The sequence below is a fragment of the Coffea arabica genome, chromosome 6e, assembly GCF_036785885.1.
Source record: "Coffea arabica cultivar ET-39 chromosome 6e, Coffea Arabica ET-39 HiFi, whole genome shotgun sequence".
In the NCBI taxonomy this organism is placed as follows: Eukaryota; Viridiplantae; Streptophyta; class Magnoliopsida; order Gentianales; family Rubiaceae; genus Coffea; species Coffea arabica.
Genome location: NC_092321.1, coordinates 20,397,434 through 20,469,086, shown reverse-complemented (window position 1 = coordinate 20,469,086; position 71,653 = coordinate 20,397,434). Strand labels below are relative to the sequence as shown.

General features: G+C 38.5%; 5 protein-coding genes and 1 long non-coding RNA gene across 7 annotated transcripts; 3 read left to right on the top strand and 3 right to left on the bottom strand.

Moving 5' to 3' along the window:
* Window positions 1-4,215: 4,215 nt before the first annotated feature.
* LOC140009775 (uncharacterized) lies at window positions 4,216-9,202 on the top strand. The gene is made up of 3 exons (XM_072056088.1): window positions 4,216-4,234; window positions 4,386-8,092; window positions 8,177-9,202. Exons 1-3 carry the CDS (start codon window positions 4,216-4,218, stop codon window positions 9,200-9,202), a joined length of 4,752 nt encoding a protein of 1,583 aa, XP_071912189.1.
* A 6,852-nt stretch (window positions 9,203-16,054) lies between these two features.
* LOC113739488 (enoyl-CoA delta isomerase 3-like) lies at window positions 16,055-17,312 on the bottom strand. Its single transcript, XM_027266707.2, has 2 exons — window positions 16,898-17,312; window positions 16,055-16,668 (listed from the first exon to the last, which is right to left on the bottom strand). The coding sequence occupies exons 1-2, from the start codon at window positions 17,131-17,133 to the stop codon at window positions 16,146-16,148; spliced, it is 759 nt and encodes a 252-aa protein (XP_027122508.1). The 5' UTR covers window positions 17,134-17,312; the 3' UTR covers window positions 16,055-16,145.
* Window positions 17,313-19,345: 2,033 nt separating this feature from the next.
* On the top strand, window positions 19,346-21,010 carry LOC113739099 (putative UPF0481 protein At3g02645). Its single transcript, XM_027266345.1, has one exon. The coding sequence runs from the start codon at window positions 19,346-19,348 to the stop codon at window positions 21,008-21,010; it is 1,665 nt and encodes a 554-aa protein (XP_027122146.1).
* A 24,243-nt stretch (window positions 21,011-45,253) lies between these two features.
* On the top strand, window positions 45,254-49,795 carry LOC113738644 (uncharacterized). The gene is made up of 8 exons (XM_027265886.2): window positions 45,254-46,419; window positions 46,505-46,637; window positions 47,073-47,288; window positions 47,471-47,626; window positions 47,767-48,019; window positions 48,528-48,934; window positions 49,043-49,159; window positions 49,244-49,795. The coding sequence occupies exons 1-8, from the start codon at window positions 45,407-45,409 to the stop codon at window positions 49,574-49,576; spliced, it is 2,628 nt and encodes an 875-aa protein (XP_027121687.2). The 5' UTR covers window positions 45,254-45,406; the 3' UTR covers window positions 49,577-49,795.
* LOC140009583 (uncharacterized) lies at window positions 46,517-50,812 on the bottom strand. The gene is made up of 2 exons (XR_011817059.1): window positions 50,561-50,812; window positions 46,517-48,009 (listed from the first exon to the last, which is right to left on the bottom strand). It is a non-coding gene; the product is annotated as an uncharacterized lncRNA (long non-coding RNA).
* Window positions 50,813-52,534: 1,722 nt separating this feature from the next.
* On the bottom strand, window positions 52,535-67,529 carry LOC113740025 (DNA gyrase subunit B, chloroplastic/mitochondrial-like). 2 transcript variants are annotated; one of them, XR_003460379.2, is made up of 22 exons: window positions 67,098-67,529; window positions 66,535-66,664; window positions 66,075-66,155; window positions 65,866-65,979; window positions 65,339-65,395; window positions 64,355-64,456; window positions 62,204-62,354; window positions 62,007-62,083; window positions 60,832-60,942; window positions 58,555-58,625; window positions 58,250-58,391; window positions 57,529-57,624; window positions 57,241-57,369; window positions 56,987-57,101; window positions 55,659-55,726; window positions 54,639-54,752; window positions 54,443-54,559; window positions 54,223-54,276; window positions 54,036-54,141; window positions 53,368-53,498; window positions 52,825-53,028; window positions 52,535-52,749 (listed from the first exon to the last, which is right to left on the bottom strand). XR_003460379.2 is itself a non-coding variant. In XM_027267513.2 (21 exons), exons 1-21 carry the CDS (start codon window positions 67,277-67,279, stop codon window positions 52,960-52,962), a joined length of 2,217 nt encoding a protein of 738 aa, XP_027123314.2. In that variant the 5' UTR covers window positions 67,280-67,529; the 3' UTR covers window positions 52,535-52,959. The 2 variants fall into 2 exon arrangements, 1 of the variants encoding a protein (XP_027123314.2); XM_027267513.2 differs by having other exon boundaries at window positions 52,535-53,028.
* Window positions 67,530-71,653: the final 4,124 nt, after the last annotated feature.

The following is a 71,653-nucleotide window of genomic DNA, read 5'->3' as shown; positions in this document are numbered from 1 at the left end:
ATTAAACCCAATCCGGAGAGGAACCCGGTGAAAGAGGTGAGTCAACGGGTTACTGGTTCAACCAATGGGTGAGTGGTCCAACCGGTGGGTCACTACATATATTTAAATATTATGTTTTATAATTTTTTATATGGTTGAAACTATAATAAACTATGTTATAGTAAATACTCAATTAGTCCAATTTATTATAGAATCATTAATTCTTATAAGAATTAACAAAACCTAAATTTAATTAGTAATCCACCAAACTTCAAGTATAAAATTTTATCGAAGTGTAATTATCTAGTTTATTTACAAATTTTAAGTGCAAAAGGTTATTAAGAATAATATTTGTCTTTAAAATGAATTGTGTAATATGTTATTTTTTAAATCCATTTCATAATTTATAGAATTTAGGGAATAATAAAATTTTATTAAAAGATTCCAAACAAAATAAGAATAAAACTCTAATATATAATATAAAAGGGGCAAACAAGCACCAAATGAGCTGATGGGCTAGTGCTAAGCGCACTTGGTCCTTATATTTGACATCCGAGGTTCGAATCAATACCACAACATTTGCTAAATATTTTTTATCCAAAATCGGGTTCTTTAGAAAATCGTCCGGTTCAATCGAGTTGGCTGGTTGAACTGTCGGACCCGATCGGGTTTAATAACTATGTTCCTTATCTTAGATGTGGATACACAATATCTAATTAATATCATGAGTTAAATTCTCACCTACTATTCATTTTCTTAGGGTCCAGCCTCTTTATTCGGATTCCTTATCTATTCCACATACAAATGCAATCTTGCAAAGGTAACTATTGGCGTTTTATAAGAATAAAAATTCAAAAAGAAAAAAAAAACTACCAGCCCCTTTATTGCTCTCTTTCATCTAATTTCCCCATCCTTCTTTTTTCGTGGTAATCTGCAATACTTGGGCCACTATTTCAGAACGGTTAGCTGTTGGCATTGATGAATTATTCATGGGGATAGAATTTCACCTGTTTACTAGCATACAATTGACTAATCATCTAACTGTTGCTACTGCTCTACACAGCTTTAATAAAGTGATTAAAATTGATAAAGGATGAAACCATTGAAAAGGTGGTGGTTTATTAGTCATAGATATTAGTCACAAGAAAATGCATTTGCTTATCGAGACATTATTCATGAACCGTCCAATGATTACTTGCCTTCAATAATTTTTAAAAGTCTATAATGCATGAATGCTTCAAAAAACAAAAAACAACACAATATGCAGAAACTATTCATCAATAGTTTCCGATAGAGCTTAATTAGGTTTAAGGCTTCGATTTCGCATCTATCAATGAATGCAGCAACTAGTAGAACGAAAATTATTCTATTATGATGTATTTGCTAGTTTTATTGAAATAAAAAAAATGCATGGGACAGAAAAGGGAGAGAGACAGGTTGTTTATGTGCGCTTATAAGATGCGATGACTTTTATGGGTCTCACGTGTTGCGTGTCTATCCCAATAAATCATTTTATATTGTGTTAGTATTTTAGCGTCAAAAATCGTGGGCTGAGTATTTTTTCCAAACAATTACTCAGGTAAAGCCAATCCAAACTTGTTTGTTTAACTCAAGTGTGAGACGAAAAGGAGGTTGTTATGCCTACCTGTGTGCCCCACCAAAGGAAAAGAAAATAAATGTCCTAAACCAAACATGATTACAAAGTGTTTGTATGGAATCAATTCGTGTGTACATCACTTCAACAGAAATCAAATCTAATTAATTTGACCCATTCCAGAAAAAGACAACACAGTCCTAGGTACAGAAAGTGACATTATTAAATCAAGAAATACAATAATTAGCACATAATAAATAATTAAAGTTATTACAAGTGCAACCATTTTAGAAATTAATTCTGACTACTTTATCATGCCTTGGAGTGAATTATTGCTGGGTTAATTTCACTTTGCATCCTCAAATTATACCTAAATTTTTATTTTGGGTTCTAAACTTTAAAATGGAATAGTTTATTCTCCAAAATACAAAATATATTTCACTTTAATTAGTCTTTAAAGTATAAAATTTATTTCACTTCAATCTCTAGGATCTAAAATTAAATTTGTCCTCCTTAAGTATAAAATTGGTCCATTTTTTTTTTAAAACCATGTCACTTAAATGGGGCAAATTTTATATTTGAGGTACTAAGTATCGTATTTTAAAGTTTAAAAACCAAAATGGAACTGCGAGAATAATTGAAGCTGCAAAGCGGAATCAATCTCTTTTTGCTTCAGTGTCTCCAATTTTGATTCATTTCTCATCTGATCCGATCTCTTTGTTCGTCTGGTGGTGTTAATTGTACTAAAGTCAAGCCATAATTTGTTTAACCGTCTCTTGGTTATTGGTCATTCTCAAAACTTTAAAATCTTGGTGTCGTAAGTGGGAGGTCAAGGATTTAATTTGTCACTTAATTGTGGCTACCACTTTTACGTGACTGCCTTCGACGGGTTCTCCGTTGGTGAGGCTCTCCCTCCCCCTCCCCTTAGAGTAGGTAAGAATAAATTATACTACTGTTATTGTGGCGACAAAAAAAAAGTCACAATTTGTTTTAAATTCAAAATCATCTTTTGCACATTTCACATCTGAATTATGATTTAAAAACATAAAATATCTAAAGTTTTTTTTTATTATTATTGACAATTCGACAGAGGAAAACAAACTTTAGCAGTCTCTGATGTAATGCATTGCGTTCAAATGCATATCATATTTATAAATTGTAAAAAGAAAATGATAAAAATAATTCATTCCACTCTTCCTGTGCAAATATGGATTTTTAAGTTTGCATTTTTAACCTTTGTTAATCCAACTGCAGATCTAACATAAGCAACGATAGTCCTACTAAGATCACACCATTATTCCATTAATGAGAAAATTAATTTCATGTGAAATTCCAATAGAAAAAAGAAAATAATTCATGCTTTTTAAAATCCTACAATGCTTTGTCCTCGAAACTTTTAGACCTCAAAGTGACTATTCGTCATACGGAAAATAGCCAATTTCATCCCTAAACTTTTCACTAGTGTTGATTTAGTCCCTCACTTTTATTCCTAACCAATTTGATATGTAAACTTATTTTGCCATTCCAATTAAGGACTTCTGTGGCGGCTTTACCATTTAAAACTAATCTGGCTCTTAATTGACCAACTAAACAAGGGTATAATGGAAACATCACTTATGAGGCTATAATAAATCAAGTACATTGTGTAAAAAATCACAATATTAAAATTTTAAAAAGTTTTACCTAGTGATTTTTTACACGTTTTAAAAGTTTTATTTTGTGATATTTTATACGTTTTACTTGTTTTATTACAGTTTCGTGATAATACCCCTGTTTAATTAGTCAATTAGGAGCCATATCAGTTTTAGGTAGTGGTGCTACCACGAAGGTCCTTAATTGGAACTGCGAAATAAGTTCAAGTATCAAATTAGTCAGAAATAAAAGTTTGGGACTAAATCGACACTAATAAAAAATTTAGGGACGAAATTGACCATTTTTCCTTCGTCATAATATTGTACTTTTCATCTTTGTTTTTTTTAAAAAAATTTTCATTAATACAAGTATTAAACAATGAAGGGACCGTTTTACCTACCCTAAGTACCCACCCGAAGAAGAAATTATCAAAACATGGTCTGTTCATCATTATCAACCCCAATCAGATCTCACTACCTAAACAGATAATATAAACAAGTTTACAATGATTAGTCATAAAACATTAATTAACGTGAAATACATAAAACATTAATTAACCTTGACTACGTAAAACATTAATTATGATCCTTTTGTGAAATCCAAAATCGCGCTCTCTTGATCTTCCAACCCATTCCAATTATATTATCATTAGAGAAAGTCAGGGACAAATCACACAATCATTTGTAAATGACCATTTTTTCTTGAAACTCCCCTAGGTCTTCTCCCACCATTAACAATTTAACAGCAACATTTTTTCTTCGTAATTGAGCACAGCAGGTGCAGAGGCCCCATCCTGGGTCTGTACACGTGGCAGCCCAGGGTCGGCCCGAGTTGGGCCTGCACCCCGGGCCCACGGGGAGCCAGCCCAGGGTGCGCGGCGGCTAGGGCTCTGGGAGGCTCCCGAGGGTTACCCCGCGGAGAGCGGGAAGAATCCCCCCCCAGTGCGGGGCTGGGAGCTATCCACGGCAAGTTCCGGGACGTACGGAGGTCGGACTCCTCAACAGGTATAAATGGTAACGCATACCTATTGTACAGGGGACGCTGGCTATTGGCAATTAACCCCCGTCTGCTTTACTGTTAGCACTTCCCCTACTCCCCGGAGAACTAACTTGACCGTCGGAGTGCCCTCGGGGACCATCTCGGGGCCCCCTTTGAGAGATCACTTCTTTCTGTTTTGCAGGCTTGGAACGAGCTCTTCCATCAGCACTCCGAGCTTATCAGGTCAGCTCGGCTAGGGGGAGTTCCGTGCTTCTTCAGTTGGCGCCGTCTGTGGGAACCGAAGGTACGAGTATTTGTGTTGATGGCGAGAACGCGTTCCAAGCGAACCATGAACAACACCGACCCCGGGGCCGGCGAAGGATCCCGGCGGCTCGAGGCGCCGGGGGCTCGACCCTTTCAGGGGAACGGAAGCAGCAGATATACCAATTTGTAACCGAGAACCTCCCCATGCTGGAAGACATAATCCGGCAGGCGAAGGAGGGGGGTGAGGCTGGCGGTGCGCAGACCTCTAAGGCGAAGGGAAAGGAGAAGGAATCGCTCCTCATCCCCTTAGAGGACGAGTCACGGGACCAGCCCCCCAGGAGGAAGCGACCGCGGACTCCTCCCAAGCCGCGAGCCTCGGTGGTCGGGGACAGTGAGAGGTATTCTCGTGACCGGTCCGCTGGGGACCGCTTGAGGAACCCCTCCTCGTGGAAGCTCGCGAGGAACGGACCGGAGCGATCCCCCGTCCGGTCCATCCAGAGCCGGCCGCGGGATCCTCCTCAGTGGCAGCCCGTCCGGGACAAGCTCAAGCAGATCCTGCGGCCACAACAATATGAGGATAACTACGTAGCCTCGCCCTTTACCCGAGAGGTAGAGGACTACCCGTTACCTCGGAGGTTCAAAATTCCGAACATCGAGCTGTACGATGGTTCGACGGACCCGGAAGACCACCTCTCGGTCTTCATGACGCACATGCGTCTGCAGACCGCCGCGGATGCACTCCGTTGCAAGACCTTCCCCATGTTCCTGAAGGGTAAGGCCCGGCTCTGGTTCCAGGGCCTAACGCCGGGGTCTATCAGGAATTTCATTTATCTGGCCAGACAGTTCGCTGCCCAGTTCGTCTCCTCGAAAACTTACTCGAAAAACGCGGCTCACTTGATGGCCGTCAAGCAGAAGCCGGACGAATCCCTAAAGAATTTCATGACGCGCTTCAACACAGAAAGCCTGCAGATCAGGGACAAAGATGAGAAAGTGGTCATGACTGCCTTCATGAACGGGCTAAGGGTAGAGGAGCTCTACTACAAGCTCGTCGAGCAGCCTCCCAAGAATCTGGGAGAGCTCCTGAATCGGGCTCACGCTGCTGCCAACGCAGAGGAGGCCGGCCGCCTGAAACGAAAATCAGATCGGGAGCTCGGGGACCGGAAAGGACGGGCAAACCACCCTGAAACCAAGGACGGCCAAGCCAGGAAGAACGTCTTCGATCGCCTCTCCAAGGATAGGACCCCCGCTCCACCGCCGCTCCCTGAAAAAGGGTACACGCCCCTAACCCGGCCAAGGGCGCAAATCCTGGCTGTCATGGAGACAGAGGGCCTGGGAGACCGGCCGCCCAAAATGGGCACGCCTCGAAATAAGAGGAATCAGGACCGGTACTGTGCCTTCCACCGGGACGTCGGGCACGATACTGAGGGGTGTTGGGCCCTAAAGAGGGAGATCGAGGACCTCGTTCAGTGCGGTTTCCTGGGTCGGTTTGTGCGGCAAGGTCGCCCCGGCCAGGAGTCCGGACGCGCCTACCGAGGAGAGAGAGGCGAGGGTCAGCACCGTGACCGACTTGTTCGGCGGGGCGCGCCCCGGGGTTATTTACCCGACCAGGATGCCCAGAACTTGGCAGGGGTGATAAACACCATCGCCGGCGGTCCCACAGGGGGGGACAGCCATGCAGCTCGGAAAAGCAAGCGATCTCCCCCTGAGGGGGACGACTCCCTAAAACGCCTGCGCATGGACGAGAAGATCACCTTCGGGCCGAGGGACGCGGTTCCCCTAGCATCTGGGAACCATGAGGCCATCATCATCGATGTCGTAACCAACAATTATCGAGTGAAAAAGGTATACGTCGATCAAGGGAGTGCGGTCGACATTATGTTCTATCGGGTGTTCAAGGAGTTCGGCCCGGAGGATGGACAGCTGACTCCTGTGCGAACACCTCTGGTAGGCTTTACCGGACCGCCTGTCCACCCAGAGGGAATGATCAACCTGATGGTCACGGTGGGGCAAGCCCCCAGGTGCTGGACCATCCCTGTCAACTTCGTGGTGGTCAAGCAACCATCCTCGTACAACATATTCCTGGGCCGGCCCGCTTTGAATGCCCTCCGAGCGATCCCCTCAACTCTCCACCTTAGCGTCAAATTCCCCACCCCGGAAGGCATTGCCGAGGTACAGGGAGATCCGGAAGTGGCTCGAACTTGTTACCTCGCCCTGCTCAGAGGGCATGAGAAGGTGGTCGCCAAGACGGTCAGCTGGGAGCCCTATATCCCGGGGGAGGAGGAGCGGCAGCTGGATACTCCGGATGTGATCGAGGAATTCCCGCTGAGGGAGGGGAGGCCTGACCAGACAATCCGCATCGGTGCATCACTGCCGCCCAAAGAGAAGGACGACCTGAAGGCCCTCTTAAGGGAGTACGCCCAGGTTTTCGCTTGGACGGTAGAGGACATGCCGGGGATTCCGACCGACCTGGCGGTCCACCACCTTAACATAGATCCTCGCTTCAAACCGATGAAGCAGAAGAAGAGAAACTTCGCTCCCGAGAGGAATGAGGTGATTAGGAAGGAGGTCGGAAAGCTGCTGGAATCCAAAATCATCATGGAGGTCTACTACCCGACCTGGTTAGCCAACCCTGTTCTGGTAAAAAAGGAGGACCAATCCTGGAGGATGTGCGTTGACTTCACAGATCTCAATAAAGCATGCCCAAAGGACTGTTTCCCCTTGCTGAGGATCGACAGGTTAGTAGATGCTACTGTTGGTTTTGATGTTTTGTGTTTCCTGGATGCCTTTAAGGGATACCACCAGATAGAGATGGCCGAGGAGGATCGGGAAAACACATCCTTCATCACCGAGGAAGGGACCTACTGCTACCGGACGATGCCGTTCGGGCTGAAGAACGCTGGAGCTACCTACCAGCGTTTGGTCAATAAACTGTTCCAGAACCAGATCGGCCGGAACATGGAGGTTTACGTGGACGACATGATCGTCAAGAGTCGGGCTGGACCCCAGCTCGTCCCCGACCTGAGGGAGATCTTGAACATCCTCCGGGAGAGTCGGATGCGGTTGAACCCGAAGAAGTGCACCTTCGGAGTTAGGTCGGGCCGGTTCCTCGGTTTCTTGGTCTCCCGAGAGGGGATCCGGGCCAACCCCGAAAAACTCCAGACCATCATGGACATGGCCCCTCCGCGGAATGTGAAGGAGGTCCAGCGACTCACGGGAAGGATGGCCGCCCTGAATAGATTCCTTTCTCGGTCCGCGGTGAGGGGGCTTCCCTTCTTCCGGATCCTCAAGGCACCCAAAGACTTTCAGTGGACCGAAGAGTGCGAGAAGGCCTTCGCCGACCTCAAGGCGTATCTGGCCGAGTTACCCACCCTAACCGCCCCGGAACAAGGGGACACTTTGTTCCTGTACTTGTCCGCCTGCAACGAGGCCGTTAGCGCGGTCCTGGTACGGGAAGACAGGGGGGCTCAGAGGCCGATATATTATGTCAGCCGAACTCTACAGGGGCCGGAGACCCGATACACGCCGGTCGAAAAACTAGTCCTGGCTTTGGTGCACGCCGCCCGGAAACTCCGGCCTTATTTCCAGGCCCATAGCATCGTCGTCATGACCGACCAGCCTCTTCGGCAGATACTCACGAAACCCGAGGTCTCAGGCAGGATGACTAAGTGGGCCGTCGAGCTAGCCGAGCACGATATCGGCTACCGACCCCGCACGGCCGTCAAAACCTAGGCCCTGGCCGACTTTCTCGCGGAAGGCGCCAGTCTGTCCACGACAGAGCTGAGCACTCTGCTGGAAGAGGTCGGGCCAGTAGAGCCTTGGGTGTTGTTCGTGGACGGAGCCTCGAGCAAGGAGGGGAGCGGAGCAGGCCTGCTGCTCATCTCACCGACCGGGGAGGAGCTGACATACGCTCTCCGATTCGATTTCCCCGCGTCCAACAATGAGGCCGAGTACGAGGCCCTGCTTACAGGATTGCGGATAGCCCACCAGATGGGTGTAACCGCCATCAAAGTCAGGAGCGACTCCCAGCTCATCGTCCTCCAGGTTTGCGGGGAGTATGAAGCCAAGGAAGACGTCATGAAAAAATATTTGGCTAAAGTACAGGAGGTGATACAGCTTTTCAGCCACTTCGAGATAGAGCGGGTGCCAAGGTCACAGAACAAGCGGGCGGACGCCCTGTCGAAGCTGGCGTCTTCCTCGTTTGCCCACCTGAGCAAGGAAGTCCTGGTAGAGGTGGTAAAGCAAAAAAGTATCGACCAGGTCCAGGTCCTGGCCATAGACAGGTCGGCCACCTGGATGACTCCTCTCGTCGACCTCCTCAGCTCGGGCACCCTCCCAGAGAACAAGACCGAAACTCGCCGAATACAGCTAAGAGCTGCTAAGTACGCCTACGCTGGGGGAACCCTCTACAGGAGGTCGTACTTATCCCCCTGGCTAAAGTGTGTGACTCCTGAGGAGGGCGATTATGTCCTCCGCGAAATCCACGAAGGGATATGCGCGGCACACGTCGGGTCCCGGGTACTGGCCAAAAAGTGCCTTCTCCTGGGCTACTATTGGCCTACGGTCTTCCGAGATGCCGCAGAACTGGTCCAGAAATGTCGAGCTTGCCAGGTGCATGCCCCACTGCGCCACCAGCCCACTCAGGAGATGGTCCCCATCCACAGTCCTTGGCCCTTTGCCCAATGGGGAGTAGACCTCTTGGGTCCTTTCCCCCGCGCTCCGGGCAGGTACGAGCACCTAGTAGTGGCTATCGACTAATTCACGAAATGGATGGAAGCCGAACCCCTGGTCACTATCTCAGGTAGAGCGATTCAGAAGTTCTTCTGGAAAAACGTAATCTGCCGCTTCGGGATCCCGCATGTCTTGATATCCGACAACGGACGACAGTTTGCAGAAAACCCCTTCAAAAGCTGGTGCGCCGAGCTAGGGATTAACCAACACTTCACCTCGGTCGGACACCCCCAGGCCAATGGCCAGGTGGAGAATGTTAACCGGACAATTCTGCAAGGGTTAAAGACCAGGTTGGAGTTAGCTCAGTCTAATTGGCTGGACGAGCTACCTAGTGTCCTCTGGGCTTACCGTACTACGCCCAGGACGGCAACTCAATAGACCCCCTTCTCTCTGACTTACGGAGTAGAGGCGGTGGTACCCGCGGAGATTGGCCTCCCCTCACCCTGGACACAGAACTTCGTTGCAACGACCAACGAGGAAGAGCTGAAATGTAACTTGGACGCGCTGGAGGCTAAGCGTGAGGAAGCAGCGGTACGAATGGCTAAGTACAAAAGTCAGATCTCCCGCTATCATAACGCCAAGCTTAGGTCCGTACAGTACCAGCCGGGCGACCTGGTCCTGAGGAAGAACTCGGTTAGCCGAACTCATGGCTCCAATAAGCTTGACTCTAACTGGGAAGGGCCGTACCAGGTCTTAGAGGCCCACCGAGCTGGGTACTGTAAACTCGCAAGGATGGATGGATCCGAGGTACCCCGCACTTGGCACTTCTCCAATCTGCGACTGTTTTTAGCGTAGGTTAGACCAGCATGTTCAGTTGTCCGATTCTTTAGAATTTCAGTTTTATCATTCTCGAGTTTCAGTTTCATGTGTACTTGTTTGTCTTCTGCGTTTTAATCTTACACTAGCACACTTAGCGTTCCCTCACTAAATGTCCTAGTTGGGGGCTGGGGGGTAAGACGCGCGCTAGGTCGGCACGGCTTGAGGCCTGGGGCTTGGGGCCCCGGGAGTTCGGCGTTCGACCCGGGAGGTCGGCGGGAATATCCTGAAAGCTTGGTGCTCAGTCCCAATAGGCTGGCACGTCGTTTTGATAGGTATACTCGGTGCTTGTCCCGAGAGGTCGGCACATGGTTGTGATAGTCGGATTGCCTCTGACAATTTAGCTGTTAGAATTAAAAAGGGGGGTATGTCTTGTGTTCGACCCAGGAGGTCGGCGTTTGGCTTTGATGGCTAGAGTTTGGCGTATGCGAGGATTACAAGAAAGTCTCCTTCGGATTTTATATATGCATTTAAGGCCTATCTATTACAAAGTATCCAGCCTATCTATTGCAACGCTCACCGAGCTATACAGGGAAAGGGGGACCTAGCTACGTCTTCTTCTCGCTGGCGACCTGCTGGAGGGGGGAGTTGGAGGCACACCTTAAATATGCTGGGAGATAAGGAGGCGAAGGTACGCCCCGAGCATGTTAAAGGTCGGGTGGAGAAGGCTGTCAAAAAGGCAGATGGACCCTCAATGGCATTTTCAACTGGAGCATGGCCACATCCTTATAAGGCTTTCCGTCTCAGATGGACCCTCAAGGGCATTTTCAACTGGAGCATGGTCACATCCTTATAAGGAGACGGAAAAGGTTTCTGGAGTGGCTGACCTTAGGCCACAGGCTCCTTCCCGGAAGCCCTGCCAGGAGTCTCCTCCTCCTCCTCCTCCTCCAGGGGGAGCTCCTCCAGCTCGGCTCCCATATCACTCCTTCCCACCAGATCCTTCAGGGCATGCCCCTTGCGGTACCCATCGAAGAGCCAATCCAGCTTCTCCCCGACCGCAGGATTGTAGTCCTGGAAATCCGCCAAGTTGAAACCGGGTGGGTTGAGGCCCTTCACCTTGTCCAGGGTCCGCGTGGCGCCCATCTGGAAGATGGGCTGGTTGAGGCAGGCCACATCATCGGCGAACTGGTCGGAGCGGAGGAAGTCCCGGACAGCCTTCTTGCGTTTCCGGCTGATGGCGCCAGAGAGCTCAAAGGCGTGCTCCTCCTTCAGCTTCGCCGCGCCCCTCTTCTCCTGGTCCAGGTCAGACCGGGCGGATGCGAGCTGGACCTGGGAGTCCACCAGCCCCTTTTCAGCCTTGCCCAGTTTGGCCTTAAGGGATTCTACCTCCTTAAGGGTCTTAGCCAGCTTTTGCTCGGCCTCCTGGTTCTTCTTCCGCATCTTCTCCAGGTCGGGAGACAGTTCGGAGAAGCGGGTTACCAGGGCGGCACCGGCGACGTTGGCCTGAAGAGATGAAGGTAAAAGTTAGCATGCTGTTAACCCCGGTTAGGGAAAAACAGGGACCCCAAAGGGCCTGAAAGGGAGAGGGCTTACTTGGGCCTGGGCGGTGTAGTACATGTCCTGGAGCTCGGACGGGCTGGCCAGCTCCATCCACTTCTTGTCACGTGGGAGGACTGAACCCGTGACCAGCTCGCGAGCCACCTCGGGGAATTGGGCTCGGTCATTGATGGAGAGCTCCCAGGACGGGCAGAAGCGCCGAGGATCATGCATTGTGGGGGCTTGCCCCGGCTTCGTAGGAGCCACGTGGCGGGAGTGCCACAAGCTCGGGGGGGCGCTCTCCTGGGCGTGCTCCTCCACGGAGCCTACCCCCAGGTGGACAGGGCCCCCGGACGTCAGCAGGAGGGGGCGCTGGGCTGGGCCCTGCGCAGATTTCTTCCCGGGCTGGGGAGGCTCGTCTTCTCGCCCCCTCTTCTGCCCCGTTGCCTTCTTCTTTCCGGGGGCTGGCCTGGAGGGGGACTGAGCCTGGGAGGCCTCCTTCTGGGGGGCCGAGCTGCCCCCAGGAGTCGCCGAGGCCTCAGGGGCCTTCTTCGCCACCTCAAACTGTTCAGCGGAGGTGGCCTCCTCGGTTGGCGCGCCCAGCAGCCTGGAGAGCCTCTTCACTGCAAAAAACAGCACCGGATTAGTGCCACAGGTCAAAAAACGAAGGGGGGAAAGGCAGTAGGTAACAGGGAAACAGGAGCATTATTACAGGAATCTTGGTCGGTGGGGGAGAACTCCACCCCTCCGGGGGACCCGGACAACTTTCCCAATAGCCCGGCTGCGGAAATCTGCTCGGTAGAAAACTTGGCTGCGTACAGCTTCGTCGCAGAGCCCAGCAGCTGGCCGAAGGCCTCAGGGTCCAGGTCCTCCGAATAAGGGTCGTCCCCGACCCCCCCGACCTTCCACGCTTTGCGGGGGAATCGGGTGTTCCTAACGAAAAAGAAGTCCCCCTTCCAGCTTTTTACGGAAGAGGGGACCCCATACAGTAGATCCTGGGCGCCATTCCCGCCGCGATTGCTGGGGGAGCGGCGGCAGAAGTAGTACCACCCAGGGAGAGAAGCCTTGAGGGCGTAGTGGGAACGGAAGAGAGAGAGAGAATAGGGGATGGAGCAGATCTGGCAATAGATCAGGAATCCGACGATGATCCTGATCGAGTTGGGGTGGACCTGGGTTATCCTGAGCCCCCAGTAGCTCAGGATCTCGGCCAGGGCCGGAGGAATGGGGAGTCGAAGCCCCGCGACCAATTGCTCTTTATAGATGGCTACATAGCCTGGGGGAGGTCGGCAAGCCCGGTCGGTGGACCCGGCAGCTCGTGGCTCGAAGGCCGTAGGAATGGAGAATGAGACGGCCAGCTCGGCCACTGCCCCGGGTGAGAGGGTGGTCTCCTCCCGGTCGGGGTGGCCGTAGTTGAGCTCAGGGTCATCCCCCTGCTCGGCAGCAGGGGTCCCTTCTGAGGAGTCCCTGTCCTCCCCAACTCCCTCCTGGGCTCCGCCAGGAGAGTTATGCGGGGATTTGGGAGAGGGGATAGAAGTGGCTTGCTGCTCGATGAAGGCATCGAACTCGGCCGCCTCCAACCGGAGTTGGGCAGAAGGAGAGTGGGCGGATGGTGAGCTCATGATGTCAACGGGCTCAAGCAAATCAGGAATGGGAAAGTTGGGGTTGGAAGCGGAGGATGAAGAAGGAGAAGGGGAGGGAGATGACGAAGATGAAGATGAAGATGAAGAGGAGATGAAGATTCTGGTGGCTCTACGGCGGACTGGAGTCTGGGAGGCGGAGGAAGTGACGTCGGAGAGGCCCGACATAAAATACAGAGGATAGCAAAAGGAAGAAAGAAAATGCGAGGAAAGAAGGGGAAAGACTTACTGATGACGGGAGTGAAAAAGGGGATGGAGAAGTCGCCGGAATCTGGGTGCTGTTGGCCAGAAATGCACTACTGGGAGTTGGAAACGCGCGAGAAAAGGGGAAGATGGCAAATAGAGTTAACCGGAATTCGGCAGCCACTATTTATAGGGAACCAAAATGGGGGGAAAACGGTTACTTGAATTTGAACCGTCCCATGTGAACGCATTGAATGGGGTACGGAGACCGAAGGGACGCGACAACTGAAAGGATGCGGACGTCCCTTCCCCAATGTCAGCACTGCACCGGGGGTGACCGCGGCAGAGCGATGTAATGATGGGCTTCCACGTGGCTACGTGGTAGATCAGGTCTGCCCGGGAGCCTGACCTAATCTAGGGGGCTAGTGCAGAGGCCCCATCCTGGGCCTGTACACGTGGCAGCCCAGGGTCGGCCCGAGTTGGGCCTGCACCCCGGGCCCACGGGGAGCCAGCCCAGGGTGCGCGGCGGCTAGGGCTCTGGGAGGCTCCCGAGGGTTACCCCGCGGAGAGCGGGAAGAATCCCCCCCCAGTGCGGGGCTGGGAGCTATCCACGGCAAGTTCTGGGACGTACGGAGGTCGGACTCCTCAACAGGTATAAATGGTAACGCATACCTATTGTACAGGGGACGCTGGCTATTGGCAATTAACCCCCGTCTGCTTTACTGTTAGCACTTCCCCTACTCTCCGGAGAACTAACTTGACCGTCGGAGTGCCCTCGGGGACCACCTCGGGGCCCCCTTTGAGAGATCACTTCTTTCTGTTTTGCAGGCTTGGAACGAGCTCTTCCATCAGCACTCCGAGCTTATCAGGTCAGCTCGGCTAGGGGGAGTTCCGTGCTTCTTCAGCAGGCATATTATATTAGACACACAATTAAGATCACGAATTCATCAAAACAGCCAAGTATGCATCCGAAAAGATTAATTATTTTTCACTTAATTTACAGATTTTCTTGGGATCTTGATGGGGGTTAAGGCCACAAGTTGGGAGCCTTTTCCGACTTGCGTATAGAGGGGTCCATGGACTTTATCTCGTGAAGAAGGGCCTTAAAATCAGGTTTTCAAGATTAGAATCCCATCTAGAATCATTTTTTATTTGCAGGATCAAGTCGTAGAATCGGTAGATGTTACCAAAAATTTAAAATATAGTCATATCTATGATTTTTTAAGTTTGCAATTCATATATATTATAACAAAGAATGTAATTCATGTGCAATCAATGTAATGATATTGTTAATTAAGATTAGAATAGTCAAATATAAAGTATTTGGGGCAGTTTAGGAATTTAATAGAAATTTGGGACCATATGTTGTATATTCGAAATGTATTTTGATTAAACTAAAAACCTTGTTCTTTCTTGTTTTAAATCCAAATACAATTACTAGACAAGATACTTAGAAAAATTGACTTTATATGTGTATAAACCATCTAACTATATATTAATAAAATAGATAAACACCACACATTTAGTTAATTATGATTTATTGATCAATTATTACATCATTTTTACAGAATAGGATAATTAAATATTACATATATAATAAAATGTTTCAAATATATTTTAAATGATTGAAAAATTGGTATACAATAAACAATAATCAAAGAAAATTCTAAGAATAAATTTTTTGCCAAAAAATGTATTTTGGGTGCAAATTTATAGCCTACCACTTATCCACATAGACATAGCAAAAGTACTTAATTCATCTTTAAATACTCTAAACCATGCTAATTTATCATAATAAAGACAATAAACACTATCCTTAAGTGACAACCTATAGCAAATATCATCTCTTTACTCTAGTGAAACATATGAATCAAATTTAAAGATTCACCAATTTTTGTAGGTAAGGAATTCGAGTGAGGTAGTTACATGACTTTAAAGTCCTCTGAACCTAGTCTTTGGATGTGGTTTCTAACGCAACAAATGACACTCAATTTCATGTTTGAAAATGGTAGGATCATATCAGGAATCCTATTTATCTTGCTAAATTAAAACCAAATTTTGATCCTATTTGTGATCTGAATCGATTGGTCATGTTATGAATCCTAGTATCATACCATCCTACAATCCGGATTGCAATCCTAATAACCATGCTTAAAATCAGCTTCGCTCAAGTAGAACAACCCAAGGTTTTTCCCCATGTATTTATATCGGAAACAAACACAAATTCCTCAGAAGAATTGCTGAGAGCATAGACAGGGCCACACGTTTCCAAATTTACATGTACTTATAGCTTGATTCCTACTCAGTAAGAATTCCACCGTCAAAATGGCTAAAATATTTTAATAATTGGCAAAAAATTACTATATGGATAAGATGTATATCATTTCAACAGCATGTGTATGTCTCACAAAATGGTATTTATCGGCTGAACATAATTCATTCTTTCAAGATTCGTGTTAAATAAATTTTGAAGACCAAAAATTAGATAACTAGTTCTAGGGAAACTTTCTGTATTTTATTTTACTAAACAAATAATATTCAATGTCCTATCCTATTTTGATCAAAAACTAGAAAATAAATGGATTATATAAAATGTTAGAGAGAGAGAGAGAACCCTGGTTTAAATCACGAGCTAAGACCAAAGATGGCCAACTTACCTCAAATAAGTTACTTAAATCAAAGGTAATTCTCGAGTGCCCAAAAACAACATATTCATTATTTATTATTCCAATAGTAAGAGAAAGCTGAATGTATACCACAAAGCATATGCGATCCCAAACCGGTAAGTTTTATTATGGTACTAGCTATTACTAGTATTACTATTACAATCTTAAGACCGTAACAGAAGAATCGGGAGTTTAACAATCATGGCTAGAAGTCAATTCCAATTCCTTGCACAGCTCGGGATACAAAAGTTGTCTCATCTCAGCATAAAGCTCGCCATTCCATTCCTTTTTCGCTAGCTCGTCTGCCTGTGTCTTTGCAACTTCCAAGGCATCCTTCTCACTTGCAACCTCATGGTTCCAATCCAGAAGTCCGATCTTTGCTGCTGCTTCGGCATCAATCTGCTCGTCACTCAACAGCAATTTACGACGAGCCAAAGGGCAGCCTACTTTTGACCTGATCAGGGCAGCGAAGTAGCCGGGGTAGCTCCTTTTCCTGGACAAAAGCTCAGCTCGCAGATACGGCCCATCGACTTGCCTCATTGTGAGATGGTCGTGGCTGAGAGCAAGCATCAGCCCTGCCTCTGTTGCATCGCCATTAATTGCTGCTATGGTGGGCATCGGAAGGGAAAGCAAGTCTTTTACTACATCCTTAAAACCATCAGTCATTTCTTTGAATGCTCTATCCACTGAGCCTCCCGCATGGGACCGGGCATACCTGATCCAGTTGATACAGGACAACTTATTTGTCACGAGTAATTGCATTAATCTACACCTTTTCTTTCTTGCAAAAAATCAAAAAATAAAAAATCTGAAAAATAACCGAAGTTGAATTCTAGACATTATTGTTATTTTGTTTCAATAGGACATTATTCAGACATTTTTTTGTGATGTAATGTGTATGAAATAAAAAACTGTTATTCAGAAATTATGTTCTGCAACCGTACCTGAAGTCGAATCCTCCGCAGAATAAGCCACCCTGAGCGGTGGTAATGAGGACAGAGCCCGGGATGGCCTTGGACTTGACATTCACCTCTTCAAGATAACCTCGGAATGAGTCAATGACTGTTGGGTTCAAAAGATGCTGATCTCTTTTGCGGGTTTCGAGCAGAGTGAGTACGAAGGACTGGCGGAATTGTTCTAGCCTGAAATTGGGGCAGTGCCTTATAAAGTTTATCTCCATGTTAGATTGGTCACGGACTTGGTGGTTAAGGTGGTTTTGGTAGGTAGCAACGAGGAAGATAGGCCAATTTGGTTCTTTAGAGGATAATGCAAGCCTTCTCCTACACAATTTTCACTACGAGGATTTATATGTATCAGGTTATTCTATCGTATGCCCTAAGGTTCAAGATAAGAGGTGAATTAGGTGTTGCTTTGTTACCAAATATATAAATTTTTCGTAAAAGTGTATGCAATTCAGAGTGCAAATATTGAATAATAAATTCTTAATAATGGGCCACTCTCCCTTTTTTTTTTTTTTTTTTTTTCCTTCTTCACAAAATAGAGAGTTAGGCTCGAATGACCAAAAATGCTTGAAGTGAGAATGCAACCTACAACAGGACACTATTTTTTAGTCATTTAAAGTTCAAATTGGTGATGTGAAAAAATGTGCATGTTTGAAAGCTGATTGCAGCAGATTAAAGAATAACATTGTGAACCATCATATACCGCCGTCCAAGAAAAATTAAGCAAAGGTACGCAGGTGCATGAGTTGTTAAATGCCCTTTTGATTCCTTTTTCATACCATTGGCTAAAAATATGCTTGAAAAATGTAGTATCTTAATACATGCGTTTGATCACTGATGACTTCTTAGGTTCTTGTGTCCAGCTTTCGTTCATTTCACGTTGGGAAGAAGACAAGAACCAATCGTGTTTGGATTGAAATGTTTTGAAATAAAATAATTTACTTCATAAATTTCAATCACCTTTTTATCTTTCCAATCACTTTTTTATCTCACATACATCACATCACAAAAAATGCTATAGTAAGTATCTCAAATAAATCATCCAAATAAACTCCTATCTCAAATAATTGCACTAAGTCTAGTCGACAATTGTTTCTTTATTCAAATAAATCTTTTTTTATTATTATTTTAAGGAGACAACAACCATTATTATTACTAGACTTATTAAGTCTAGTCAACAATTGTTTTTTTATTCAAATAAATCTTTTTTTCTATTTTAAGGAGACAAGAACCATTATTACTATCTCAAATAATTGCACTAAGTCTAGTCAGCAATTGTTTTTTTTATTCAAATAAATCTTTTTTTTATTTTAAGGAGACAAGAACCATTGTTTATTACTATCTCAAATAATTGCACTAAGTCTAGTCAGCAATTGTTTTTTCTATTCAAATAAATCTTTTTTTTATTTTAAGGAGACAAGAACCATTGTTTATTACTATCTCTAATAATTGCACTAAGTCTAGTCAACAATTGTTTTTTTTAATTCAAATAAATCTTTTTTATTTTAAATTGTTGGATAATAATGCAACATATCCATATGTTCACATGCAAAAGTATCATGGCTTATGCATGAAGATTTATTTGCACTCCCCCCATGATAGAGGGATAGATAGTTTACACCTACCAAAGTACCCCACACGACGGGGGAAGAAAATAACATATCATGGTTTGATTTAGGGGTATATGGTTTAAATACTTGTGTGCATCATTATCAACCACAACCAAATGTCATTTTTATCTTGATCCACTCGTGAAAAAGAAAACATAGTCCCAAACAGTTAATATAAACAACTTATACAAGTGATTACTAATACGCATTTCCAAATCACATGTACGAAACGTGATAGTTGACGTAACCGAAAAAGTAATTAAAATTGACCGTATAAGTCAGAATTTTTCTATTTTATACATCACAGGGCACAAGAAAAAAGAACACCAAAAAAGGTGTAAATTCTCTCCACTTACTCCTGAATTGCATGCAGTTAGACTAAATTTTGCATATGCAGTATACATCTAAACCTACCGATATATCAGTATCAAAAAAGATAAATCCAAATTTTATACACTTATCCTAAGAAAATTTTCACTTTTTCCCAAAAACAAAAGAAAAAATATCGTGAACATCTTTCCACACAATATGAAGCACTAAAAATAAGAAATAGATTCACACACTTAACCTAAGAAAATTCACATATTTGCCCAAGGAAGTGATACCAGGCCTCATTTTACACAAGCACCCTATAAATAATGAGAGCTAGTAACTTGTAAGTACTTACCTGACTCATCTCTTTTGAAGTTTAAGCAGCGCCAACCCATCACACCCCCCCCCCCCCCAAAACCCCCAAAAATCAAGAATACACCAAAAAATGCCTTCCACTTCCACTCCAGTTTTCACTTCTAGCGAGAGCCAAAAACGATGGATAAACCATATGAGGGTCAACTACATCAAGAACTATACCGTCCGCCCCTGCGTCTTCCATGTTCCAGACAACTTGAGGGACACCAAGCCCGAGGCTTATACTCCTCAGCTAGTAGGGCTCGGACCATACCACCATTTCTGGCCACAAGTTCAGCACATGGAAAGCCACAAACGGGCAGCTGTTTTAGATTATCTGGAAGGCCTTAACAAGGAAGACTTCATCAAACTTGTCGAGGAAGGTCCCGAAGATTTTGAACCCAAAATTCGTTCGTGTTACGATAGATACCTCGACCTGGACAAGGAGACGTTGGCTTGGGTAGTCATTGTGGATGGCATGTTCCTGTTGAACTTCATTGATCACCTGGCCCCTAAGGAGCCGAACAAGAACAACCCTGGGTCCGAGGATGTGGAAAAGGACAGGATTTACTCGAAGCCTGAAGCATTGGCTGCCGATGTATTAATGCTCGAGAACCAAATTCCAATTGTTCTGATTCAGGAAATGCGTACGATTCTCCAAGAAAGTTTCGATATTGATTCAGATGCAGAGTTGCGTGGGAAATTCGCCCGTTTTTGTTACAAGTACTCCCCGTTAAAGCTGACTTCAAATCCGACCTCAAGAGACCAAGCTTTTGACAATAAGAAGCATCTGCTGCATTTCATGTACCAAATGATTGTCAAAAACAAGATCAGAGATTTCAATCCAGAAAATACCCCTCAGGACAATAGAAATAACAACCATGATTCAGTTTCAGTTGGGATAGGCGACGAGGTGAGTCAAATTTCTCAAACAAATCAAGATCACTACGGGGAAAGCAGAGTAGGTGCAATTGCAAAAGAGGTAGCCTCTCATGCCGGGGAGTTTCTTGAGCACGCAATAGAGGAATTCGACTCTGCACTTTCGGATGCAAAAATTGCTGGAATCAAACTTCCAGGAAATGTAGAGAAAGTCGCCAACATTCTCCGCAATTTGCAGAAGAATATTCAGCATGTGAATCAAAAGAAAGATGGATCTTTGGGAGATCAAATTGGCATTCCTTCAGCTTCACGGCTGTCTGCCTTTCTCAAGATGGAATTCAAGCCGCTTCCTAAAAAATGTGGTATAGGAAATATTCAACTGGGCAGGAAGAAGAGGACACTGTATCTTCCAGTTATCACTCTCCGTCCTAATTCTGAAGTCATACTGAGGAACTTGGTGGCCTACGAGGCAACGTCGAAGATGGGATCGACCCAAATGAGGGAATATGTGGACTTGATGTGCGGGCTGATAAGATCCGAGAAAGATGTGGAAAAGTTGGAGACATCTGGAGTCATTGAAAGAAAAATTCCTGCTGAAGAGATAGTCAAAATGTTCAATGGCTTTAAGAAATCTGATGAAAAGCCTGACAAGGTATCTGAGGTTGCTGGTACTGTGGAGGAAGTCAATAATAAGTTCAACAATGTTCGAATTGTTAAGGCTTCTAGACGCTGTATGAAGCTCTCTGCAGATTGTGTGAAATTTTGGAGGCCACTTTTTCCAATATTTGTGGTGTTGCTTCTTCTTTTTCAATCAATTTGTGATATATGGGACTGTAGGAGGAGGAGTTCTCTTGGAGGAGGAGCCTTGCGCGATCTTTATTTGGGGGACTTGGATCCCGAAGCTACACTCATGCTACCCCGGAAAATGTATCCATATTAGTCTTGAATTTGAAAGCTCCAAATCTAGCATTGGGAATAATGAACTACAATAGCTAGTTGGGGGCTGATCAGCAAAATGTTCCTGTATTTCTATAATCATCACCCTTGATGATTGTTAATCTAGATCTATATATCACTTTTGTGATGCCTAAAATAGTCTTGTTGGGGTATATGAATTTATGGGTGAGTGTGTCTCCATATCTATTATGTGAAGCCCTTTGTGTTAGTGTAGTTGTTACAGTTGAGAAAATTAGGCAAATGCTTTTGATACTCCATTTTTTTTTAAAAAAAAAAGCTATGATTTTGGTTACATTGTCAAGTTAGTCCAATTATATGTTGCTACCATGTTTTATTTGACTTGCTACAAGGTCTGCTTCCAGATGGATAGAGGTTGTAAAATTCTCATGGATTCCCTGGCCATTAAAGAGTGCATCGAGCAGGACCAAAGTGTTGATTGGGAATGATATGATCTTAGGCTTTAGAGGCCATTCCACTTTGTTAGAAAAATATCATGAACTTTTATTGCCTTTTGACAGTATGTAAAGTTGAAAAATGTAACCTAGACTCTATAGAAATTTACAGTACTTTTTTTTAAAAAAAAAAAGTGAAAGAGTTTGAATTCAGAATCTCTTATTTACATCATATTATGTCAATTTTCTAGCATTTTCTCTATGAGCATTTTGTTTATACTGAAATATTAATTGCACTCTAATTTTCACAAGACTGTTCCCTAAATCATAATCTTTGTGCTCGATTCTTTTTTTAATGCTCGATTCTTTTTTCTGTAAATTAATTAGCGTTCCACATTCGTCCATAATAATCACATCATCCGAATTAAAAAAAAAAAAAGGAGTGTCATGAATTCCATCAAAATTTGGAAATGAGAAAAATCCTGAGCGTAAGTATGAAGAACTGCAGATATTCTAACATTGGGATCAAAATAGTGGCAAGATGTTTTACACATTAGCGTTACAATAAGATGAGTTGAGAAAGAATTAAGATATATAAACCAACTTGAAAGGGAAAAAAAACAAAGGCAGAAAAGAAGCTGAAGAACTTCTCTTCCTCTACAGATTGATGATCATGTGATAGAAATGATTTTAGTCTATTGCTTTGTTGACATACAGATCTTCAATCAAGCGTCAAAATGAAATTGAAGGAAATTTTTTTTTTCTATATCCTTATAATTAGAAAATTTGAATAAATGACTCATTTTCTATAATCACGTTTCACACCGATTATTTGGACATCTTTTTGTTCTTTGTTCTCTAATGTACTTTGGCTTATTAATTATTTTCTTTACCATTTTTTAAATTTAGTCAATTATTATTATATTTTCTAATAAACCTACTTCTCCCGTTTAATATTTTACCACCATAAATTCGAATGAAAAATTAAACCACAATTGAAGACTAATTTATAAAAGAAAGAAAAAAAATACTTAGCATAATAGAAGGTTAGTTTTGTCTGTTAGGGGACTAAGTGGGAAAAAAATAAAATTAAGAAGTAAACTACAAATCTAACTATACCTTAGGGAGAACTTTTGTGATTAACCCTTATGTATACAACAATTTTTCATAAATTTGATTTTAACAAACTCCAAAGATGCTTACTTTTTAACCATCATTCTTGCCTTAAATACAGTTTATGCTTGCGAAAAGTATAAATCAAAATGCATTGGCATTTTTGGGTTCGGCTCCACCAAAGATTAAATCAAAGACAGTAAGAAAAATGCCCGAAGATTGAGGTGGCTAACGTCAGTGTATTCTGCAGGGCAGTAGGTCGGGGCATGAGAAAAGGCAGTGTAACTAGATGCTCTTTAAATTTGCAGAAAGCTAGAAGATGAATTTAAACAATGTCTTTGTGTCTCTGTTTTTGGACAAAAGGGATGTTTTATTAAGCATCAATGGCATAATACAGGTTAGCCAATTGGGCTAACATCAGCCAAGGGCAAGGCTTTCATCAGTCAACCACCAGGGAAAATCTTTTATTTTTTCAGGGGAAACTCTAAGGCGTTCGGGGGACCATGGACAATGGAAGGCAAGAACAGAAGCTGTTACGGACAACGGGGGATGGCAAGGATTCTTTCGACACTAAATAAAATTTGGTGGTTCCAATTGCTCTAATGGTAATCAGATCACCATTTCCATCCAAATCCTAATTGAGCATTGATAAGGTTTTTGGTATTCGCCTAAAAAAAGGTGCATTCAAGTCGATTTTGAACTCAACTCAAGTTAGAATAACTAATCTCGTCCTCGAGTTTGAGCTCGATGAACTTTTAGAAGTTGAACTGAAGATCGAGTTTGACTTCAGTTTATCGAGCTCAAACTTGAACTCGAATTTTCAATTCACCTAAGCCTAATCACGTCTAATCGAACTCAATCAAGTATATGCGAGCCCAATCGAGCTCATTTAATAAAAATGAATATTTTATATATGATTTTACATAAAGAATGTAATCAAAACATTTATATTAGAAGCTCAATTAGGCTCATCAAACCTACGAAGTATCGAGCAGTTCGAACTCAACTCGAACTCAATCAACGTCAAGGTCAAGTAAAGTTGTTTGGTCAACTTGCAACCCTCGACCAATCAAGTAGTTTGGTCAAGTGGTTTGATCTGGCTTTCCTAAACTGGGTATCCCCTCATTGAGTAGTTGGAATGTTCGTGTATTCTGCTCTATATAACTTATGCAGTAGAGGTAAACCTTAAAAAAATGTACTCTAATTTAGTTTTTTTTTTTCCTTTGGGAATCATCAAATTGGAACTCTTGAATCTTACAAATAAGATTTACCATCACATATACGAAATACAAACTAAAGGACTTTTACATACGGTTCAAAATTCAAATGTATCGCCATTCCACCGGACCTATAGGAAAATTCTGCTTTTTGGATACCATTACCTCAACTTGCATCTCTAACCAAAGATAATAGTTTAAATTTTAAATATTTAACAATGTTTAATTTAAAGGTCAATAACACTTCTTTACCATCTAATGATGAATTTTACTTGGGAGTATGATACCAAAAATGGATGGTAAAATCTCCCTATACTATATCTAATCACCTACTACCCAACATTGTTCTAATGTGCTACTAATTGGAATCGCCAAGTAGACTTTAATCTCAATCTTAGCAGAACAGATGAAAATTTGTCAAAAATTAACTAATAAAGAAAAGTGCACAACAGATGAATATTGTCTTCCTCTTGGTCCTTCTTATTGGGTTTAAAAGTCTTACTCATGGGCCAACCCTAAAAATACCGCGCTAGACAAGACCAAAGAGCATATTAAATAACCTGTTAAGGCTCACTCAAGCCAGCTAAGAAACATCTTTTACTTTTTTTTTTATTTTTTAAAGTCAGTTGAGAAGTGAACTATTTTTTTTAGTCCAACAAGAAAAAAGTGGAAAAAAGCAAGACTTTGAGTCAAAACAAAGATCGCAAGATCACCTGACTAATACCGTCACCAGTTAAGTTGAATTTGAAGACTTTCTACCCTTCAGAAACTTGCAAAACTTTATGTTTTATCTCTCTAAAAGTGTATCAATTACATTAGACTCAATCATAAGTTGCCCCACTCTAATATGAGTTGAGTAGCAAATCATCTCCTGTAATTAGAAAATATACAAATTACCCCCTGCAAATAAACCATTGGAAGATAATGACTTTCCTGTGTCTTCTGTGTAGAATTCCAGGGGCTAGATATGATTTGCTGAACCGCTAGCTGGGATTAGAAGCTTGTCGGAACGTAATCTGGAAAATGTTGCTTTGCCACGTTTTGCACTAAGCTAATGGACGGTAGTCTTCCTATGTACTAAAAAGATAAAAATCAAAGTAAGATGACTTCGACGTAGCCAGAGGTGCTTTTGAGTTGAGTTTGAACTTGACTTGAGTCATCATAAATGAGTTCAATCTTGAACTTGAGCTCAATGAACTTTTAGAAGTTGAACTCAAACTTGAGTTTGATTTTAGTTTACCTTACCTGAACTTGAGTGTCAATTCAACTAAAGCCTACTTAAGTCTAATTGAGTTCAATCCAGTGTATGTAAGCCTACTCGAGCTCACTTAATAAGAATGAATATTTTATGTATAATTTTAAATAAAGAATATAATCAAACATTTATATTAGAAGCTCAATTAGACTTATCGAGCTTACAAGGTATCGAACAGTTCGAACTCAACTCGAACTCAATCAACATCAACCCGAGTCAAGTAGTTTGGTCAACTTACAACCCTAGACCAATCAAGTAGTTTGATTGGGCTTTACCTAAATTGGGTATGCCCCATTGAGTAGTTGGAATGCTCGTGTATTATGTTCTATAAAACTCATGCAGTAGTGGTAAACCTTTAACAAAATGTGCTCTTAGTATCTTTTTTCGTTTAGAATTGTCAAATTGGAGCTCTTGAATCTTACATATAAGATTTACCATCACGTAAACAAAATACAAATTAAAGGACTTTTACATACAATTCAAAATCAAATGTACCGCCACACCACCATACCTATAGGAAAATTCTTTTCTTTTTGGGGACCACTATCTCAACTTGCATCTCTAACTAAAGACTATAGTTTAAATTTTAAATATTTAATAATGTTTAATCTGAAGGTCAATAACACTTCTTTTACCATCTCTTAATCTCCCCATACTATATTTAATCACCTATTTATCGGCAATGCAAGTGTCGCTGTTTTTATGTGCTACTAATTGATTATAGCCGACTTTATTCTAATCTTAGTAGAGAAGATGAAAATAGAAAAGTGCACAACAGATGAATATGGCTTCCTCTTGGTCCTTCTTCTTGGGTTTAAAAAGTCTTACTCATGGGCCAACCCTAAAAATGCCAAGCCAGACAAGCCCAAAAAGCACATTAAATAACCTATTAAGGGCCACCCAATTCAGCTGAGAGCATCTTTCTTTCTTTTTTTTAAAGTTAATTGAGAAGTAAACCTTTTTTTTTTTTGGTCCAAGGGGAGACTTCAAACTTTATAAGAAAAAAAGTGGAAAAGAGAAAGACTTTGAGTCAAAACAAGGATCTCAAGATCACCTGATTAATACCATCACCAGTTAGGTTGGATTTTGGAGACTTCCTACCTTTCAAATACAGGCAAAACTTGATGTTTTATCTCTCTAAAAGTGTATCATTTACATTAGACTCAATCACAAGTTGCCTCCATTCTAATATGAGTTGAGTAGCAAATCATCTCCTATAATTAGAAAATATACAGTTTACCCCCTGCAAATAAACCATCAAACATATGGGTTAGATTTCCTATGTATGTGTTAACTAATCTTTTTTGAACTTTCTAGTTTTGGTGATAACAAATTAACAATGATGATTTAATGGTATTCATGACATGTTTTGCAAATGTCATTGGGTGTTGAGTATGTTTGCAAATCATTAAAGTGTAGCTGTCGCAAAAATAGGAAGAATGCAAAAGAACCTGTTCGAATGCCTTAAGACAATCATCGGCTGGCTAAACATTTTCGGCCACAACTTTTGGCATCTTTAGCCTCCTTCGACCCTTAGAAGGAACTAAGTTCACATGAAATCAGCCTTAATTGGCTACCTCTTCAGCCCTACTCTCAGCCATTCGAAGTCAAAGAGTGGAATTGGCCAAGCATTTTGAAAAAATTTTCAACCACTACTTCGATCATTGCAATAAAATTCGACAGTTCAAAATGTATATTGAAAAAAAATCACCTGAAGAGTTCGGCCACTAGTTTGGGCGTTAGAAAGATACTTCGACTGTCCTAAGTGATCCAACTCATTTGAAGATTGTGATTTCAGTCACTACTTCACCCACCTCTCAAGAGCTTCAGCTATTCTAAGCAATCTGATTCTCATTGAAAATTGCGACTTCAGCCACCTCCCAGGGACTTAGGCTAGCTGAGGGCAATCATCTCGGCTCAGCCCGACTTGACCCATGGGCCGACCCTCCATGGGCTCGAGCAATCTCGGTTTATCACTTCTTCTACGCTACCGAGGTCAGCTCCCCAACTGTGGCATTACCTCGGTTCGGTCACTGCCCATGTTCTGGTGCCTGACATCCCTCTATGAAGGCCGACCCCTACATGACAGGTTGACAAGGCGTTAACATAACATGACCACTGCTGCATTCTATCCATCAAGACTAGACATGTCACAGTCGGTGTCAGGTCCTTAGAAAGTGGAACCCATCATCCTTCCCACCAACTTGTCTCCTATAAATATCCCTCTTCCCCATTATGAACAGGGAACCAAAACTAAGAGTAAGAGAACCACACTATCAGAAAGCATTCACATGTCGAGTCTATCTTTTATTTAAAAACATATACCCGAACTGATTTAATCGTCGGAAATAGACCGGAAGATAAAGCCCCGTCTAGAATGAATTTGACAGGTGAATTCCTCCAATCCGGTACCCCAGTCGAGCATGTGGCCTCATCAAATTAGCGCGGTTTGACCACATAGGAATCTCTTCTTCAATTGGCGTTGCCTGTGAGAAGCGACAAGATTTTTCAATATGAAATCCATGCACTCTAGGAGTAAGAGAGTTCCCCCTACTGGGGCCGAGCCAAGCTCTGTTGCCCAGCGGGAAGGCAGTCAAGCAAGTCAAGAACCTCATCAAACTGTCCAACCCGCAAACGAAGAAACCCTTGCACGGATGGCTGAGTTTGTGGCTGAAAATTCTGGTATCTTTGAAGAACTGGAAAGGTTCTTCAAGAGATAAGGAAAGGAGAAGGCCGAGTCTTCTAAGCATAGACCAATCAAATCTCCTGAAATTCCCTTCAAAGAAGAGTCAGATAATAGGCACCCTGTGAGAAGTCCTTCCAAGCGTGCCTCCTCCAGGTTTATCTCCAAAATAGCCTCCCTTTCGAGAGCATTCACTCAAGGTCTTCTTGGGAGACATCCCAGTGAGATGTCTAGGTGTCCGGAAGGATTGACCCTGAATTATATGAAGGCACCACCCTTTACAGATGATATAAATGGGGAAATGGTTCCCCCTAACATTAAACTTCCAGTATTGCAATCTTATGATGGGCGAGGTGATCTAGAGGATCATCTCCATGCTTTTATTTTCGCTTTCAAGTTGTACTATGTACCTGACTCCATCATCTATCGGGCTTTTCCTGTCTTTCTACAAGGAACTGTCCGAAAATGGTTTTGGGGTCTGGAACCTAGGAGCATTTTCTCATTAGGTAAGTTCGTGGATAAATTTATCTATCGATTTGTCTAATCTAGACTAATGACGAAAATCTCGACCTACTTGATGAATATACAACAAGCTCCAGGGGAATTTCTATACTCATATGTGCAGAGATTCCACGAGAAAAATGTGCAGATACCTGATGCAAATGAATAAGTCACCATCGCTGTCTTTACAAATAGACTAGTGGTGGGAGTGTTCAATATCGAAATACATCAGGAGTATCCCCGAACACTTTAGAGCTATGGCTGAAAGTGGATAAGAGCATCCAAAGTGAAGATGTAAATCGCATGAAGAGGGAAGCGCAGGCTACTTGAACAGGCCAAGATCCTAGCAGCAAGAGAGAGTCAGGTCGATATGAACAAGGACCAGGCGGTGGAGTGCAAAATTCCTCCCGTGACCATCGAAATATTTTCGACAGGATCGCCAAAGGAAAACAGCCTATCCCTGATTCCGAATTAACTCGTCTTAACACAAGCCGGTCGTATATTCTCGTCGTGATAGATTACAATGAGACCGAGGATTGCAATAACTTGGAGAAAGAAATAGAAAATCTAATCAAGTAGAGACACCTAACTCCTAGTTTGGAAGAGCAGATTTGGTGAGAAAAGAAAAGATTACAAAGGAAAGTTGAATCTTTCTCACATTTGGGACTTTGGGTAGGAAAGAATTGAAAAGAAACAGAAGGATGTCAGCTCCCTTCCACGTCAAAAAAACTTTCCGCCCAAAATCGGCGAAAAACATGAGAAAGTGGAATGAGTTAAATGAATTATACCATATGCCATTTTTACCCTTAAAAGATTAAAATATAACTATATAACCTAATAAAATTCTCATGGTATCTTAAGATTTAAGGGTTTTTATGTAAAATTGAATCTTGTCTTTTCAATTCTCTTCCTTCCAAACAAAGGAAAGTTATTTCATCTCCTTTCTTCTCCAAAACTCCCAAATAACATGAAAAGATATTATAATCTTTTCTTTTCTTTTCTAACTTAAGATTTCTGTTCTTTTCTTTTCTTTCCTAAACTCCCAAACTAGCTATAAGGCAATTCATCTGGGGAGAAAATAAGATCGGTGAGTTAGAGATTAACATCGGGAGAATCGATGAGAGCCAAGAAATAGCAGTCGAGCTCCCAGAGACTCTAGAGAGTCAAAAAGGCCTCCCCGAGATGGATTTCCTGATTATGGACCTAAATAACAGGGATTATCAATACTATTGTAAGTGATCCAACAGAGAGAGACAGTCAAAACTCTCGGAAGATGACCTACCGGCAAGCTAATCTAGATCAGATTGAGCCAAGTTCTAAACTGACAGAGATCGAGTATTTTGTCTATAGATTTTATAGGCCCACATTAAATCGGAAAGCCTGAACGACTGAAGACCGAAGATGAGGTCGAGAAAGTTATTCTGGATTCACAAAAACCTGATCAAATTGTTCGCGTCGGCACGAGCCTACCCACGCACCTCCGAGATAACATGATTAATCTCCTCATGAAACACCGAGACGTCTTCACCTGAATAGCTGAAGAGGTTGTCGGTGTGCCTTATCATCTCATGATACATAAGTTTAATGTTGACCGCGTGCATGCCCAGTTAAGCAAAAAGGAGACATTTTGGACTTAAACGTAGCTAGACCATCTCAGAAAATATGGATAAACTACTACTTACGCGAATGATAAAAGAAATTCAATACCCGACCTGCTCATCTAACCTCGTAATGTTCAAGAAAGAAGTCAGAGGATGGAGAATGTGTATGAATTTTAACAACCTGAACAAGGCTTGCCCTAAAGATTGCTATCCATTGCTGAGGATAGATACTTTGGTCGACTCGGTGATGGGTCATGAGATTCTCTACTTCCTTGATACCTTTAAAGGTATCACCAAATAGGAATGAGTGAAGAGGATCAAGAAAAGACGGTCTTCTTCACCGATCGAGATATTTACTGTTACACCACCATCCCTTTTGGTTTGAAGAATGCCAGGGCTATATATCAGCAACTCGTGAATCGGATCTTTCAAGATTAAATTGACCAGAATATGAAAGCATACGTTGACAATATTCTCCTCAATAGCAGAACTGCGGTGGTCTTCTTTTTCGATGTGAAAGAGATCCTTGGAATTTTCAAGAATACCCAAATGATGCTGAATCCCAAGAAATACGTTTCGGGATTACCTCGGAGAAATTACTCGGTTATCTCGTATCTCATCGAGGTATAAAGGCCAATCCGGATGTTGCTCCTTGCCAACCTCTGAGATGAACTAACAGGCCGACTAGCTGCCCTTAATCACTTCTTGTCTCAATCCGCTCAGAGAGCACTGCCTTTCTTTAAAGTCTTGAAAAATGTTGAAAAGTTCTCTTAGACTAAGGAGTGCCAAAAAGCTTTTGATCAAATGGAGAATATTTGCATCACCTTCCTGCACCACCTCATCTCGGGTAGGGAAAATCCTGTACCTTTACCTAATCGCGGTTAAGGAAGCAGTAAGTGTCATCTTAGTACAATACGATAATATCCAAAAACCTGTCTATTATGTTAGCAGAGTCCTTCGTGGGCCCAAAATTCGGTACCTCCGAATGGAAAAGTTGATTTTAGATTTGGTTCATGCTACTCAGCGGTTAAAACCTTACTTTCTAAGTCATCCTATCTGTGTATGGACGAATCAACCTATTCGACAAATCTTGTCTCGGACCGAGGCCTCTGGACGTCTCACCAAATAGGCTGTGGAGTTAGGAGAATATGATCTTTCTTATGAACCCCGAACTACCATCAAAGCTCAAGTTATTGTGGACTTTTTGATCGAGTTTACTTTTACAGTGGGCCAAGACGCCTCCTCAGATACTTTCATATCACATCAATGGAAATTATAAGTGGACGGGTTCTCCAACAGCAATGGCAGTGGGGCTGGGCTACTTCACGTTGATCCCTATGGGGAGGTATGCTCATATACCTTTCACTTCAACTTTTCGTTATTTAACAACGAAACTGAGTATGAGACTTAGATCGCAGGTCTGCAATTAGTCTGTAAGCTTAAGACTCAGCACATTCAGATCAATAGTGATTCCCAACTCGTGATTTGTCAAGTTCTTGGTAATATGAGGCCAAATAAGAAATAATGTAGAAGCACCTCTCCAAGATTCACCAGCTTGTCGCATATTTCGAGTCGTTCAAAATTCAAAAAATATCTCGGTCACAAAACAAGCAGACCGATGCTTTGTCCCGGCTGACTTCCACCTTATTTTCAACACTTAATAAAATAATTCTTGTGAAAGCTCTTACTGAACCGAGATATCTAGAAAAAAGAGCCTATCTCATTCACTCGAAAGACACATAGATGAGTCCTCTCGTCAGACTCTTGGGTCAATGAGTCCTTCTTGAAGATCGAGCTAAAATGAAGAGGGTTCAACGTAAAGCTACTCGCTATGCACTCCGTGACGGCTCCCTCTATAAGAAGGCTTTGTTGCTCAGATATTTCTAACCATTAGTTCGACAGGATGCACAATTTTTGGTCTTTAGTTACCCTTCTTGCCACCACCATGCTCCCAAACATCATCAGTCTACTAATTTCATAGTCCCCATCATGTCACTTTGGTCTTTTGAATAATATGGGATAGATATCATCGGTCTCTTCCCTAGAGCTCCTGGTAATTATATCTTCTTGGTCATAGCCATCAATGAGTTTGTTTGGTTTGGCTTGATTTCAAATAAAAAAATTTACTTCACAAATTTCAACTATCTTTTTTTCTTTCCAATCACCTTTTTATCTAACATACATCACATCACAAAAAGTGCTACAGTAATTATCTCAAATAAATCATCCAAATAAACTCTTATCCAAACAAACTTAATTATTTTACGAAATGGATTGAGGTCGAACCATTGAAGAGTATAATCGGCCGAGCTGTCCAAAAATTCTTCTGAAAATGCATTGTCTACCATATTGTCGTACCTCAAGTAGTCATTTCGGATAATGGAAAGCAATTCGCCGATAACCCATTCAATGGGTGGTGCGAAAATCTTGGAATCAAACAACACTTCATCTCGGTAGGGCAACTCCAAACCAACAATCAAGCAGAGAACTTAAATCGGACTCTTCTGCCCGGTCTCAAGTCCGGGTTGCACCGAACTGGATCCTTGTGAGTGGACGATCTTCCCAGTGTCCTATGGTCTTACCGAACTACTCCATGGTCGGCCACACATGAGACCCTATTCTCTCAAACTTATGGATCCGAGATAGTGGTTCCCACTTAATTTCTCACCCTAAGGTCTCGAATGGCCGCTTTCGCTGCGGAAACTAACGAAAAAGAAAAGGGGATGGACTTCGACCTAATCGAAAAGAAGAGAGATGCTGCAGTAGCCCAAGTAGCCTTGTACAAAAATATTTTGACTTGTTACTATAACATCCGCATCAAGCTTCACTTCAACTCGGGAGACTTGATTTTGCAAAAAACTCGATTAATCAATCCGAACCCCAGGACAAATTAACTCCCAAGTGGAAGGGACCATACCAAGTTGTCGAGTCTAGCCAAAATGGCTATTGTAAGTTGACATCGAAATGGCACTCTAGTGCCTAGAAATTGGTATGTCGAAAATCTTAAATTATATTATTCGTAATGATTCAAGATATTAGCTGATGTTTCCAAACGTTATATGACCAGATTAAATTGATTAATTATTTTTTAACGTCTTCATTCATGTTGTTAAAAAATAAGGGGGACAAGTAGAGGGTTATGCATCAAATATTATGGTGAATAGAATAAATGAAATTATCATTAGCAGCAAATGATTACAAAGATGTTTCGAGTACAAAGGCCCGCGGTCAGGGATACTTCTAAGTATTCCCTGCCTCGGCGCCTTCTTTATTCTCTCCCTCTTCGACAGTTCCCCCCACCTCGGCTGTCCTCAGCTCTTCATTCTTCGGCTCTAGTTCAAATTCGGAGAGCCACTGATTGAACTGCTTTCAAATCTCGACCAAATTTCTTCCAGCCTGGATGCTCTTAGTCATGCGGTCGCAGAGTTCTTTAGCATCCTTGTTGTAACTATCCTTGTTCTTGAAAGAGTCCAAGTCCTCCTGAGATAGCAACGGGCCTATTTCATTTACGATCGAGGTATAACGGAATATAAAATTTGGTAAAGTCAGCTTGTCAAGATCTTTGGTAAAGGTCTCGGATTTTAGTAATGCCTCCATAGCCGAGGTCCTAGCCTTCTCGATTGCTGCTTGATTGAACTGTTCTTCTTCACGGCGCCTCTTCTACTTCTCATCAAGAGTCGTCCTGAGTGAATTGGTAGTGACCACGGATTGATCCTGTTCGCTCACATCTTGATCTTGTCACAAAGGCGGGGTTGTTCATGATCAACTACCACCAACTTCTTCTCCAACAAAGAAATCTTGTCTTGTAGCTCAGTAGTCGGTTGATAGGCATCGAGCAGGTAGCCATAGCATCTTGACAGCTCGGCCAAGAAAACTGAAGTGAAAGCCCATGCAACGACCGAACTCTACAGCAGTTCGGAAAGAGTTAGTTTCTTGGTGTAATTCAAATCCCTTAGTAGGGTGGAATGCATCAGCAAGTCCTCAACCGAACTAGGATCTAGACATCGGTCGTTAACACTGAGCTTCCATTCTGGACACCAATGTTCGTCGGGATGTCTCTTATTATCCCTTGCGGAGTGAGAGGAAACGTGGTATTAGTTCCATAAGGAAGACCCTAGAACCAGTGTGTCGGAAGGTTAAATTGATATTTCTGGGCCATGAGGGATATAGACTATAGTAACACCTCGGGCTGCCATTTCCTCCAAAATGGTCAAGCTCTTGGAAACCTCCTCGGCTGCCGTCGTGGGCGTAGCACTGGTAACTTGACTGCCTACTGGGAAAAGCATAGTGACCAAGGTACTCTTCTTCTTGGATGTGCCAGACGTCTCGACCATAGCTTTCCTCTTAGATTGTCTTTTCGCCACGGTCCTTGATCCGAAAGTAATCAGATTGGACACTTTCACCATTACACAAGGAAAACGCATTATTACTTAAACCAGTTAAAAATATATAAAGTTATGAAACGAAAATTACAATATTTATCAAGCTTAGATGAAAAGTAAGGGGTTTTGTTGGAGTTTATGAGAGTTCAGTTGATTCTCCCGTCCACGAGTACAGCCTCGAGAAAGAACCAGCTATTAATCCGAAGACCCAACCCCATTATCTTCTGAAAACTCTCCTCTTCTAATTTGCCCGGGTAGGGATCGACTGGAGTGTCATGTGGCTTCCACCAGAAACCACTAGGAAAGTCCTTGGCCGGAAAATTGTTCTTCTATCTTTTTATTGAGAACGGGGTGTCTACCACCAATTTAGGAATACTAGTATTCCTATTGTTGAAATAGAATCAACCCTTTTCATTTCTGCTATTCTTGATAATGTAGCATCAATGGAAGAAGTTGACAGTAGGAGTCACTCCTTATTCTCTGCAAAACATCTCGAATCCGACAAGGATTCGGATGGAGTTAGGAACCAATTGAGTGACCCTTACCCCCCAATACTTGAGGTTGTCCCGAAAAAATCTCATGGTAGGCATTCTCAGCCCGGCTTCCAATTGATCTATGTAAACAGTTACTCTACCCTTAGGAGGCATTTCGATCAATTGGTCTGGCCTGGGAGAAGAAATGTTGTAGCCCTGCCGGAAAGGATACCTCCGTATCACGGCATTCATTTCGGCCAAGCCAACTGTGCTTCTAAAAAGAGGGAGTTGGCTTTCCTTCTAAAAAGAGGGAGTTGGCTGAAATCTACCCTAGTAAGATCTGGCGGGGCTGCTGGCTCCAACACTCCTTCATCACGAGGCACTTCGAATCCAAAACTGTCGTTATACAAGACCTCGGACTCCTCTCCACCGGCTTCTTGTGATGCTCCGACCTCCTGAGATACCTCGGCTGCCTCCTCTCCTGGACTGGATGAGGTACCTTCTTTCTCCTCGGACGGGTTGGGCCCCTTTGCCCTTCCGAAGTCTGACCTCACCGTTTCCTTATGTGTGTGAGCTACTCGGGCCATACTTAAAAAATAAATGAACTTACTCTTTTCTGAGGAAAGGTTGAGGTCGGCTATTGCAAATTAGTCTCGGTTGATTGCTCTGGTCTAACTGCTGTAATTCTATCACTGTGGATAAATGGTGAAAAGGACCCTCTATTTATAGGGGACGAAGAAAGACGAATGGGCGGCAGGTTTAAATTTCAAAAGACGTGGCCCCTCTTTCCTCATTAATGCGTGATTATTCGTCTGACAATCGCTTCGTGCTTCTTTCCACGTCCTAACACCATCATTCAATCTAATAACCGTCCTATCATACCACGTCCTGTTGTCCTATGTGTCCGTATTTGGTGCCTCATTACGCTAGGATGTGCCACATTCTGTGGTTATTTCATGAGGAAGCCTCAGGTCGGGAGGCAGGATGAACTCCCTATCCTCAAGGCTTGGGGGGCCTATTGAGGGCGGTCATCTCGACTAGGCCCGACTTGACCTATGGGTCGACCCTCCATGGGCTTGAGTAATCTCGACTTATCACTTATTTTACACTGCCGAGGTCAGCTCCCTAATTGTGGCATTACCTCGGTTCGGTCACTGCCCATGTTCTGGTGCCTGACATCCCTCTGAGAAGGTTGACCCCTACATGACAAGTTGACAAGGCGTTGACATGACACGACCATTGCTGCGTCCTATCCATCAAGACTAGACATATCACAGTCAGTATCAGGTCCTTGGGAAGTGGAATCCATCATCCTTCCCACCAACTTGTCTCCTATAAATATCTCTCTCCCCTATCATGAACAGGGAACCAAAACTAAGAGTAAGAGAACCACACTATCAGAAAGCATTCACACGTCGAGTTTGCCTTTTATTTAAAAACATATACCCGAACTGATTTGATCATCGGAGATAGACCGGGGGATAAATCCTCGTCTAAAGTGAATTTGACAGGTGCATTCCTCCAACTCGACACCCCAGCCGAGCAGGTGGCCTCATCATATCAGCGCGGCTTGACCACACAGGAATCACCTCTTCACTAGCCGGACTACCTAATGGTTTTTTTTTTTTTTTTTGCATTTAATGTAGAGTCGTTAGAGGGCATTTTGGGCCAGTTTTTGGGCTCCTATAAGTACCTTAAAGTCTGAAACATTTAGGATCATTTGTCCACAGGACTACAAACTTTGTAAGAGTGATTTCAAGGGAAAATACTCTTAAGTGTGAGTATACTTGTAATCTTTGTGAGATTGAAAATTGTTAGAGTTCTTCATTGGTTATGTAGGCATTTAATTGTAGTTTAAAAAGAGTTAATTAGGGAAAATTGTAAAATCCTTTGTCTCAACTAGAGTAGGGAAATTTGGTGTGAGCAAAGGGTGAGCCCTTTTTTGTATAAGTTGGTTTGTTTCACCAATATTGGAAGAAGCTCTTAGTGGGTTGAATTCCAAGTTTGAAAAAGTTTGGGAGTGGACATGGGCACCAAAAAGTTTGACCGAACTACTATAAATTGGCTTGTCTATCTTTTACTTTATTTCCTTTTTTCTTCATTTAATTATTTTGTGCGGTGCTCCATCCTTGCTTTTTCTTGGCTTAAAAGTGTGTTCACATAGGTTAACTTGGTTAGTAAAATTGGGTGAAATTTTGCTATAATGTGATTAGTTTTTAAACAACCTAATTCAAACCCCCTCTTAAATTGTTTTTGGGCCTTACAATATGAGAGGTGTGAAAACACAATCATATCCTCAACCCACAATGCTTTGATAGTTTTATTTTTATGAAATAGTTTTATTATGCTTCTTTTTATTAAAGAACATTGTAGTGTCCAGGAAATGGTAATACAACTGCATATATAAATAACTATAAAATTATATAAGTTATTTTTACTGAATGAAATATTTAGTTACTTAAGATAATTTATTCTATAAAATATTTATGATCAAAAATATCAATAGATATTTAAACATCACGAGGAAATATTTATAAGGACAAAGAAAGGAAAATGAAAGTGAAATACCTTTTACAAATATTTAATTTCTATTTTTTGTGATAAGGGACTATTGCTAAAAACATAATACTTTTTTTACAAAACAATTAAAGTTAATTGTTGAACAATATCTATGTGGCTATGTGTATATGTCTGTGTACTATCACAGTTGTATACATGATACATATATAAAATTTAAATTTCAAATTCAAATTCAAATCAATTATCATGCATGTAATAGTGATAATGTATACACTATCAATATAAAAGATTAATTCCATGTATATATATACACTCCTCCTAGTCTTATCCAATACTATAGAGATTAAGGAAGGATTAAGAAAGAAAGAGGAGTTGAAAAATAAAAGAAAACTTTATGGAGGTTCTCCACTATAGAATGTGAACAAAGCAATTTAAGGTTTATAATCCACGAGAAGAAAGTAGAAAACAAACTAAACTAGAGAGATTTTAAGAAAAAAATGAAGTACAAAAATGGTAAAATAATGAGAGGAAAAAAAAAAGAGTAGACCTTAATTAAGGATGGTCTTCCCTTAGGATTTAAAGAGGAAAATGTTACTAATTTGAAGAAAAGAAACAAACTTAGAGTGATTTTATAGAAGATTGAAGTTGCAAAAAAGATAAAATAATGAAGCAGGAAAAAAAAGGAGGAAAATTTAATCAAGGAAATCTTTTCTTGAATTTAAACATAATTAATCTCTTCATTGATTAATTTTTAAAAAATGGGGCAAACAAATATAAAGTCGAGGTCATCAAGGGTAGGAAAGAAGAAGGATAAAAGTAAAAAGCACAAACTAACTTAAGGAGAGAGTTAAGCACCCCGAAAAAAACAAAGAAATCAACAAAACCATAGCAAATTTGGTTCGATTGATCGGTTTATAGGAAACTTCATTGATGATGCAAAAATAATATGACCAATCCAACCTTGTTACAGGTGTCTGACAACACCATTGGGTGACCATTCCAGTACAATGGAGATTCATAGATGAAGGCCCATGAAGCTATTAAGGCCTACTTGGTAAAAAGTCCATTACCTAATTCCTGTCAATAGTTAGACCGTCAAGTTAAATTATTCATTATAGTTTCTCTTATCATAATTTATTACTTTTTAACTCTATAAATTATTGTCTCCAAGTCTGAGGATAGACTGATGTCGAGGCTCTCCCGAGGATAAAATTCTGCCCTTTTTCTAATAGGATTATTGTAACGGTTCCCCACGACACTCATTAGTACATCTAAACTTAATTTACCATATTATGAATGTAGGCATTTACCTTCAATATATCCCTTACATTGAGGCCTTGTTTGGCAGCCAAAATTTTGTCAAGTTTGTCTGCTACAAGTTTTTTAAAAACTTTAACTACAGTAACCTCAAAAAATTTCTCAAAATTTTTAAATTATATACTTCAAAATATTCAAAAAAAAAAACATATTTCAAAAATTTTTTAAAAAACTTCTACAGTAAATTTAGTAAAGTTTTATACAAACACCCAAAAAACTCACTTGCCAAACGGGACCTTAGTCGTTTTCTCAAATTAGTTCTGTTTTTTATCAAAAACTTAACACCTCAATTCCTCTTAAATATTTTTTATATTAGTAGGTACCTAGATACATTAAAGCTATGAAATTACCTCAAGTTCAATAGCGATTTTGAAGAAATGTTCCAACTGGGTCTATTTGTTATTTTTATCCACTGATCAACTTCATTGGGAGGATATTTTACGGTTATTGAAACACTTTAACCATTTTTTACCATTAACTGTATTGTAACTGATCTTATGAAAGGCAAATAAAAAGAAGGGTTAAATGCAAAAAACCCCACAAACTAAATACCCAATTGCAGTTTACCCCCTAAACTATAATAATAGGCATTTTGCCCCCTTGAATGATATGTTTGGACAAATCTACCCCTTTTATTTTAAGCATTGTTATTTTTCTTTTTTCCCTATCATTTTCTTTTTAAATTCTTCCTTTTTTTCTTTAAACATTGTTTAAATAAGTAGACTAGATTAGTCAAAATTTGTTTATTTCTTAATTTTGTATGTCAATATTTTATAAAAAAAAATCTATGGAATACAAGATTTTTTGTCCAAATGTTGAAGTCAATGTCATTTAAGAAATTGAACTTTTCAAATATATAACAACAAAATAGAGAAATTGATTAATCAATTATTAGTAGTATCAATAAAAAAAAATGAACTACTATTGTTGTTTATTCTTATTTTTTATTTCACTACAAATAACAATTGCTAACTTTTCTTTTTTATGTGATATATAATATGTTACTTTTATTATAAGTAGTTGAGTAACTGTGAACTCTTAATTAGTTTATAGTTACTTAAATTGTTGAATTACTAGATTAATACACTTTACAATATAAGCTTCATATATTTTGTAATAATAAAGAGTTTATGACAAATTATTAAGAATGAATTTAACAAATAAACAAATTAAAAAAGCAGTTTAAAAAATATTAAAATTTTTGATGTAAGTCTTTTCACATCGGAGAGAGACGTTGGCTAGTTCCACGAGAGAAGGAGAAAATAAATAAAAGGAAAAAATGAAAAAATCTAATAGAGAAAAAAGAAGAAGAAAGGATTTAAGATAGTAGGGGTAGTGTTGTCCAAACATATCATTCAAGGGGGCAAATTGCGTATTATTATAGTTTATGGGGTAAACTGCAACTGGGTATATAGTTTGTGGGGGTTTTTTGCATTTAACCCTAAAAAGAATTACTAAACTTTAAGTAGAAACAACTAGAAATGGGATAATTTCACAAACTTCTACTGAGGTCTCTGAAGATATCACTAAAATCCCTTGAAATTTTGAGAATTTCTTTTACCTTTCTTTAAATGATATCTTGATAACACTGTTAGAGGTGAGATAAATAAAAGTAATTCTAAAAAATGCATGTTAGAGGTGAGAAAATATTTTGTTTCACTAACTTCCCTTTATTTGTACCATTAAGAACATTTTATCAACAAAAAAATGGAGAGAATAAGGGTACAAATGATATGAATAAAATTGAGAGGGTGTAAGTGTAATAAGAAGGAAAGTTGATACAATCAACATTCAAACCACTTGAGTCGGTCCAATGGATGGATGAGGGCTCTTAATTAGAATCTTCTACACTTTCAAATTTAGGGTTCAAACCCTATATCTAGCCCTTGTGGGTGAGAGGGTTCAAAAAAATTGCTGAGCAATCATGTATAACTCCATCACTATTGAACATAAAAATCACATCCTAAATCATCTAGTATTTCTCCAAATCACAACTATGACGGTATGATCCCTGCTATTTCTCTAAATGAACATAAGATATGGACCTAAAAATTACACCTTTCATATGTTTTACGTATCTACTTTTCATGATGAAAAATAAACACTATATAAAGTTGAATATAATCATATTTCATACTATATGAATCAACAAACATACTAGGATTCATTAAGGTCTCCTATTACTTGTGAAACCAAAATTTATAGAAACAACATGCTCAAGTTTTTTTTCTCTTCTGTAGTAAAGTAAGCAAATCAAACTTCGACTCCAACTTAACCAAGATCAGCCTATCACCAGATGAAAGATTTTGTCTTCTTTCATTGGAAGCTTCCCTAGTGCTTTGAAAAAGAGAGAAGAAGAGAACAATTCTACAAAATAATAATAATAATAATAATAATTTTTCAAGTATTAGTACACTTTGTCAGGAGAAATAGTTTTCCTAGATAATTGTTAGACGAGTGAGGTTATTTTTGACAATTCATCCTCTTCGATAGTGACATCCAATCCCATCGTTAGTTGAAGAGAGATAAAAAAAGATTTTAAAAGTTAGATGATATTTCCATAAATCTCAGAAGAAGTTTGTAAAATTATCTCTGTAGCAGAAGTAATATTCGAGTCTGATTGCTACAAGCTCTTATTGATAGGTAATTTGTATGAACTATTATAATTTGTTTTTAACATATGGTAACCTACTGTGGCTCTGAAAGGGAATAACTCCCCCCTCCTCGATAACTTTTTTCTTATTAAAAAAAAAGAAAACAAATAATAGTACTTGTTTAAACTCAAAATGGATACGAAGAAGCACTGTCGTACGTATCTGGAAGATGGAATCTTAAACATGGGTACGACCAGATTCATTAAAGCAGCCTCCAGGACAGTGGAACAGCACCCAAATCATGGGAACATTCACAAAATTGTAGTAGGCTCACAGAAGAATTAGCCAAATTGTATACCGTGCACGTGCATGAAAAGAACTCAATTTCTAAACCCCCCCCCCCCCCCCCCCCCGCCCCCCCGCAACACAAAAAAACGAGGAAAAAAGTACTGCTTTAGTAAATTAAGAGAGCATTTAAGAGGCTGTGCATTTTCCGTTGTGATTTTCAATATATGAAAAAAAAAACTTTAATTGCATTTCACCATATTTTGTAGAGTAAATTGAATGGCAATACAATGCTGCAAAATGAAATTGTATAAAAGGGTAAATTTAGACCCATAAAAGAAATCAGTAGTTACAAGATACCTACTTTTTGGATTCTCATTTTGGCATTTTTTTTAAAAAAAAACCAACTTTTTATAAAAACTTTAGAATCAATTAGAAATAGACGTTTTAAATATATTTTAAGGACAATGTTGCTTCAGTTTTAATAGTTGGATCCTACTGTATGCAAATAATGCTGAGTATTTGACCTCAGAAATGTTGTGTGCAAAGAAGAATTATAGAACAAAATTTGAGTAGAAAATAAGCATGCATGAACATGACCTATATTCATGCCAGATTCAACCATATAATAGGTCCAAAACTCTAATCAAACATAGTTGCGCACGATATTGAATTAATGCCAGATCTGAATAGAAGAATACTTTGCCAGGATCTACAAAGGCAACTCAATACAAAATCTCCTATTTACAAACATTTCCACCTTATCATCCAATTCAATCATTCGCCAATAATAATTGAAAATGAACAGCATGACTTTTCTCTTTAAATTTTCCAATTAGGCAACTCCAACCACCTTTTTATCAAAAAACACTAACTAATTCATAAAAAGGGTTATAGTGAATGATATAAATATTTTTTTCAAATAATCTTCAATCCGAACAAAACTAATATTATCATTTTCTACCATCTAAATAGAGTCTTATTAAATCCTAAACAAGCAATTTCTTAGCAATAATAGTTTGAGGAAAATCAATGAATTGCAGATAAATTTTACTGTGTGCGCGCGTGCACGCACATGTATAATTAGTCACTAATCCTTGAAATAACAATATAACACTGTGTATATATATGAGAAATATATGCGAAGGACATATATTTGGATCGATAACTTGGTTTGCATGAAAATCAAGTAAACAAAAGATCGAATATTGAACTGCGAAAGAACAAAATATAAAATAAAAGAGTATACAAAATTTTCTAATATAGTTACTTGTACGTCCATCGTTACTCAAAACCAATTTTCCAAGTCTTTCTTGTTTTTATATCTGTTTTCCAAGTATTGGAAGATATAGCAATAATTAAAGCTTGCTTGCACGGAATTGTTCAAGACCGGATCACGTCTGCATGCATCATCATATATGCAAGTGAATATTCCTTCAAAACCCGTCTAGATTCATAGTTGTCAAGTAAAGGTTGGGCTTGCGCATTAAGGGCCTTCATTTTTTTCTGCTGTTTTGGTGTGTGTAGAGAGATATATATACACGTCCAAATCCGGGGATTTCGTCGAGTGGTATAATTTCTAGCCGGATGGTAGGATCTAGGGGTGTCAACAGATCGGGTTCGGGTCGAAATTGAAAATTTCTGACTCAAACCCATTTTTATGTAGTAGACCCGGACCCGACAGATATACTTAACGAGTTTTGATCATAGAGTTTCGGAATCGGGTCTAACGGGTCCTGGGTCAGATTCGGGTCTATCCAGAAAGAAAATGTCCAAATTTAAACAGTTTAAAATTAAATCCAAAATCAATCACAGATCCAATCTTCAAACTTAAACAAATCAAATTAGAAAACTAAATCACAAATAATTCGCAATAGTTAATCCAATCTAACTACAAATCAATCGACAAAGTTATTGCTAAATTATTAATTTCGTAAAAAAATGTATTTAGAAATATTTATATTTTATAATTATTAATATATTGTTCGGGTCTGGGTCGGAATCTTATATTCCATATCTGACCCATTTTTTATTAGAGTAAACAGGTCCAAATCTAGGTCTGGGTATCGGAATTATTTTTCAACCCAAATCCGGAAAAATTCATCAGATCGAGTCGATTCGAGTCCAAATCCGACCCGTTGACACCCCTAGTCGAATCTATGCATATATATATATATATATGTGTATATGTGTATATATACACGGAAGAAACACTCACATTCGGAAGAAAGGGCCTTCCACTTGATGCTGCTCACTTTCTTTTAAACTAAATCACTCACGCGCAATGAAGAAACAAACGAAAAAAGAAGAAATTTTCATTTATGACGTTAACTTGTTTTGGTATTTTTTTGCTAGTTTTCCACCCATTTTTGGAGTGTTTTTATGCAAATTCTGCTTTTAAATCTCCCTCACAAAATGGCAAAATCCACCAATTGAAGGGAGTTTTTTGAAAAAGATAAAGTTAAATTGGATTTTTAAAAAATGTGGAATATACATTTAATGTAGATGTATATTGAGTGCACCAACCAACAGAATAAGGAATCCAATTAATTTTTTTTTTAATGTTTATGCACTAATAATCATATTCATACTATAATGAAAAATATTATGCTTCCTTTAGAGAAATATTTTAAAAATAAAAATGTTAAAAATCAAGATCCAAAGACGTTTGTTTCAACCAACATTGAATCTAAGCTTTGGGTATAATATGGGGGGAGGGATGGGTTGGGTGGTACGGGGGAGGGAGTGTAAGCAAGAGGTCTCGGGTTCGAGTCCTCCTACTTACACTAAAAAAAAAAAAAAAAAAAAAAAAGCTTTGGGTATAATATTACTAGGACGATTCCAAGGCTTATCTTCTTTAATAAATGCAGAATTAATCTATTTACATCTTGGCCTACGCAATTTCAATGAACTTAACTCTTATCCCCTTAATAGATTGCATTTGCTATAGACATTCTAAAATTGTTCACTAAATAAGCTATTTCGGTACCTTTCAAGATTAAAAGTTTAATACTTCTCGATTAAGTAAAGAGGAGAACCGAATAATTTCATAACAAATTCCCATGATTTAGTAAAGAAAATAAATTAAGTAAAATTGAAAAAAAATATATCCACTCTCACACAAAACTCAAAATAGAATTTCTCAACTTGTGCAGCATTATAGAAAGACCAATTTGCCCACAAGGGACCAAATTTAACTAGTTTCATTATGGATTAACTTTTTATGCATCAACAGTATATTAATTTTTTCACAGAAGCAGTTATGAACATATAACATATGTGCATGATTTAAATTTTAAATTTGAACTTATATTATATAGCAACAGTCAAACCCAACTAATGTATAAAAATTTATCCATTGACAATGTATAAAAAACTTGAACACATTTTCCAATCACATTTTTATCTCACATATATCAAATAGGTACAGTAATTTTTCTATAAAAAGTTCAGAAAAATGCAATCGAAACAAAACCTTATCATTTTGTTATGCAAGTTGACCAACCTCCCTAATTATGACATTTTCATTCTTCGAGGGATCCAATTATGACTTTGGATTATGACATTTTCATCCTTCGGGTATGTTTGGATTACAATTTTTCTTTGAAAAACTACTACATTTTCTGTAGACATATTTTCAATCATTTTTTTATTTTACATATATCTAATCGTTATACTAATTTTTTTATAAAAAATCCAGAAAAATACAATTCAAACAAATTATCGTTTGGCTGCGCAAGTTGACCGCATAATTATGAGATTTTCATCCTTCGGGGGACCCAATTATGACTTTCAAATGCCACTTTTTCCTCAAAACTTCCACTTCCAATTCCTAAGTGCATATTGACCTTTCAGAGTTTTCCTACTATTCCCAATATATAATAGTCTATGAATACTACTATTCTTCAATCCAAAAAAATGCCTGCAGAATCTAGAAGTTTTACTGTTAACTGCGACAATCCAATGTTTCCGCGTATCAAATCTTCAGTCTATAAAATATTCATGGTCCAATGAATGAATAGTATATCCATTCTTCAAATTCCAAAATGGCCACACTCAAAATCACAAAGAAACATCACAAACACCTAAACAATCCCTTCAATTCTCCCCCACAGTCTGGCCCTTTTGTTGAAGGGAAACTGTTCTTTAATTCGCAGACACTTCCTTCACACCAGATCTTTGACATTGGTAAAGATTTTCAGGTGAATTGGTCATCAACGGATGGAGGCTCTCTTTCAATATCTCATAAGTCTCAGCCTGCAAGACACATATGGTCTAGTGTTCCAGGACAGGCTTTTGTGTCTGCAGCAGTTGCAGAAACTGAGGTGGAAGAGAGCAGAGGATCATTTCTTGTCAAAGATAATGAGGTTCATGTGGTATGTAATCATCAAACAATTGATTGTATTAGGGCAGTAGTGGACGATTCTGATGTCAGTGTTGATGTGACAGATCAAAATCTTCCATCGTTTTGTGGTGGAAATGCCACAAAAATGGCAGAAAATGGTCGTCAGTCCCCTGCTTTGATGCTGACAGGAAAGATTATCGGTTCAAAGAAATGGAATAAGAAAGTTCAAGATCCTAAAAGCAGTTCCACCGCAGGTAATTCGGAGGACTGTTCTATTTTTGCAAAATACTGCATTTTGTTTGATCAGAAGAACGGTAATCAAGTTGGATTTCAAGTGAGGCTGGGGAAACCAAATGTGGAACTTCGCCAAAGAGTTTCTCCTAAAATCTACAAGGGCTTTGCCAGGAAGTTAACTGGAATTCGGAGACGCAGAATTGGATGGAGTAGATTCTGCTCGAAGAGGAAAGTGTGTCTAGCTGTTTCATCATCATCATCAGACGAGGAAAATGTAGTAATGAAGGCTGCAAGATTGACAGACTTCAACAGAATTTGGCTGACATATGAAAGTGAAAGAAGTGAGAGATTTTATGGTTTTGGAGAGCAGTTTTCTCATATGAATTTGAAAGGAAAAAGAGTACCAATTTTCGTTCAAGAACAGGGAATTGGGAGAGGAGATCAACCAATCACATTTGCAGCCAACTTGGTAAGCTACAGGTAAGAGTTAAATGCAATTTTTTTTTTTAACTACCAAAATCTATGGCTAGCTATGTCTGATTGAGATAATTTGAAATAAATGCAGGGCAGGGGGTGATTGGAGTACAACTTATGCTCCTTCTCCATTTTATATGACATCAAAGATGAGGTCCCTTTACCTTGAAGGATACAATTATTCAGTCTTTGACCTAACAAAGCATGATAGAGTTCAAATACAGGTAATGTTTAAATACTTTGCAAAGTGATCATGTCATCTATCCAGTTCACATTCTTGAAAATCGACATACGCCTTGAAACACCAATTCAACTTAACCTCAATTCTAGAAAGTGATTTCACCTTGTCAAATCAAACTCAGTCTGAGGAGTTAGCATCAACAAAGATGCTGGAAATTATGGAACCTATTCAGAAGAAGCTCACTAAATGCTCTGATGTGTTCCAATTTATGACCATTAAGTGGTCAACTTTCTGAATTTGTAGTATAGGTTGTACAAAAGCACATCATAGCAGCATAGATTTCGATAGATAGTGCAATATCAGAATCTGTTAAACAGTTGCAGGCTGCCATGATACTCTCAGTGCATCTCGGGCCAATTAAATATTCACATCCCAAATTTAGAGGAGTTAACAGCCTAAACTTTTTGGTAATTCTTAGATCAATGGAGACTCTGTTCAAGGTAGGATATTGCATGGCAATTCACCAACTGAGCTGATCGAAAACTTCACAGAAACTATTGGAAGACCTCCGGAACTTCCTGAGTGGATAATATCTGGTGCAGTTGTGGGAATGCAAGGTGGAACAGATGCCGTGCACAATGTTTGGAATCAGCTACAGGCCTACAATGTACCAATATCTGCATTCTGGTTACAGGTAAAGAATCACCTCGAACAACAATTATTATGATGATGACTTCATAATGTCTTCTACCACTAATGATCAGATTTCGAGTTGGGAATCTTCATAGCTTGCACTTTGCAGGCTAGACAGAGTAATATGGAAATTGACACATGGGAAACCCTATATTAGTAATCTTACATTTTATCCTCCTGCAGGATTGGGTAGGGCAGAGGGAGACATTGATAGGCTCACAACTATGGTGGAACTGGGAGGTAGATTCTGCAAGGTATATGGGATGGCAGAAACTAATCAAAGATCTTAGGACTCAACACATCAATGTGATGACGTACTGCAATCCTTGTCTAGCTCCGGTAACTAAATATCCTTTCATTATTATACTCTTTACAGATTCTGGTAAATGGTACAATATTATGTGATTTTGTACCAGTCCTCCAGTTGGATTGAGATTCTATTATGGCATTTTAAAATTGAACTCTTTTCACTGATGCAGATGGATAACAAACCTAATGTCAGGAGAAATCTCTATGAGGAGGCAAAGAAGTTGGACATACTAATAAAAGACAATCATGGAGAACCTTATATGGTTCCAAATACAGCTTTTGATGTGGGAATGTTGGATTTGACACATCCATCAACAGCAAGCTGGTTTAAGCAGATTTTGCGAGGCATGGTGGATGATGGAGTCAGGGGGTGGATGGCAGATTTTGGTGAAGGCCTTCCGGTAGATGCTCACCTATATTCAGGTTGAACACAAAATTCTCATTACAAGAGATGTTAGGGCCACTTGATAGTTTAATTAAATTCAGATATAGAGTAAGAAACAAAGAGACATCATGCCATCTGGACTGAAAATGCTAAGATCATAATGGCTATCTTTTCCTTTGACATCCTTTGACTTGAAAGACCGATGAAAGTAGAGTAATAATGCACATAGGAAAAAAGCATATGTCTACAAGAATAAATCTTCAGAAGAACAAGATATACCAAGACAGCAAAAGTCGTCAAACTTTTATTTGAGAATTTGCTAAAGGCATGACAAAATCTGCTGGTCAATGTGTTAAGTAGTCAGAAAATAATATAAATATATAATACTGGAGAGTTATTTGTCAGAAAGGAAAATTGGCCTGTGTGATTATCAACCAAATACTGGTAGGCAAAACTCAGCACAAGGTACTTTATCAAGCAACTTTGTATTCATGTAAATGAATAATAGCTCGCCAATTTGATGATGGTAATTCACTTTTTCTCCAGGTGAAGATCCAGTGGCTGCCCACAACAGGTATCCAGAGCTTTGGGCCAAACTCAACAGGGAGTTTGTGGACGAGTGGCGAAATTCTCATAGTCATGGTACAAAGGAACAGCAAGGCCAAGATGATGGGTTGGTTTTCTTTATGAGGGCTGGGTTCAGGGACAGCCCCAGATGGGCAATGCTGTTCTGGGAAGGGGATCAAATGGTAAGCTGGCAAACCAACGATGGCATAAAAAGCTCAGTGGTTGGCTTGCTGAGTGGTGGAATTTCTGGCTATGCCTTGAACCATAGTGACATCGGAGGCTACTGTTCAGTAAATTTACCATTTTTCAAATACCGAAGAAGTGAAGAATTGCTCTTGCGGTGGATGGAGCTAAATGCATTCACCACTGTGTTCCGAACACATGAAGTAAGTAAAAAACTTCCACCTAAAGCGACCAAAATACACAGTAGTACTTTGTTTGACTATTGCATATTCTAACAAAATAATTTTGGTGGTTCGCATATATGCAATCAGGGAAACAAGCCATCCTGCAACAGCCAGTTCTACACAAACCACAAAACATTGTCACATTTCGCACGCTTAGCAAAAATATATCAAGCCTGGAAGTTTTACAGGGTTCAACTAATAAAGGTGATTCTCAGATATTTTAAACTTGCCTTAAAATTTCATTTAGCCAAAACACCCAAATGTTAATCTTTTCTTCTGTATATACAGGAAGCCTCCCTAAAAGGTCTACCTGTATGTCGCCATCTATTCCTCCACTATCCAGATGATGAACGTGTTCACAGCTTCACCTATGAGCAATTTCTAGTTGGTACCGAGATCCTAGTTGTGCCTGTTCTTGACAAGGGGAAGGGAACTGTAAAGGCTTATTTCCCAGTTGGAGAAAGCTGCTTGTGGAAGCACATTTGGACAGGAAACCTGTATTCACAGGGTACTGAAGCTTGGATAGAAGCTCCAATAGGGAATCCTGCTGTTTTTGTCAAGGATGGTTCCCTTGTTGGAGAGACCTTCCTGAAAAACCTTCAGGAATATAGTTTACTATAAAGACTAAGCATTAGGTCCAGAAACGGAAGATGTTCAAATAACCAATTGCCTCCTCAACAAGGAAACTTGTAGCATAATATCTCTCCATTTCAACTTTCACTACCTTAGGAAGTTGATTCTTCGTGTAGATAACATGTATATTTCCAATTCACTGTAATTAAAGCATTTTGAGTTTAAATATGAATGTCAAATTTCAATACCATGAACAGTTACAAGTCATCGAACTCTCCTTCCAATGAGACAATATCTCTTTGGCTAGTGTCACTGTTTTGAGCTGTCTCTTTTCTTCTTCTTCTTCTTTTTTATTTGCATTTTTCTTATGGGTGAGGGGTGGTGTGAGAAATTCTAACTTAATGCATCCTCAATCATCAGTTTCCCTTGTATCAATAACACGTACTTCTGTTATTTTGACAAGAAAAATTTTAGCAGGAGAGGAAGGTCACCTCATTTTAAGGCCAAGGCATGCTAGAGGTACACCAAGGCGGCTAACAGTGGCTCTTATAGATCAACAACTAAACTGCTTTAGCTGGCAGCGGGACTCGAAATACGAGTGCTCGCAACGCAAGAATCAAGTTCAATGTATTTCAGTAGAATCTGCGAATTTTAACGCATGACACTGATAGAGGAAGACCATTCATTGAGGTTTCCCAAGGTAAGAATCATGGGATAGGACATGCATCAAAGTATTTAAACAAGCTAAACAGCAGGCACTTACTGAGTTCAGACAGAAAATCCATGTAATGAGGAAGTAGAACTCCTTACGATTCTCTAAATTCTCCAGAATTTACAAGTAATGGTGAATTTGCAGAAGCATCCCAAGAGGAACATTAGCAGGAGAATATTTATCACTTAATATAGGAGAAGAGCAACCACAAATAAAGGAAGCAATACATATTAATCAGAGGTGAAAAAAATACAATTCAAATTGCACATCAAATTAATCATGAAATTTGCAGAAATGGGTACAAATGAAAATGTACTGACCTTCAAGAAGGCTTGATGAAGAAGTGCCATTTCTGCAGCTTTGAGGAGGATCATCATTTTGAGTAGGAATGTTGCATTACTTGGTGCAATTCTACTTTTCTTTTGTTTGATGTGTTTGCTTTTGATCATCTGGCGGTCAAGGATTTTCCTTATAAGACTTCAGTCGAGACTGTTAAGTCTCAAAGCAACTTATTCGAATACATGGATTGGATATTCTCTTTGTCAAGAGCAATTTTGACAGGTGACCAGACATGTTTTATTTTTTATTTGTTGGGGCCTATTCTGGTGCAGGTCTCGTAGTTCAAAGTGCTGCGTATTGTAGATGAATCAATATATGTTCGTTATTCACGCCTTTCATAGAAAAAAGATTTTAGATTACGATGTTTTTATTAGTTTGCCATTTGGCACATCCTTTCTATGAATTCTTCTGCAATTCTTTTAGGCCCTTAGTTTGCCAAAATAAAAATTACAACTCAAACCATCCACATTTAGACTACCTTTTGCTTATGAAATCACAATTTTTATTAGAACCCATAACTAGTATGATCAGTTATTTTGAACAAGATTTTGTTATCGAGAAAATTACAGTTTTGGTATCAAATGTTTGAGGTATCGGTAGTTTTAGTCCTTAAAAGTTTGGACGAAAGCAAATCTAGTTCTAAACGTTTCAATTTCTAAGCATATTTTACTAGTTTTGACAAATTGATACTGGAATTCGGTCACTTAAGTAGCATGTGTCGGTGATTAAATTTTGAAAAAATTAGGAAAAAAAGAAAAAAAAATGTTTGTAACCCATAATTTGTAATTAAAGGGCACTAATTACTCGCTTGCACAATAGTCATGTAGCTAAATAGTAAAGACTAATTACTCATCTTGCAACTAATTAGTGCCTTTTAATTACAAATTATGGCCACCAACATTTTTTCCATTTTTTTCTAATTTTTGAAAATTTAGCTGCCGACACTTACTACTGATGTAACCGAATTCCAGTAATAAATTGCCAAAATCAGTTAATTGGACTAAATGTGTTTAGAAATTAAAATACTTAGAACTAGATTTGTTTTTGTCAATACTTTAAAGACTAAAACCGCCGATGCTCAAACATTTGATACCAAAGTTCTAATTATCTCTTTTGTAATGTATATACATGTCACTTATATATGTAAAAGTAAATTTTAAATCATTATATATTTTGTAAATTTAACGCTCACCTTTTCTCTTTCAATATCATACGTGCACCAATAAAACGAGTTGTAAAAGAAAATATGAAAATGTTAAATATTGTAACTAAACATAAAGCTGTGTGATACACATATGTGTATCATGACCCACATCCATCGACTGATAACACATATGTGCAATTGGATCACTCAATTAGACCATATTTTCAATGGTTGCCCAAATCCATTGTAATAATTGTCAATGTTGCAAATGGATTTGACCACATTTGAAAAGTTGGATTGATTGAGTAAAGTTTTAGATAAATGATTCCTCTTTGTTTAGATTATAGTTTTCTGTACAAAAATTTTCTACATTTTTCATTAACACATTTTCTATTCACTTTTCTTTTTACCTCACATATATCAAATCATTACAGTACATTTTTCTATAAAAACTCCTAAAAATAATAAATCCAGATAGGAGCCAAATATCCATAACCTTGTAGATTCATAGAATTTGGTGTTTTATTAGTTTACATTTGGCAGCACTTATGTACCTTTCCCAAACAAGGATTTGCAATAAGCCATTATTGACATTTGACACCCATCTAAATAGGTTTAGAGCCACTCCACTTGGTGGAATTGTATTAGAAAGAAACAATGCTAAAGAACATTATTGTATCCTCAATAAACTCATTCAGGGTACCAAATTAGTTGGGCATCACATATGATAAGTTAACTTCAACATAAATTATGATCCCACAATTTTCAAATCAATAAATAAATTTCAGAGAAAAACCCTACAAAAGCCAAGGAGAAAAGCACCTATTTCTTGAATATTATCCAAAAGTCTAATGGGTAGGAAAATTAACATCATCTTTTCTAACAAATCAAGTATCAATTCTTTGGAGTAGGACATAGCTTGGTTACAGGGGGGAAAGACTAGATAAATTTCAGAGACAGAAAATAATTAGACACTAGGAAGCATTAGTGGGTGAGGAGTAGCATTCTTGATTCATCTATTTTTTCCTGCAAAAGCAGCACTTCAGCATAGACTCCTTGCTGGATCGGACAAGTAACAATTGCCAACCTAAAACAACTCACCATGCAAAACGAAAATGTCAACTGACAAGCTTTGCCGGAAGGGCCTGCGGACTTCTGCAGAAAAAGTTCTCCCAAGCTTCGCACCACACAACATATATAGAATCAGTTAAACATTTTCCAGATCTGATTCTAATATCATATGTCCAGTTGATCAAGGTTGACCATGCTCATGGAGTTCTTTATAAGCTCTTTCCTCATGTCCACCTAGAAGAGTAGGCAGAGGAATGTGTCAAGACGAAAACTAGGGAAAAAAATTAACGAAGGTCCAAACTAATTAACAATTCCAGCCCTGAAGCAAATTCAGGATTGTACAAGAAAATGTCAGCACTATAATGCAAAAGCAACTTTTTTAAGTGCCGTTAGGACTAGCCCTGCATTTTCATGTTAGATACTGAATGCAAACTAGGACAAAAATCCACGCAAAATGCAACAGTGTAGAAGATCAAATGGATATTAATTGTCTTGCCAGTAGCTTATTATTGAAACATTATCTGACATTTATTGAAACACAAAAAAAAAAATTTTTGACATTAATCTGCTTACCTGACTACCCATGAGGGACGAGAAAACTACATTTGCTTCTGCTGCATCCTCTACCTTCAACTGTTTTAGCAGCCTTGTCTCTGGATTCATAGTTGTTTCCCACAGTTGCATTGGCATCATCTCTCCCAAGCCTGCAGTTTTTCCCGGGATTATGGCAACAATAAACAGTTGGATTTGGGATACAATTACAAGAACAAAATGGTAGAATGTCTGCTCACAAAAATTATGAAACATTTGAATGTTCTTTTCATACGCAGAATCATTTTTTTTTTCGGGTGCAGCAAACAAATATCACTATCATTTTCCAGAGGACTAGACAAATGTGGAAATCAAGTGTTTTAAAAGAATTAGTGTCCTTGTTTGATCTGGCACAATGAATTACAATTATCTACTTGTTTCTTCAGCAGTTAATATCAAAGACACATGTACAACAAGTTTCAATAGGTTTGCTGAAGATGCTGCTCTTATTGCGACCTACAGTATGTTTTAGTTCGTCTATATTCTAAATCAACTAAATCTTTCCCTCTATAGTGCAACCCATTTCTTGACATTAGAGCAACAAATCTTTACACTTATCCCATTGACAGCAAAGCTATGCATTATTAAGATATTCTCATGTAATCTTCCTGGGCTCACCATACACTTCCAAAATTAGTTTCAGCTTGTACCTTTGAATCTCTGAATGTTGTATGATGCGTTGGCAGGAAATGAACTCTGAAGTTTTTTCAATTCTGAATCATCATAGCAGTAGTATATTTGCTTTCCCCTCTCAACCTGAACATTTTAAAGGAAGGTGAAAATGAAACCTCTATTTACTGAAAATAAAGCTCATCAAAAGAATCGTCAGTGAGAAACCTTGTATAGAGGAGGGACACCAACATATATGCAGCCTTCATCAAACAATGCTTTCTGCAAGCAGTCAAAGATTTATTACGATGCCCAAGAATTTGATAAAGATAAACTTTTTACCATCAAACTCAATGCTCATTGTGATGCTTGAACTTTTGAATCCACTACACCATGACAATAGCCTGGACAGTCATGATTGCAATACAGTTCATATCACCTAACCTACCTCGTATCTAAAGAAAAAAGTCAGCAATAATGTTCGAATGTGAGCACCATCGACATCAGCATCTGTTAGAATTATGATTTTATGATATCGAAGAGCCTCCTTTTTGAAATCCTCTCCCTGAAAGATAAACTGTTGATTCAGAAAACACCAAATTTAGGTGGTCATGCAGAAAAGAGATTAAATGTCATATTATTACCTTCACACCAAGTCCTAGGCCAAGAATAAGATTCTGAATTTCTTCATTTTTGTACATTGCTGCTTCATCTTTCCTTTCAATGTTCAATATTTTACCTCTCAAAGGCAGAATGGCCTGCATTTCATTACAAACTACATTTAACACCCAACATGGTCTCTATCCAACATCAAAGCTGGGTCTTTAAAATGAAACACCAGAATCAACATGAAACCAAACATAACAACTGGGAGAGAATGCTGTAATCTTTTCTACAAATCACAAAAATATGAGGGTTCCTTTTTTTCAACCAAGTTTACCATAGCACTGTAGAAATCTCTATTAGTTCTTCATAAGAATTAGATAATTACATTCATGACATTCTCCCATCCAAATATTCTTTGAGATCACAAGTCCAAATCGTCCTTATATCTGGAATTTCCTAACTTCCAACATTTTGTATTTATATTAGCAGAAAGCAAGTTTGAGCATTCATCATTGCTCCAGTGTGAAGTAAAGTAATTCAATTGTCCTCCAAATTGGGACATACAGAACAATCTAATAATCTATATCCTGGATTAGAGGTGTAATACAAGAGCTTTACTTAGTCCTCAGAAAGAGAGGTCCTGTGGGGAACCAGGTTTTGTTATAATAAGGGTGGCAAAAAGACAAAGTAGGTCAGATTCTGGGCGGAGCAAAGAACTGCAGCTATCATTACTTAATTCCACTTAATTTCATCAGTTCAAGATTAATGGCATGCCCTAGGGAATGAGAAAACGCGCAAGTTCTTTTGAGCATCTGAACATAACGCTCCTGAGCCAATCCACCGTGGCTAACGTGCTTCTTCCTCGTCAAGTTTGTGGAATATGTGCATACACTACCAAACAAACAGACGAACAAACAAACAAACAAACCAACCAACCTTAGAAATTTTATTCCTAAAAAATAGAGGAAGTTCAGCTCTAAAATGATATATTTCTTCTCTGCTCTCCATACTATTTATTCAAAAAGGCATATTCCAGATTAAAAAGCTGAAATTTTCACCTGAAACCGCCGATCACGACCTTGTTTTGCACTTCCACCGGCTGAATCTCCCTCAACAATAAAAATCTCTGAAACGAACAAGAAATGCCAATATTTTTCTCATAAAACATGCACATGTATATCAAGGTGACATCCAACTTTAATTTTTTTTTAAACCCCTAGAAATGGAATCCCGAGATATGAAAAGTACATAGAAATCAAAGATGACTTTACCCATTGCTACTTCATTATCAGAATAGGACATCAAATTTTGCTATAAGCTGTCACAGATGTTGGATATAGTGGTTAAGAAAACACTCTGCACTTGGGTGGCCTGTTAAAATGCAGGTTGTAGAAAATAAATTACTAACCCCTGAAACTAGTAGGAAGTTTTAGAGGTGGCAAATTTCCTTTTTTTTTTTCCTTTTTTTCTTCTTCATCGTCTTCCTTTTTCTTCAAGTGATCAGTATCAATATGTTTACAGTCTCAACACTCATTAATAGAATGGTTCTATAGATAGTAACACTACACATAGAACGTCAAAACATAAGCGACTGTTCTCCAGACCTAAAAACAGTAATAACGTTGTTGAAGTGCCTACATTTTCACAAGAAGAATATAAAGATGGATATAGACAAGCCAATAACCAGCCATAAAGATGGATATAAGGTATATTCAAGTGAATCCAGAATGACTACTCAGTCTATTTTCCCAGCCAAAAAGACATGCCAATAACCAGAAAACACTTTGCACTTTGGTGGCATGTTAAAATGCAGGTTGTAGAAAATAAATTACTGAACTCTGAAACAACTTCAAATTTTTAGAGGTGGCAAAATTCTTTTTTTTTTCCATGTTTCTTCTTCTTCCTCCTCCTCCTCCTTTTTTGGTCAAAAAGAGGTGGCAAGTGATTTGTATCAATATGTTTGCATGTTTGCGGTCTCAACACTCATTAACAGAATGTTTCTATGGATAGCAATACTAAATGTTAGAACGTTCCCCCCAAAAAAAAAAGGAACGTCAAATATAAGCAACTGTTCTCCAGACCTCAGAAACAGTGACAACTTTGTTGAAGTTCCTAAATTTTAATGAGGAGAATATAAAGATGGATATAGAACAACCATACAGCAGGTATATCCTAGTGAGTCCAGAATGACTACTCAGTCATTTTCCCAGCCACAAAGACATGCCAAAAACTATATCCAATATCAAAACTTGATTTTAATGACATTTCAAAGAAGTACGCATAGCATTGACCAACTGCTTCATCCACAACTTCTGATATTATAGAAGAGGGAAGTAATAAGCAACACTTCAAACTTTAGAACTAAGTCAGATGAAATTTAACATACCAGATTCTTCGGGCTCTGAGGATGAACAATCAGCAAGCTTTCCAGGTAGAGAAGATGATTTCAATACACTTTTTTGTCTCACCAATTCCCTAGCCCTCTTCGCTGCAAGTGAAGCCTATACATGTAACAAGAGACAAGACTATAGTTAGAAATGGTAATAAAACAAATTCTGAATTGGATATGAACAGGAAAGAGATTTAAGAACCTCCAGTTAGATAGCCAGCTAAACCTTCAACATGCATATTAAAGCACACCTTATAAGAATTAAGAGCCTTCAAAAGGATTGAATCAAGAACATCTGGATGCAACTCCAAGTATTCAGTAAGATACTCTTGAACAGATTGATCAACAACCCTCCGCACCTCTGGGTTTCCCAACCTTGTCTTCAAAAAAACAATGAACCGAAATTGGAAATGAAGCTCCAGTGGTTAAACTAAAATGGAGACAATTGTGTCAAGTTACATAGGAGGTGAAAAACATCTCTGGCCATTTTCTTCCCTGTTCGACAATCTGAAACCAAGAAGTTGAATAAAATAGAGTACCTTTGTTTGCCCTTCAAACTCTGGATTCGGAACTTTAACTGATATTACACAAGTTAATCCTTCCCTTACATGTTCACCACTTAAACTGATATCCTCCTGGAAAGGAGCAAATGATGCATTAGCAATAACCTTCAATTATATCCAGTGTACTAGATACTGCAGTTAGATGTATCTATGAATACACTTTCAAACGCACAAGAACTGCAGACATCAAGACTGCAAAATGTTTGACTTGTCATGATCATCTTGAATTAAGTAATGCAATAATTGTGTCCTTAATTGGTATTTGATAGACAGATTGAGCCATAGTACTAAAGAGGATATGTGCTCTTTTAACATGCTATCCGTTCATAAATGTTAAAAGGTTCCACATCCAAAAGGTACTGTTAAAGTGCTGAACAGGTCGACCATCCATATATGGGTTATGCTGGAATTCAAACTAAGTCATTAATCCAACAACTTAAAAACTCATCAAATATCATATAAACAAACATATATTTGGACAACAATGACATTGGTCAACATGCATGTGCAACCAGGTGAAAGATCCCCAGCAAAAAAATGTGCTGTCACACAATCACAGGCTAGTCCAATGTAGACAACCCCAAATAAAAATCATGAAAGAAAAAAGAGGTGATGAAAAGGAGTGAGAAGGAGAACACATGTTGCTTGAAAGTAAAAAATGGCTGATAAGAAACCTAGAATTTTTTGGCAACATCACCTTCATAATCTTCGACTTCTTTCCCATGTTGTTCAATGTCCTAGTCAGGGCAGCCTTGATGCCATCTATGTGAGTCCCACCATCATTTGTCCGGATGCTGTTGGCAAACCCATAAAGTCCTTCGTGATATCCATCTGAGCACCTGAGTAAATATTAGAGGAAATCAATTTAATAGTCCACTTCAATGGTTGGCAATTTTCTGCAACTAAGTTTAACTATAAATACATGAGATCTCTTAGGTTTTTTCAGATTCTTTAGTCCCATATACAAACAAAAAAAAAAAAAACAAAAAAAAACAATTTTACCACTGGAGAGCTGCATCAATTGTGATTCCATCTGCTTCTTTTCTGAAGCCAAATACATCATGGATAGGTTTCTGAAAAATGAATTCTTTAGTCAAACTACATCAAAACAGACATACAAGAGACAAATTAGAATTATGTTCTAAATAACTGAAACAATTAACATTGCAACCCGACCCCCAAACAAAAAAGCAAAAAGAAAAAAAAAATCCTTATTGTTGGCCAATTTGACCGAGCACATAACCTATAGGAGTGGTTTAGTGCACATATAATAGTAGCAAAAAAAAAAAAAAAAAAATCTTGTTTGTGCTGAAATAGTGCCTCCTAGGAGTAGGGCTGTCAACGGGCCGGGTCCGGGCCGGAATTCATTATTCCGGACCCGGACCCGAATTACTATGCCGGATCCGGATCCGACCCGTTTACCCGACGGGTCTTTTATCCTATGTTCCGGATCCGGATCCGGCGGGTCCGGATCCGGATCCGGGTCTACCCGAACAAATTTACCAAAATTTATAATTTCACATATAATAGTAGCCAAATTATATTGATAAATATATATTTTTTAAATTATTAAAAAAAAACAAAATCTTGTTTGTGCTGAAATAGTGCCTCCTAGGCCTACCTAACATACAGCAAGCTTGCTCTTCAGTCAATTTCTTGGGACCAAAAGTCCTCAAGACTTATTGCAATCTCATGAATGATATCATATGCAATTTGGTATTAGTCTCTGAATATTTTAGTTAAAATATTACTTCTGGACAACAGACAGGGAACCTATAGCGATGAAAACTGAGATAGGAAAACTTTGTCAGTAACTCCTATTAATTTCAAAAATAATATTTTCATTGGCCAACTTGGATATTTATTCGTGGTAGTATAATGAAAACATATATATGATAAAAATCAGATAAACAGCATCACTATGCTAGATTTAACAGCTTCTAAATGCTATTAGCTCTTAAATGGAGGCCTGGGTTTGCATTTTTATTTAAAGCAATTACCTCTAAATAATACAATAAAAATCAGATAAACATGTATATGACAGAAAATCAGATCACAAATGGCATCAATATGGTGGATTTATCAGATTGTAATAAGCTATTAGCTCTGAAATGGAGGCCTAGTTTCTCATTTCTATTTAAAGCAATTACATCATAATAATGACACATAGCAGCAACACATGATTCAAGGAAAAAAAAATCAGATCACAAATGCCCAACGGTCCAAATCTTTGATTTAACAAATTAGAAGAACATACAATTATTCTCAAATGGTCATTGCTTAGCAACAAATCACCATGCTAAATAAAACAGAAAAATGTTACAATTTTTGAATCGTCTACATTTACACTACGGTATCCCTATTGCACATTGAAACACCATTTTAAGTTTACCTTAGTGGCCATATTACATTATTCTTCGGAAGAATTTAAGTTGCATACTTTCCAAAAAAAACTCTCATTCCAAGAAATTGACTAATATATACTAATCCTGTAAAAGTATCTAGATACAGATAAGTCGGATAGAGAACTGCTTTAGGAATAAAAGATTACAAATCAAAAAAGCGATTCAGAACATGATGGAATACAGAAATAACAGAGTCATAGCATCCTCAAGATTCAAAGCCAAAAATCCACCAAGAATAAGAAGATACTTCTTTTGAAAAAATAAGAACCAAAAAAAGACAGATGGTTCTTCTTGTTATGAAGCATACAACATTTGCAGCCATGCAGCTAATATGTAACAGCTGGTGTATATATAAAAAGCCAGCTGGTGATATGTATTCAGCCTAGAGACATTCTAAACACTGCCATATGGCATGAATGAAATTCCTGCAGAACTTTCAGATGGAAAAAAAATCACCAGGATTTATTTGTTTAAAGTGGAAAAAACAATCCCTTCCATCTCTAACGCCCTCATTAGGGTTCCTATTCGATAACTGGGAAGTCAAATGCATGACTATCTTTATGGGTCACAGCCAGGTATAGGCTTCGAATATTCAGCAACAATGCAAAATTTGGATTTCTAAAACAAATATATTCAAGTAGGAAAAGGAGCTTAAAAGAATATATGTGCACATGACAAGAAGTTAAATTACTAAAATTGAGTGCAATCACCTCTTCAAAACCTAAATCACTAATTCAAAGTTAAGATGAAATGCGCATAGGGAACCTCAACAATTGTTACTCCATCTAATATTCAAACAGCAAAAAAAAAAGTCAAAAAAGTGAATTGAAAAGCATTAACAGCATAGTACCCACAAAAAATTCAGGAATCATACCTTGTCGGTATTTAACCATTTCACATACTCAGCTAGCCCACCAGCATAAAAGTATTCATTGTATTGGATCTTTTCTGGCTCTATATCCTCTTTTTTTAGCGTAATTGTAAGCTGCAGGGTTGAGATAATCTTTAATAGAAAAGCCAAATTCCATAACACAAAAAAAAAAAGTACACACAAGGTAAAGTTAATAAAACTTGACAAAAGTATATTAGAGAAAGTAGAGTGAAATTAGTCCTATAGAGGAATAACTGAAAAGGATTTAAAAAATAAAAAAAAATAAAAAAAAGAAAAACCCTGTATCCCATATTTCCGTACAAGCATATATTTCAACCAAATTAGGCATACTGCAGCAAATCCCACCATATTAGGAAGAGGACACACTAAAAAAGGGGAAGCTTAAAACTGGGTTAATCTGACATATTAGGGATAACCCTCAACAGTAAATGTGCATGATGCACAAGGAAAGAATTACCGACAAAAACGAAAAACTAAAGTTGGTTAAGCCCACAAACTATTAAGAGGAAGCCATCGCGTACCAAGTTCAAAGGGAAATGCTTTCATTTACCTGTTGTGTCCAGGTACTTTTGAACAAGAATGGGATCCATGATCTCTCTCTCTCTCTCTCTCTCTCTCTCTCTCTCTCTCTCTCTCTCTCTCTGTTTTCTCTACCTCTCTCTACTAAAGTTGGTTGATACCACATTCTTTTGGGAGGAGGAGAGGGCAAAGGACCAAAAACTTTGATTTATCAGTTATGTCCAGGTAATTTTGAACAAAAGAGAGATCAGAGAGTCACGATGAGAGCTAAAACCCAAAAAAATCTCATTTAGCCGTTATGTGTCCAATGCTTTTGAACGAAAGAGAGATCAGAGAGATCCATCCTCTCCCTCTCTCTATCCCCGTGCTGTTAAGTGTCAGCATCAGTGTTCATGTGTCTCCTTGTGGAGTATAGGTATGAATTCACATCAATTGTTTTTGGCATCACTGCATAAGACTATTTTTCTATTGCCAAAATAGCAACTAGAAAATGCATCCAACAACTAAAATAGCAAAATTCCTACTCCAGAGACTACAAAATGCAAAATGTTCTCATGGGTTTATATTTCTAATTAGAAATGTCTACAACTTCCAAAGTTGGGGAAAGAATAATCAAAAGCTACAAATTATAGTTATACCTCAGGATTTAGAAAAGCAAGCTCCCTCAATCGTGCAGCAATAGTCTTATAATCAAATTGTATCTCAGATGTGAATACTGCAAAAATGTTTAAGAATCAACAATAAACCAAGAATTTTAAGGCCCAGTACAGGAGATAGATATTATCCTGAACAGATAGTAGCCACAAGTCAGAAAATTCTTGCACAAAATTCTAACCTTCCTGATCTGGCCAAAACTGAATCCGAGTCCCTCTATGATCTCTTGGTTCCGTGGGAAGCTCATGATAAATTAACGGTGTCACAGGCTTCCCACGTGAATATTTCTGACTGAATTCTTTCCCGTCACGCCAAACAGTCACTTCTAGAGCCTGTCAATAGATAATAATGGTAAAAGGAAATCAGGTCAGTTTCTTCAATTGAAACTGGTGAGCAACTATCCATACTCAATACAAAGCTGTTTCTGTATGTCCATCTATGTTTCAAAAGGAGAAAAAGCAAGCGTTTACAAAGTATAATTATCCTAATTAGGAGTCAGATTCCTTTCTCCCACAACCTCCCTACCCCATCCAGTGGCATCTTTCTCTCTAGGAAAAGAAAACCCAGGTTTGCTTGCATGGCTATCCCTAGGCCTGCCACAAACTAGGAGGGATATTGTCAACTTTGAATTTTTCAAATAACCTTAAAAATCAAAAAGGTTAATATGTTTCCAGATAGTTATGAGATACTAATTGTAGGCAAAAGAAAAAGAAAAAAAAGGAAGAAGAACGCATCCACAAAATAAGGGTTGTGCAATCATCAACACAAAAACGTAAGATAACCGTAACACCATCCAACTGCATGATACATAGTGCAATCTTCCAGTAAAATACAAAAGGTAGGAGAATTGTAAATTCGTCGAATTTCATGATTTACATAGCTAGTTAAGATTGCTTAAAAAACCTCAACAGAAGAAGAAGATAAAAGCACTATACAACTTTGTTCTTTGCTTTAAAGCACAGTCAAAAACAATTATCCAAGCAATAAACTGCAACTTTGACTTGCAATTCAGTATCTCAGTTAAATAAAGGAGATAATATTAGAAACCTCCCCTGAGGTTTATCTTGGTATCACTTGGCACCCCTAAGGTTTTAAAAATTCACTTACCTCCCTTCCTTTTGTTATTTGTATAACAAAATTTTTAAAAGCCCTAAACTACCCCTTCACTTGCTAAATAATAATATTCCTAAACCAATTTGTTCACTTCAAGAAAACCATCACCTAAAAAACAATCTCTTATAGTACTACCACATCATAATGCTATACCCCATAAAAAATAAGTTTTAAAAATAAAAAAGATATTTGAAAAGAAATACACTTGCCCCAATTTAACTCTATATGCTTAAAACCGATTTCCTATAAAATCCAACATTCTTTTTCAACTTCTTCTCAACCCTTGCCCAAACTATTAAATTATACCAATCATTATAAAAATTAACTCAAAATAAGCAAATAAATCATACCCCACTTTATCACAATCACAAAAAATAAAAGATAAACAAAATTTAATTTATTATAATTTACAAATAAAATATTGCATAGTCATCCAAAAAATGAGTAATAGAGAATGATGGCGAAAAAGGAAAAAGAAGTGACTTTCATTTCTTTTTTTTTTTAATTTTTGAGCTCCATTTATTTGATATGTGAATTATGTGTCAAGTGAGAGTTAATATAGTCTTTTTACAATTACTAGGAGAGGTAAGTGATATTTCAAAAACCTCAAGGGTGCCAAGTGATATTAAGAGAAACCTCAAGGGAGGTTTCTCATATTATCCCTAAATAAAGTCATTCTCTCTATTAGCTTTCACAAATACCATACCAAATCCCAAACAATCTACAGTCATAGTCTACGTGAGAAATAAGAAAAACACTAGAAAGTTGACTCTGCAGAACACAAAACTTCTCGGCAACAGCAAGAAAGAAGCATGGCAAAACCTAGACAGAAAGTACATTCTTCCTGATAAGTATACAGCATTTTACAATCGAGGAATCAAAAGGAATATATATTGAATTATATTGAATTAAAAAGCATTCTCTCTTAGAAATATATTGAATTAAAAGCAATCAATCAGTCCAGCTGGAGCCCACTAATTGCTTTCGAAGATTCGCACTAATATACTGCATAATTACAAGCTTCAAGCTCGTGATTGCTAAACAATGATAATATATCAGTGAAAGTGGAAGCAAACAAATGCAAATTACAACTTTAACATATGCCACTAGAAACTAAAGGCCCCCAAAACAATGAGTACAATACACACAACAAAAGATATATATGTCAATTACATGAAGGACCAGGACTAGAATGAAGCATAGTATCAGAGATGAATACCTCAGACAAAGCATTAACTACAGACAAGCCCACACCATGTAATCCTCCTGAGACACTATATCCACTATTGGAACCACCAAACTTGCCACCTGCATGCAGAACCTGCACCATGTAATGATTTTAAAAGCTATCCAGCAAATTCTGCAAAAATAGTTCTTCCACTCAGATCAAGATGCATTAGTTAAATGCAATATTAGAAAGAAGTCTACACAGGAATGCTTGTACATGGACATAGATAAGAATATGCAGCATTTACAAACATCATGCAGCAGATGACGTGATTAAAATCCATGTCTAATGTAGAAAATATTGAGTTCTATAATGCTTCATTTGTTTAACAGGAGAAGAAGAGAAAAGAAATGTTCTGGAGGTGAAATGGCCAGTTTCTTTCATTTGAGAGTTCCTTTCCATAAAATGGGAGGGATGACAAACTCCTTCCAATGCCTAAAAACTTGCTGCCCAAAACTGGGAAGAAAAGCACAGGAAAGAGGAGGGTACAAAATTTAAGTTTCCAATATGACTGCTTTACCCTTGAAAAAGTTGATACAGAATTCGTCAATGAGAGATGCCTCTCCAAAGTCTAAAAAAAGTTTCTCTTCTTTCTCAGTCCAAAAGACCCACCATTGTCCTTTCTTGTTATTCATCAGTAGTTTATCAACATCACACATATTACTCTATCATCAATTCCTTATGGCATTCTTTTCGAAAGATCATAGATGTGTTCTTTTAATTGTTGATAAATTGGGTTTCAAAAGAATAGACAACTAGCCATTTTCGTTTTCCCAAAAAACCACATTCGCTAATCAAATCTTGAGTCTGTATGACATGTTTGGTGTCTGCTGTTCAGCTAAAACAAAATATGATTAAAATTCTTCAAAGGGCTACATTCCAAGATCACAAAACCTAGAACTTCCACTATGTTCAACCAACTCTATCACTGAAATAACTTGGATACAAACACCAACAAAATTCTAGCAAAATTACCGTCAACACAGTTTCCAGGGAAGATTTTTTCGTCATCGGATGCAAGTCAGTTGGGATCTGCAGTGCAAAAGATATGTTAGAGCAAAAAAAAGTGTTCTACTAACTAAAAGAAAAAGCCACTTTTAATCAAGAGATACATTCTAAATCACAACCAAATTTAATCATATAGTAATGGTCCTCAAAGCCTATAAAAGAAAGGAATGTGGAAAGTGTTTCCATAAGTAGCATCAATTTCTTGGAAATGCGCATCAAAATTGAATCATAGAAGCCATTAAACAAATGCAGAGTTTATGAATAGATACAAATCGCTTATGTGTAGTGTGACATGCAACCAAAGTACGAGCATGTCTGGCATAATTGAACAGTAGCAAATTGCTTAAATTCCATGGGCTAAATGCTTCAGAATGGAAGCGATTATAAATCTCTACACCACAAATAACAAGGTTCTAGTGAATGATCATAACAACTAAACATAAACATAGCCTAAATCACATTTTTGCGAAAAAGGTACTATCAACATTTCTTACCCCACGCCCATTATCTGTGATGCTCACTGAATTGTCAGAAAGCAGGACGACATCCACTTTTGAAGCAAAACCTGCCTGTGCCTCATCAATGGCATTATCTAAGATCTCATAAACCTAGACAGGAACACATGGACAGCAATCATTTCAAGTTAGCATGTACCTAAAGCAACAAATTTACGCGTCACAAACAAATGAGGAAAAGAAGGTACCAATTGGTGAAGCCCACGAAAGCCAGTGCTCCCAATATACATTCCTGGTCTTTTCCTCACAGGATCCAAACCCTCCAAAACCTGAAAACCCATTGCACTCAGTAATTGCTTAACGGAATTAATTTTGATGAAATCATATATGTCTCATTTAAGGTCCTATTGAAGCTCAACGATCAAAAACAAAATATTCACAACTGCATTGCACAGTTTCTTCCCCATATAAATTTCCACCAAAGTATATTCAAAATAGAACCAAAACTTTTCCCCCAAATGAATATAACAGGGTCCTAATCATTTCATTCAGTATCCAACTACTAAAACGGCTTCTATATATTTAAAATCAAAAGCTCTCCACTGTTATATAACAATGCAGTGGGCAACACTCAAAAGTGAAAGGAGAAGACAGGAGTAAGCACGCAAAAGAAAATAAATAAATAAATAAGGGATTAGTTTAATTGACCTGAATTTGTTCAGAACCATAAGCACTGGAACTTTTAGTCCCTTGAAATGCTTCGGTGGACATAAATGCTCTCGGGCACGCAACATTTTGCGCCAAATTCTGGTTTGAAAGACTAAATCTAATTCTCCGCCTAAACAACACGGAACAGTTTCAAGTTATAACAACAACAAACAGCTAAAACTAATTAAATCAGATTAAACACAAGTGCAAAAACCCTCTAGGAACTTCCATATAAACTTTAGCAACCCAACAGAACACTGTCTCTAAACTATCAAAGTAAGCCCTTTACATATTTCAACTCCAATGAAAAAAATTAACTGAAAAAACAACCAAGAATAGAATTTTTTAGGAAAAAAAAAGAAGATTAAACATATTCTTTTGCCATTTAAGTTCTTAAAAAAAACTTCTGTATTCCAGGCAACCCTCATTGAACTACTTGAGTCGATATAATAGAAAAGGGAAAAGGAAAACAGAACTGAACAAATAGGAAAGGGAAAAGGAAAACAGAACTGAACAAATAGGAAAGGGAAAAGGAAAACAGAACTGAACAGAAAAATCAGTACCTGAGGTAAAGTGGGAAGGAGAGGTGGGGATAGGAGTGGGGAGAAAGAGGGAAGAAGGTAGTAGTATTGGAGGTGCTTTGGGAGTGAAAACCAGAGGAAAAAGCGGAAGATAAGAAGGCGGAAGCAGAGGCCATTCTCCTAGTATAGTAGTACAAAAAAGCTGGCTTCACAAGAAGACCCATTTCACATTACGAACTTCCTCGGCGCTTCACCAACTTTTCTGTTCACGCTTTCCGAAGACCCACTGCCCTGTGCAAAAGGAGGAGGAGGAGGAGGCTTGGAAACTGAGGGGAAGGGAAAAGGGGAAGTTTCGACTTTCGATGGCTTTCTGAAAAAGAAAACAGGAGATAAAATAGAAGCAGAGAAGAGATGGCGCCTTTGGGTTTTGGGAGTGACTTCGGACTTTGGGGCTGAGTTTTTTGGGTTTTTCGGTTCAATTAAAAGGCTCGCAGCTCGCATGGATTACTTGTTTTTTTGACTCCATATGCATTAGGATTAAGTACCAGTGTTTTTTAAAAATTTTATTGTAACTATTTATATAAAACAAATTTGAAAATCTTACTATGACATTGTATATGAAAATTTTTTAGAATGTACTTTGAAGGCTTTTGAAAATATTTTTTAGAATGTATTTTGAAATATTTTTAAAATTTAAAATTTTTTAAAGTCTTTTTTAAAAATTAAACATCACCCTCAAGCATTAACTACTACCGCAGTACCGCCAACACCTCCAACCCCTCCTTCCTCCTTCCTCCTTCCTCCTTCCCATCCTCTCCCTCTCCCCTTCCTTCCTTCCCCTCCCCTATTTCCTTCTCCTCTCCTGTCATTCCTTTCCCCGTTCCCTCTCCCCTTCCCCCTTCTGGTCACAGTCAAACCAGAGGAGGAAAGGGTTCAAAGATTATTAAAATTATCATAGTTGAAGGGAGTATTTATTTATATTAATTTTAGAAGATTAATCATCACCATGACACTTTTACGGTCATATAGTTTTTATCTTAGTTAAAATATTTATTGAATTATTATAATTGGTACACTGACGTGGCCATAATCATAATTCTTAAATTTATTTAATAAGAATCTTAAAATTTTGTCTTTTATAATTGTATTGTACAGTCACCTGTCCAAAGGTGATAATTATGTATATCAATTCTAGAAGGGTTGAGTGTATAGTGAGGGAAAAATATGACTTCCAAATGGTCTGTCTGTTTGAAGTATATCAATTCTTCTTAAATTATCTCATGGTTTCATTTGAATGGAAGGTTTATACTATCCAAAGGGTACTTTTCAGAATTATATTTTAACTCCCACATGATATTGCCATTAGTTGTTCACATGCCACTATTGCAAAAGCTGTGTGATAGTCTTCATAAATAATTATTTTAAAGTTTGTAATATTTGTGTGAATAATTATTATTTTCTTGATGATTTGTATGGCAATATTATTTTGAGATGAAAAAGTAAACTTGAGTTTAACACTTGGCTTGGTTGATCTTGTTTTCAATATTACACTTTAATATTAAAAGGTCCTGTTTTCAAGAATAAATTAAAATATTAAGATTATGTAGAAATTTATCCTTTGGCCTTTTGTCAAAGTACCATGGTAATTCAAACTTTTGATTAAAATTTTGTTTGAACCCATTGATCAACAATTTTAAGAGCATCGAAAATCTAAAACTAGATCATTTGGGAAGAACTTTTCTTATGAATATTATACAGTGCACATTGTTGTTAGTTTTTCTGTTTACAAAATTTAAAAGGTCTACTTTCTTATAGTACTCTTAAGTTTAATTTCACGTCCAAACAACTAATTAAAGCGTTAATAAGCAGTTGACATATATCTTTCAATACAAATAAATATTAAATGAGAAAAGTTTTACTAAATATCAATTTTACAGTGATCCAAGGTTTATGAGTTCAAGTTGTATGGAAAATTAACATAAATACTTTATTTTTCTTTTGTTTATTTTGAATCCTTAATTTGTTAGTTGATATTTCACCTAACTTTTAGGATTTGATGGTAGAATTTTGTCCTTGGTTATTTCCATCAAGAGTGTATAAGCAAGCAAAAGTCAAATAAAGAGGAAGTAATGTTAATTATGTTAATTTTTAAAGGCATGGATTTTCAATCAATAAAGATTATCTAATTAATGCCTACTTGTTTTGGACCCCCTATTACTTACCTTATACGGTGAAAACGTTGTCACCTCTGTAATAATTTTAGGGTCAACTAGAATTTAAATAGTGGAAGACAATTGGACAAGTTTTAAGTTGTTGGTTATAGTGATAATTTGAGCATTTACCAATATTGCTACAGGGAACGTTTTGATTGATATTCAATTTACTAGTTTGAGTCTAATTGCTCAATGAAAATTCTTGACATTCTAAATGAGTAGTGTGGTCAAGTGATCTAAAGAATACACATAAATAGATGGTCAAGTGCATGGTGAATAGTATTTTGTCTAAATCTTTTTAAAATAGAACATGATATATATGTATAGTCACATCTATCTTAAGAATGTCTTTGATTTCAAAATTTCCTGATGAGATTTAGATTTGGGAAAGAATCATATTCAAACTTGTTATGTTTAGAATTTTTCAGTTCAGAAAGATCATATTTTCAAGAGAAAAATAGACCTTGTGTTGTATTTGTTGTGTTTTTGTAATTAAGCTTTTGAAGGGCGATTACGGTGTAACAGTATTATTTTCAATATAGCATTTGAGATCATTCTCATGGTTTGTGGGAGCAATTTATTTTGATCATTTTTTATTCAAAATAGGTTAAATGAAAATCGGTAAAATCCACCACAATATGATCCACTACAGTTGGACTTAAGTCTATCTCAATTATCTATTTGGTGTGATATGTAAGGTGTAGAGTCTATTATTGAGATCAGAATCATTTAAATACTACTAGCATTGTATTACTAGGGTGGCATACTTCGTTGATGGCCACCGTATAGAATTTGGAAAGGAAGAGGGAGTCACCTATGTTAGGCACGTGAATCACAATGTGCTGATTAAGATTTTCATGCATCTATTAGTCTCTCGTCATATTTTTTAAGAATGATACATATTCACATTACAATCATATTCAAATATCTGATATCTGAAAAAACCCTACATGATAAACTAGGCGCAAAAAGTGTTGGGTTTCTGGGCCAAACTACAAAGTCAAAAATTGACTTTAAAAGAGTAGTAGCCGCGAGAAGCACTTTCTTCTAGTGAGAAGAATTCCAGCCGTATAATTTAAGAGAGAAACGAAGATAGAAATAGGAATACAAACTAAAGGATATGAAAATTTTCAAGGAGATAATTTAACAATAAGTATCGGATTTATAGGAAGATTAACAAATAGTAGTAAAACTAGATATAAGGTAGAAATAAAGCCAATAGTAGAAGCTATGGCAAGTAAAGGAATAAAATTAATAAAACCAATAGAAGTAAGCTCAGAAAATTTGGCAGGAGAAGAATGGGAGATCAGTAAATTTGTAGAAGAAAATAATCCAATAATACCAAAGGATAGTATAATATATAAAAATAGTCAAGGAAGAACAAGCCTTAGATTTTTCAATTATGAACCAACAGCTTTAGGAACAGATAATGAAGAAATAGACAAATCCGACGTAGAATCAGATCTAATAGAAATAAATTTATTAGAAGAAGAATTAATAGAAATAAATTATAGGATTCTTTATCCAAAAGAATTAAAAATGGACTTAACAGAGAAAGAACTATTTGATTTAGAAAGAAAATTAGAAGCAAATGGACAAATAGCATTAAACGAAGTATTATACTATGATAACGTAGGAAATATTAGAGTTAAAGAAGAAGAAGATAATTCTGAAGAAGATAATTTAGAAGTAGCCAGCATAATGTCATATAGAGAATTAATGGATCAACAACAACAAAGTGGTGAAAGTAGTAACAGACCAACAGATATGCAGACTGATCCTAGTCACACAGGAAATGTTAGAACATATGAACCAGGACAACCACCCAGAATAGTCTATAATGAATATAGAGAACCAGAGGAAAAATATAGTTCTAGGGGAAAAAGAAGACCATTAGAATTAGAAATAAAAGAGCATTCAGTAGATGAAGGAAAAACTTTAATGTTAACATCTTACGATCCACAAATGATAGAAGATGTAATAGGAAGCTGGAAAGCTAGAGTAGTAAGAAATTATATACAAAAAGGATTCGATCATAACGTAATAGAGATGTATACATATTTAGAAACATTTTTAGGAGGAGTAGCAAGAGCAGCATGGGAAGCATTTAAACAAAAATTCCCAGATAGGTTACAACAAGATCAGGCACATGGGGTCAATCCAATGAATTTTGTTAATCGAGTAGAAGAAATTCTATTAGCAACAAGTCCAAATAGAGGAGGAGTAATGACACAGATAGAATCGGTAAGAAAACTAGAACAATTATCAATTAGAAACTGGAAATATATTAAACCTTTTTTACAAGACTTTTTATATTATAGTTGTTTAGCAGGATGTTTTTATGATGAAGGAATTATAGAAAAATTATTTGCAAAATTACCAGAT

Excerpts from the sequence above, each read along its gene's own strand:
- LOC113739488 (XM_027266707.2), bottom strand. The coding sequence starts at position 17,133 with ATGGAGATAAACTTTATAAGGCACTGCCCCAATTTCAGGCTAGAACAA. Across the intron at positions 16,669-16,897 it reads TGCGGAGGATTCGACTTCAG|GTATGCCCGGTCCCATGCGG; the intron begins GTACGGTTGCAG and ends CAACTGGATCAG.
- LOC113740025 (XM_027267513.2), bottom strand. The coding sequence starts at position 67,279 with ATGGGTCTTCTTGTGAAGCCAGCTTTTTTGTACTACTATACTAGGAGA. Across the intron at positions 62,355-64,354 it reads TAGTTAATGCTTTGTCTGAG|GCTCTAGAAGTGACTGTTTG; the intron begins GTATTCATCTCT and ends ATCTATTGACAG. Across the intron at positions 58,626-60,831 it reads AATGGTTAAATACCGACAAG|AAACCTATCCATGATGTATT; the intron begins GTATGATTCCTG and ends TTCATTTTTCAG.
- LOC140009775 (XM_072056088.1), top strand. Across the intron at positions 8,093-8,176 it reads AGATACTCACGAAACCCGAG|GCCCTGGCCGACTTTCTCGC; the intron begins GTCTCAGGCAGG and ends GTCAAAACCTAG.
- LOC113738644 (XM_027265886.2), top strand. The coding sequence starts at position 45,407 with ATGGCCACACTCAAAATCACAAAGAAACATCACAAACACCTAAACAAT. Across the intron at positions 46,638-47,072 it reads ATGATAGAGTTCAAATACAG|ATCAATGGAGACTCTGTTCA; the intron begins GTAATGTTTAAA and ends GGTAATTCTTAG. Across the intron at positions 49,160-49,243 it reads ACAGGGTTCAACTAATAAAG|GAAGCCTCCCTAAAAGGTCT; the intron begins GTGATTCTCAGA and ends CTGTATATACAG.
- LOC113739099 (XM_027266345.1), top strand. The coding sequence starts at position 19,346 with ATGAGGGTCAACTACATCAAGAACTATACCGTCCGCCCCTGCGTCTTC.